The 72,089-nt window shown below is 35.3% G+C and overlaps 1 protein-coding gene, 2 long non-coding RNA genes and 4 other non-coding genes across 7 annotated transcripts; all 7 read right to left on the bottom strand.

Annotated features, from left to right (window-relative positions):
• Positions 1–1,168: 1,168 nt before the first annotated feature.
• LOC131173927 (uncharacterized) lies at positions 1,169–1,622 on the bottom strand. The gene is made up of 2 exons (XR_009144247.1): positions 1,421–1,622; positions 1,169–1,318 (listed from the first exon to the last, which is right to left on the bottom strand). It is a non-coding gene; the product is annotated as an uncharacterized LOC131173927 (long non-coding RNA).
• Positions 1,623–35,265: 33,643 nt separating this feature from the next.
• LOC131173879 (AAA-ATPase ASD, mitochondrial-like) lies at positions 35,266–37,152 on the bottom strand. The gene has a single exon (XM_058136500.1). It carries the CDS (start codon positions 37,009–37,011, stop codon positions 35,470–35,472), a length of 1,542 nt encoding a protein of 513 aa, XP_057992483.1. The 5' UTR covers positions 37,012–37,152; the 3' UTR covers positions 35,266–35,469.
• Positions 37,153–55,290: 18,138 nt separating this feature from the next.
• Positions 55,291–56,265, bottom strand: LOC110660563 (uncharacterized). The gene is made up of 2 exons (XR_002495956.2): positions 55,938–56,265; positions 55,291–55,702 (listed from the first exon to the last, which is right to left on the bottom strand). It is a non-coding gene; the product is annotated as an uncharacterized LOC110660563 (long non-coding RNA).
• LOC131174339 (small nucleolar RNA R64/Z200 family) lies at positions 55,396–55,489 on the bottom strand. Its single transcript, XR_009144587.1, has one exon. It is a non-coding gene; the product is annotated as a small nucleolar RNA R64/Z200 family (small nucleolar RNA).
• On the bottom strand, positions 55,580–55,661 carry LOC131174338 (small nucleolar RNA U54). The gene has a single exon (XR_009144586.1). It is a non-coding gene; the product is annotated as a small nucleolar RNA U54 (small nucleolar RNA).
• On the bottom strand, positions 55,735–55,813 carry LOC131174265 (small nucleolar RNA SNORD18). The gene has a single exon (XR_009144513.1). It is a non-coding gene; the product is annotated as a small nucleolar RNA SNORD18 (small nucleolar RNA).
• LOC131174336 (small nucleolar RNA Z199) lies at positions 55,917–55,994 on the bottom strand. Its single transcript, XR_009144584.1, has one exon. It is a non-coding gene; the product is annotated as a small nucleolar RNA Z199 (small nucleolar RNA).
• Positions 56,266–72,089: the final 15,824 nt, after the last annotated feature.

Here is a 72,089-nt window from a genome sequence, read left to right as displayed (position 1 = left end):
TGCGGAAATTCTAAGATTTAACAAGTTTATACAAACAGTAATAATTGACTGCGAGGAGAAAAGCGAGTTAACCAAAATAAAATCCTCTGTAGCCTTTGAAAAAATATTGAGCAGAGTGAGCGTTCGACTCAGAGAGTAAAATATCAATTTTAACCATAATCTCTATAACTATCTAGAACTAATGCACCCTGTAGAGTGAAATGCAACATCAACAACATTTTCACATCATAACATCAAAAGGTAATTTGGAGCACTCACACACCCTGTAGTATCAATCATAACATATGGGGTGATCCCTATCTGACTCTCTTAAATCCAACTGGTGCCAGTGAATTACTCAAGCTCGGACTTCCACTTAATAACCAAATCGAGGGTCCCAGAATTACTCAAGCGTGACTACCCCTCGAAGGATCGGGTCCCAATTACTCAAGCGTGGATCGCCCGCCCTATCCATAGTCCACACCACATCACACGCACGCCAACGCACGCGCACTGCTCCAAATTACCACAACAACAACCATGGCACATCAACAGTTATGAATGCAACATAAATCGTGCCTAGAGTTTAACTACATAAATATATGCATATAAGTGATGCATGGGCATGCTTGAACATATAATAATATCGAAATTACAATTAAAATTAATATTCTACTCACAGACTTGACGATCAACTTTGTGGCGGTGGCGGAGGAAGAAGGCATCGGCTCACCTGACAATTATATTACAATTATTTAATACAATTTGACTCAATACAAACAAAGAAAAGACCAATTACGTCCTAAGTCGTGCCGAAAATCCGGCAGAGTCCCCCCTATACCTAGGACCTACCCAACCTGCAAAAGGGCTAAAAACGCACTTCTATATTCACAATCCATATATCAACAGTTCAATCATATCACACAGCCCCTCCTGGGCCCATCAAATCAGTCATCCATCACAATATGTAAAATTTCAATTTAGTCCTTATTATTGATCATTTTTGCAAAAACTGCCCAAACAAGCTCTAAAAATTGTAAAACTTTGCCCCGCGGTCCTTAGCAATATTACTAAGCTATTGCAAAAAGAATCGTAATTTTCTAAGCTACCACGAATATTTTATGGATTTTTAATCCTATTTAAGCACTAGAAAATTACGAAAAAGCAAGGTTCGGGTTTACCTTTGCCGATTCCGACTTCGGGAACGCGCTCGGGACGTCTGACAATGGGGGGCTAGCCAAAACCTCGATCCAATTCGGAGACTTTTCCGGTAACGGGTCTGTCTGGCCCGAAATTTGCAGACCCGGTCAACTGTCGAATTTTCGCGAATCGAGGATACCTACACGAAGCCCATAACACGGGGGTTAGTACATAAATTTTTCAGAATTTTCTAAGCTCATTAAATGCTCGGAAAAACACTGCGAAGTTCCATGGGACCCACCGAAAAACGGTGTCGGAAAAATTCGAAATTTATGTCGTTGCGAAGCTCTCGACGAATGGAGCGTGCTGGTGGCCTCGGTTTTCTCGTGGGATTCACGGTTTTCGAGAAATCTAGCCCAAAAGTCGAAATGGGCTAAAATCTTCCCGAGCAAAAATCGGACAATCCGCTCGATGGATTTCTGCGTTCTTGGTGTCTATGGAAAGCTCTCGAGTAGATGATTTTGGACACAAGACCGGTCAATTGGTGGCGGATCGGCCGGATTTGGCGGGAAGGCTGGGCGCGCGCGCAGGGGGCGTTTTGCGCGCGTTTTTCCGGCCGTTCGAGCGTGGCCACTCTTGGTGGGCAGCGGCCGATCTGGGTCAAGGCGTGGTGGTGTGGAGAGGAGAGAGAAACGAGAGAGAAAAGGGAGAGGGACGACGCGCGCGGGGAAGGGAAGAAGAAAAAGGAAAAGGCCGGTCCGATTTGACCGGTCCGATCCGGTCTGATTCGATTCGGCCGGTTCGATTCAGAATACAAAATTTTAAATTTTTACTCTGCCTCGGGACCGAAAATGAGGTCCAAAAATTCCGAAAAAATTCCAGAAAACTCAGAAAAATACGTAGACTCCAAATATATTTTTAGTTTTGCCACGTGGTCTTTAAATTAATTTTTAAAAATCATCAAAGTTTATATTTTCGGAAAATCGAACCCGATTTTTAAAATCCAAAAAATCTCAAAAAAATTCCTAAAATTTAAATAAAATTAAAATACCAAAATACTCATAAAAATTAAAATTTCGGGGTGTTACATTTAATAAAACAATAAGTTTATTTATTTTAATATATAATTAAGATAAATATTAAAAAAAAAATTATTTATTTAAAATATTTTTATTTCATGTATTGCTTACAAAATATTGAAAATAAAAATATTTAATAATAGTATTTAAATTTTGAATGTTTTCATATAAAATTTAAAAATATTATGGAGATATATATAAATGGAATCCAATAAATTTTGAAGGTTTATTTTAAAATTAAAAATTAATTTAATAAACTTATTTATTTATATTTAATGATGTACCAATTGAATTATTAATTCATCGCTTTATGGGTCAAGCTTTGGGCTAAATCTACTAACATCCTATTTTTTGTCTTTCTCACTCACAGTTCTAAAATATTTATTTAGAATTGAACATCAATCAATTCAATTCAATTCAGTTTAAAAGCTTAAAAACTAAATAGGATCTAAATTAAACAAAACCAAATAAAAAAGATAAAATGAAAATAAATCGGTTCATCAAATGGAGACTTTGATCTTAGATTATCTTTTCGACTTACTTAAATTTTTTTTTCCTGCAAATTAGAGGAGACGTATATGCCATAACTTTTATCTCTAAATTATAAAACACAATTATTTTTTACTTTGTTAAAATATTATATTGAAGGATCTTCTCAATGAATGTTGACAACGCCGCCCTACCTCTATCCACGTAGGAGACTGATCAACTGCATTGGAGTAGTAAAAAGGTTAAGCTTCGGAATGGCTTGAGTGAGGAGGTTTCTATTCCAGCTCATGACAATAGTTCTACTGATAATGGCACGGATCAGAAGAGTAAGAAGTCCTTTAGAGATATTGTGATGCATGAGAGTAGGACTGGTGAGTTTCTGGATGATAATTATGTTTTAGAGGATGATTCTGATGGTGACGTAGATTTGGAGGATGACCCAGAGTGTCCTACTATTCGTCTCACTAACATAAAGAAGAGGGTTTTGCAGCAGCCATGGAAGTTTACGGTTATTCTCAAGGTTCTAGGCAGATCTATTGGGTATGCGTATCTTCAAAATTGCCTTAGAACACTTTGGGGCCTTTCTTAGTCCAATGAATTGATAGATTTGACAAATGGCTATTTTATGGCTTGCTTTTCCAACTAGAATGAATATGAGAGGGTTTTGTCTGATGGTCCTTGGATGGTGGCAGGCCATTATTTGACTGTTCGTCAATGGCGTCCTAACTTTGACCCTGATTTGGCACAGATAGAAAAGGCAATGGTATGGGTTTGTGTTCCCAATTTACCTGTTGAGTTTTATTCTCATGCGTTTTTATGGAGACTGGGTCAGAGGATTGGTGTTCCGATTCGTATTAATGATACAACTCTTTGTGTGTCCCATGGTAAATTTGCTAGAATGCGTGTTGAGGTTGACATTTCTAAGCCTCTGGTATCTAAGTTCACATTTCGACGCAGGATCTGCAGAATTGAATATGAAGGGATTAATCTTATTTGTTTTGAATGTGGTGTGTATGGCCATAGGCGAGAGGATTATCTGTAACACCCCGTTTGCATAGCCTGGTAAATTTCACTGTTCTGGTGACCGGTGTCGGTCCGGACAATTAAGGGGATTAGAACCACATTTAAGACAACTAGAGAAGCCATAAACACAAATAATTAGTAATGTTTAATTAGTTAACTATAAATAAGAAAAACAAAACGTAAGAGGTTAAACGAGCCGAGAGTCACAGCGATGAGTGACCTCCTCGGGAACGATTGCAAAATCATTTTAAACTCAAATTTTGAACCGTAAAAAGTGACGCTGCGGTCCTTAGGACCCTTATGGACACAGTGGAAAAGAGAAAATCACGAAAAAGAACTGTTAAGTCAGTCAAATAATTAGGTTAGGGAGCCGGAAGAAATATTGGATTATTTACAAACCGAGATGAACCGGCGAGGGGCAATTTGGTCAATTGATCCCGAGAGCTGACTCCTGACCTAACTGTCCAATAAAATCGGAGAAATAAAAATTTTTGAATCAAGGATTAGATTAAAGAACTAATGAAAAATTTAAGAAAATTGAAAAAGAAAAGAAAAATGTTTATTGCACCACGTGGATGACATCATTGTGATGTCAAAAATCAATTTTAATTTCCCAACTTTTTTGACCAAGTCAAATACATAAAATTTCACTTAAAATACTTAAAAAATTAGAAGGAAAAGTCATTTCTTCTTCCCTAAAAAAATTCAGCCGGCTCCCATTCTTTTCTCTTTCTTTTTTCTTTTCAATTTCCTCCATTAATGGTCATTTAAGCTTCTTAAACCCTATTATTTCTTCACAAATTTCATACTCACCAAAGTAAGGTCTTGCTCTTGGGCTTTGATAGAGAGATTTGAAATAAGAAGGATCAAAAAGAAGTGAAGATTTGGAATTACAAATTCTTCTCAACAAGTAAGTCCCTCTTTCTAACTTAATTTGAGCAAAATGCATAGAAATGAGCTTGAATAAGTAGCAAATTACATAGAAACTCAAGAAATCACTCATGTATGAAGCTTTATGAAAGTTGGTCAGCATGAAATTAATTAGGGTTTGATAGAAATTGTTAGAATTAAAGAGGTAATCATGCTTGATTGAGTAAGTAAGTGAGACTTGTACACTTAGAATTCATAAATTGAGGAAATTGAGGAATTAGGGTTCTTGACCCTTAGGGTTTTGGGAGAAAATTTAAGAAATTGGTAAATGATGACTTTGGTCTATTATGAGATGAAAAATGGTCAATAATGACCAAAAGAGATGTGTGGGAATTGTTGGAATGAAAACCAAATTCGTAGGTCAAATGGTCATCTTCTTTGGGCATGACCAAACCACTTTGAAGGACTAAAACTCAAATTTTACAAATCCAATTGATATGCCACCAATTGGAGATGAAAATAGACATAAAATAGCACAATTTTCATCAAGGAACCATGGCCAAAAACTGAATAAAACTTGGTGAACCAATTGACCAAAGTGAAATGAGAGCAGGCTGCCACTGCACCAAACTGACCAAATGAATAGTAACTGTTTATTTGGTCATAACTCGAGCTAAATAGGTCAAATTGACCTGAAATTTTTCCACCAATTAGATAAGATATAGAATTAAAACTTTCATGAAGAACAAAAACCCAAATTAGGACATTAACCCATTCAAATTATTGAGAAAAGTTGAGTTACCAAACCTGCAACTCTGCAAAATTGCCATTGAGCAGTAAAGTTCCAATGGCTATAACTCTTTCTAGAAAACTTCGATTTAGGCGATTCTTGAACCGATGGAAACCTAAGACATAGTAGAACATTTCATATGAAGAAAGTTAGACCAAATTATGAACTTAACTTAATCAAATTACTAAACAAAGTTGGATAAAAAATCTGCCAGAACCAGGATACAGTATGAACAGTGCACGTGAATAGTAAATTTATTTTGGCTATAACTTGAGCTACAAAACTCCGATTGAGGTGATCCAAAAATGAGAATACACTTAAGACAATAAGGAACATTTTCCATGAAGGAAGTTTTGTCAAATTCCAACAGTAGATCGACCAATGGAACAATGCAACTTAGGACCCCAAAACCGAAAATTGGCAATTTTGCCTAAAAGACCTAAGTTTTGAGAAAATGACCAAAACCAACAAGTTTAATGACCAAAATGTGGTATGTGGGTGAAGTAGGAGTTCCCATACCTATTAAGCCTTAGAAAGTCAACTATTTGACTTGAATAGTGCAGTGAATAGTAAACCGAAACACAAAATTTAAAGAACGTTGAATTTAGCACGTTAGAGCTAAGTAATTGTGAAGCTAAATTTATTTTGGATTTATGTTAAGTTCTAGTACTGAAACATTATAAAATTTTGTGTTTCAGTTGAAAAGAATACCGGGAAGGAACCCGAGGAACCGAGTCGAGGCCAAGAGGAGACTCGTTTGAGGTTTGTGCACAACGTATACTTTTTAATAATCATCTTTTGCATACTGTTTTGAATAATGTGAAATATTGGATTATGGCATTCTTATGATGTTTGATCTTAATTGTTGAAATTTATTATGTATATTTGAAATGACAATGTTTAGCAAATTGTTAAGATAAGTTTTGAAACCACAGTATCATGACCACATATTTGAACACCTCACTAGCACGACTAGTGGGGGTAATTAGTTTCGAATTTTGATTCCTTCTCTGGAGAAGTGTTGAGGTGTGCCAGTAGAAGAGGATGTGAATGGATATCCATATATTTGAGCTAGCTAGCCTTGTGATGTGATTTCTCTTTAGCCTCTGGCTATTGAGATTCTATTTGTTTCGAATGGCATGATCTAAGCGTGGGTTTTTTGAAATGTGTTTTGATACTTTGAAATGAACCTGGTTTGCATTAAAATCTCATAATTTATGTTTTGTGTTTAATGCTCATGTTTAGTCAAATTTTTGAATAAATGTGATTTAAGTTTTGCATAAAGATTATTTTAGTATGTTGTGCACCACTGAGTCCTAGTACTCAGCGATAGCTTCTATTCTTTGTCGCAGATCTGAGAGACTAGAGGAGCAGATCGAGCTGCTGAGGATTGAGGATCGTTCTGCTTTGAAGCTATCGGGTATAATTTATACCCTGATCGTAAATATTTATTTTGATGTATGTAATGCACAGAAATGTATGGACATGTGAAGATGGGTTTTGAGCAGCTTGTACAAAATCTGTACAAAATTTGTAATAAACTTTAGTTTGGATTTTCTTAATGTAAATTTTTGTATGATGAATACATAAATTGTTTATCTTTAAAGAAATATGAATGTATGAAATTGATTGACTGTACCTTGAGGACTATTGAATTTTGAACTTGAGAAATTTATTGAAATGATTGTGAAATTGATTGAGTTTGATTGTGAAACCGAAGTAGTGGTTGAGAAAAACTTTTAGAAGTGCTTTTTACAGGTATTTGAAGAACTGTTTTCTCAAAATACAGAGGAAACTCTGTCAAAATTTTTATAAAATTTGCGAAAAAATAAAATGGGCCAAAATTTCCAACTAGCTTTCAACTTAATTACATGTTTTAAATATTTATTAGAAATGCTCACCACTTATCAAAAAGAAGAAAATTGTTTTAAAATACCTTGTAGGGTACTTAATAAGTTATCGGTAGGTGAAGTTCGGTAGTTCATTAGGTATTCTATGGGATCATGTTATGCCTTACAGAGGGGTAAGGTGTGACATGTTTTAGTGGTATCAGAGCAAATTTTTGAAGTATGTTTTAACTTGAGAATTTGTGTCTTTTCTTTGTTAAGTACAACTGCTAAATGTCCATTTTTGTTACATACAGTGAATTACATCATGAATATGAACTAACGGAGGGAATCTCCATGTGTTACTTGTTCAGGAGATACCCTAATTTCAGCCTGAAATGGAAGAAGGGGATAGCTCAGTTGAGCAGTCTGTTGAAGCTGAGGCACAAGGGGAAGCCCCAACTTTACCAAATGTTAGTGGGTCAGCAGCACCAGCCCCGCAAATGCCGCAGTTCCCTGCACAGTTTGCACAGCAGATGGCGGCAATGTTTTAGCAAATGGCTGGGGGTATGCCTGCTCAAGCTCCACCTCAGACACCTGTGGCACAACCACTGCCTCCAGCTAGACAGTTTGATAAATGACTAAAGTATGAAATTTGCGAATTTAAAGTACAGTAGACTCTTTAGAGGCAGAGCAATGGCTTGAAAGAATGGACAGAGTATTTAAGAAGTTGCACTGCCAAGATGAGCTGAAGTTTGAATATTCTGTGTCGCTACTGCAAGGGGATGCGTATGATTAGTGGAAGACCATCCCCACGGCTTGCTGAACCACCGATCTTGACACAGGATGACTTCATCAGAGAGTTCAGACAGAAATACATCCCAGATGCATATGTTGATCAGAAACTACAAGAATTTTTGAGTTTGAAACAAGGAAATCGATCAGTGGCAGAGTATGAGAGGGAGTTCTCCCGCCTAAGTCATTATGCTGGGAGCCTCCTCACTACCAACAAGGCAAGGTGCAAGAGATTTGAGGCGGGTTTGAAGCCCAGCATAAGGATGCAAGTTGTGGGATTCCGACACAGCAATTTCTCAGAGCTCATGTCTCAAGCACTTGAGTTGGAAAGAATAGAATCAGAAGCAATCCCAGTGAAAGAAAAATCAGAGAAAGCTGAGAAATCAGAAAAAGACAAAGGGGAAAAGTCAGTAGAGCCGAGTTTTGGTGGTACTTTTGGGAAGAAGAAGAAGTTTAGTGGACCCAACAGGGGTCGAGGTGGAAGATTTAGTAGAGGCAGATTTTCCGGATAGAGACCCCCTAGGTCTGGTCAGCAGTCGAGCAGGAGTTCACATTTTGCCCGCCCCTGTGAGACTTATGGCAAGATTCATGGGGGGGAGTGTTATTGGGCCACTGGAGCCTGCTTTAACTGCGAAGGCAAGGGCCATATGGCTAAAGATTGTACTAGTGCTCCGAGATATGGTCCAGCTCCTACTACTGCCGAGGGATCTATTCAGAGTCCTGCTCCCAGAGGTTCACAGTCTGTTGGCAGAGGAAGAGGCAGAGGTAGAGGCCTTTGCTTGAGCGATCGAGTGCGATTGGTCAATCAGCACAAGGGAGTGCTTCAGCCAGAGTCTACACGATGAGACAGCGAGAAGAGGCTGAGACTTCTGATGTGGTAGCTGGTACACTCTCTATCTCTGATCAAGAAGTATTTGTATTGTTTGATCCGGGTTCAACCCATTCATATGTTAGTGCTAGCATAGTCAGTTCACTTGCTGTTCCATGTGTGCAAATGGGTTTTGAAGTGCTAGTAACTAGTCCCTTAGGACAAGAGGTCCGGGTCAATTTTATAGAGACTGTCCTTTGGTAATCCAAGGACATATTTTCCTGTCAGACTTGATTGAAATGCCCTTCAGAGAGTATGATATCATCTTGGGCATAGATTGGTTAGCCAGGCATCACGCCATGATTGACTGTAGACTGAAGACAGTCACTTTTGGTCTCCCTCTGTACGGTGATGTGGTAATACATGGGGAGAGCCATTTATTGCCATCAAACATCATTTCGGCTGCATTAGCTAGAAGAATGATTAGAAAGGGGTGTGAAGCATATTTGGCACATGTGATAGACACCCAAGTGGGAAGTCCAGCACTAAGGGACATCCCTACTGTATGTGATTTTCCGAATGTATTTCCTGGTGAATTGCCAGGATTACCTCTAGAAAGAGAGGTGCAGTTTGAAATTGATGTTATGCCTGGTGTGGACCCAATCTCTATAACACCATATAGAATGGCACCAGCAGAATTGAAAGAGTTGAAAGTACAGTTGCAAGAATTGCTTGACAAGGGCTTTATCTGCCCTAGTGTGTCACCTTGGGGAGCGCCAGTATTGTTTGTGAAGAAGAAAGATGGCACTCTCCGCTTGTGTATTGATTATCGGCAGTTGAATAAGGTGACAATAAAGAACAGATATCCATTACCCCGCATTGATGACTTGTTTGATCAGTTAAGGGGTGCAGCTGTGTTCTCCAAAATTGACCTGAGATCAGGTTATTATCAGCTGAAGGTACAAGAGCAAAGTATTCCTAAAACTGCCTTCAGAACCCGCTATGGCCATTATGAGTTCTTGGTTATGCCATTCGGGTTAACTAATGCTCCGGCTGCTTTTATGGATCTGATGAACACTATCTTCAGACCATACCTCGACCAGTTTGTTGTGGTATTCATAGATGATATATTGGTCTATTCGAGGAATGCAGAAGAGCATGATAGACATTTGCGGATTGTACTACAGACTTTGAGAGAGAAACAGCTATATGCCAAATTGTTGAAGTTTGAATTTTGGCTGAAGGAGATATCCTTTTTGGGGCATGTAGTATCAGAAGAGGGCATTAAGGTAGATCCAAGATAGAAGCTGTCCTTAATTGGAGGCCACCCAGAAATATCACAGAAATTCACAGTTTTCTGGGTTTAGCTGGATACTACCGTAGATTTGTGAAGGGATTCTCCATGTTGGCATCTCCATTGACCAAGCTGCTTAGAAAAGATGTGAAATTTCAGTGGACGGATAAATGCCAGCAGAGTTTTGATGAATTGAAGAGATGTTTGACTGAAGCTCCAGTCCTGACTTTACCTACCCCGGGTAAAGAATACACAGTTTACAGTGATGCTTCTCACAATGGGTTAGGCTGTGTATTGATGCAAGATCGAAATGTCATTGCCTATGCATCACGCCAGCTAAAACTGCATGAGAGGAACTATCCAACACATGATTTAGAGCTTGCAGCTCTTGTGTTTGCTCTTAAGATCTAGAGACACTATTTGTATGGGGAAAAGTGTTACATCTATACAGATCATAAGAGTTTGAAGTATTTGGGCACTCAGAAAGAGTTGAATTTGAGACAGAGGAGATGGTTAGAGTTGATAAAAGACTATGATTGTCTGAAAGACTATCAGCCAGGGAAGGCTAATGTTGTGGCTGACGCCTTAAGTCGCAAGACTATGGCAAGTGTATGGGTTACTCCTTTGTCTATGGTACATGAGTTGAGATCATTACATGCCAGCTTAGAGATTAATGATGATGGGCAGACAGCAGTTGCATGGCATGTACAGCCAGTGTTGATTGATCAGATCGGAAGAATGCTCGTAATGATCGAAATATCGTGTCGATGGAAGAAGTCCGACAGGCAAGAAACCAGAATTCTCAATCGAGATGATGGTTTCTTTGCTACACCGAGCGAATATGTGTTCCTAATGATGTTGAATTGAGGAAGATCATTTTGAAGGAAGCACATGAGTCTCCTTTTGTCATGCACCCTGGTGGCACAAAAATATATAGAGGACTAAAGGAGCATTACTGGTGGATGGGTATGAAAAGAGATGTGGCAGAGTTTATTTCTAAATGCCTAACTTGTCAGCAAGTAAAGGCAGAGCATCAAGTACCATTGGGTTGTTACATCCACTACCGATGCAGTGGAAATAGGAGAGAATAACGATGGATTTTGTGATGGGACTTCCGAGGACACAGAAGAGTCATGATGCAGTTTGGGTCATTGTTGACAGACTGACTAAATCTACTCATTTTCTGCCAGTTCGGATGGACTACAGTTTAGAAAGATTGGCCAAGTTATACATCGATGAGATTGTGAGACTGCATGGAGTGCCAGTATCTATTGTATCAGACAGAGATCTTAGGTTCACTTCAGTTAGGGTAGTCTTGAGAGAGCCCTAGGAACTAGATTGAACTTCAAGATCGCATTCCACCCGCAGACGGATGGCGATGCGAGAGGGTAGTCGGATCTTGGAGGATATGCTACGGGCTTGTGTGATTGAGTTTGAGGGTAGTTGGGATACACACTTGCCTTTGATTGAGTTTGCTTATAACAACAGCTATCAATCAATCATTGGGATGCCTCCATATGAAGCTTTGTATGGTAGAAAATGTAGAACCCCGTTGTGTTGGGATGACGTGGGTGAAAGAAAGATGATTGGACCCGAAATTGTCCAGCAGACTGAAGAGAAAATCAGGGTGATTCGAGATCGACTTAAGACTGCATTAGACCGCCAGAAGTCCTACATTGATCTGAAGAGAAGGGATATTGAGTATGCAGTGGGTGAGAAAGTTTTCCTTAAAGTTTCTCCTTGGAAGAGAATTATGAGATTCGGCAGAAAGGGGAAACTGAGTCCTCGTTTCATTGGGCCATATGAGGTTCTGGAGAAAGTGGGTCCTTTGGCATATCGGTTGGCACTACCTCCAGAGTTGGAGAAGATACATAATGTCTTCCATGTGTCTATGTTGAGGAAGTATCGATCAGACCCATCTCATGTACTACCAGTGGAAGAAATTGAAGTGAATCCAGACCTCACATATGAGGAAGAACCCATAGTGATTCTGGCTTATAAGGTGAAGCAGCTACGGAACAAGCAGATACCGTTGGTAAAAGTGCTGTGGAGCCATCATTCGGGCCAGGAGTCTACTTGGGAACGAGAGGAGGACATGAGGAGACAGCACCCACAATTGTTCGGAGATTGATACCAGGTAAAATTTCGAGACGAAATTTATTTAAGGGGGAGAGAATTGTAACACCCCGTTTGCATAGCCTGGTAAATTTCACTGTTTCGGTGACCGGTGTCGGTCTGGACAATTAAGGGGATTAGAACCACATTTAAGACAACTAGAGAAGCCATAAACACAAATAATTAGTAATGTTTAATTAGTTAACTATAAATAAGAAAAACAGAACGTAAGAGGTTAAATGAGCTGAGAGTCACAGCGATGAGTAACCTCCTCGAAGCAGCTGAAGTCATTTTAAACTCAAATTTCAACCGTAAAAAGTGACGCTGCGGTCCTTAGGACCCTTATGGACACAGTGGAAAAGAGAAAATCACGAAAAAGAACTGTTAAGTCAGTCAAATAATTAGGTCAGGGAGCCGGAAGAAATATTGGATTATTTGCAAACCGGGATGAACCGGCGAGGGGCAATTTAGTCAATTGACCCCGAGAGCTGACTCCTGACCTAACTGTCCAATAAAATCGGAGAAATAAAAATTTTTGAATCAAGGATTAGATTAAAGAACTAATGAAAAATTTTAAAAAATTGAAAAAGAAAAGAAAAAGGTTTATTGCATCATGTGGATGACATCATTGTGATGTCAAAAATCAATTTTAATTTCCCAACTTTTTTGACCAAGTCAAATACATAAAATTTCACTTAAAATACTTAAAAAATTAGAAGGAAAAGTCATTTCTTCTTCCCTAAAAAAATTCAGCCGGCTCCCATTCTTTTCTCTTTCTTTTTTCTTTTCAATTTCCTCCATTAATGGTCATTTAAGCTTCTTAAACCCTATTATTTCTTCACAAATTTCATACTCACCAAAGTAAGGTCTTGCTCTTTGGCTTTGATAGAGAGATTTGAAATAAGAAGGATCAAAAAGAAGTGAAGATTTGGAATTACAAATTCTTCTCAACAAGTAAGTCCCTCTTTCTAACTTAATTTGAGTAAAATGCATAGAAATGAGCTTGAATAAGTAGCAAATTACATAGAAACTCAAGAAATCACTCATGTATGAAGCTTTATGAAAGTTGGTCAGCATGAAATTAATTAGGGTTTGATAGAAATTGTTAGAATTAAAGAGGTAATCATGCTTGATTTAGTAAGTAAGTGAGACTTGTACACTTAGAATTCATAAATTGAGGAAATTGAGGAATTAGGGTTCTTGACCCTTAGGGTTTTGGGAGAAAATTTAAGAAATTGGTAAATGATGACTTTGGTCTATTATGAGATGAAAAATGGTCAATAATGACCAAAAGAGATGTGTGGGAATTGTTGGAATGAAAACCAAATTCGTAGGTCAAATGGTCATGCTGCTGGCAGCATGACCAAACCCACTTTGAAGGACTAAAACTCAAATTTTACAAATCCAATTGATATGCCACCAATTGGAGATGAAAATAGACATAAAATAGCACAATTTTCATCAAGGAACCATGGCCAAAAACTGAATAAAACTTGGTGAACCAATTGACCAAAGTGAAATGAGAGCAGGCTGCCACTGCACCAAACTGACCAAATGAACAGTAACTGTTTATTTGGTCATAACTCGAGCTAAATAGGTCAAATTGACCTGAAATTTTTCCACCAATTAGATAAGATATAGAATTAAAACTTTCATGAAGAACACAAACCCAAATTAGGACATTAACCCATTCAAATTATTGAGAAAAGTTGAGTTACCAAACCTGCAACTCTGCAAAATTGCCATTGAGCAGTAAAGTTCCAATGGCTATAACTCTTTCTAGAAAACTTCGATTTAGGCGATTCTTGAACCGATGGAAACCTAAGACATAGTAGAACATTTCATATGAAGAAAGTTAGACCAAATTATGAACTTAACTTAATCAAATTACTAAACAAAGTTGGATAAAAAATCTGCCAGAACCAGGATACAGTATGAACAGTGCACGTGAATAGTAAATTTATTTTGGCTATAACTTGAGCTACAAAACTCCGATTGAGGTGATCCAAAAATGAGAATACACTTAAGACAATAAGGAACATTTTCCATGAAGGAAGTTTTGTCAAATTCCAACAGTAGATCGACCAATGGAACAGTGCAACTTAGGACCCCAAAACCGAAAATTGGCAATTTTGCCTAAAAGACCTAAGTTTTGAGAAAATGACCAAAACCAACAAGTTTAATGACCAAAATGTGGTATGTGGGTGAAGTAGGAGTTCCCATACCTATTAAGCCTTAGAAAGTCAACTATTTGACTTGAATAGTGCAGTGAATAGTAAACCGAAACACAAAATTTAAAGAACGTTGAATTTAGCACGTTAGAGCTAAGTAATTGTGAAGCTAAATTTATTTTGGATTTATGTTAAGTTCTAGTACTGAAACATTATAAAATTTTGTGTTTCAGTTGAAAAGAATACCGGGAAGGAACCCGAGGAACCGAGTCGAGGCCAAGAGGAGACTCGTTTGAGGTTTGTGCACAACGTATACTTTTTAATAATCATCTTTTGCATACTGTTTTGAATAATGTGAAATATTGGATTATGGCATTCTTATGATGTTTGATCTAAATTGTTGAAATTTATTATGTATATTTGAAATGACAATGTTTAGCAAATTGTTAAGATAAGTTTTGAAACCACAGTATCATGACCACATATTTGAACACCTCACTAGCACGACTAGTGGGGGTAATTAGTTTCGAATTTTGATTCCTTCTCTGGAGAAGTGTTGAGGTGTGCCAGTAGAAGAGGATGTGAATGGATATCCATATATTTGAGCTAGCTAGCCTTGTGATGTGATTTCTCTTTAGCCTCTGGCTATTGAGATTCTATTTGTTTCGAATGGCATGATCTAACTGTGGGTTTTATGAAATGTGTTTTGATACTTTGAAATGAACCTGGTTTGCATTAAAATCTCATAATTTATGTTTTGTGTTTAATGCTCATGTTTAGTCAAATTTTTGAATAAATGTGATTTAAGTTTTGCATAAAGATTATTTTAGTATGTTGTGCACCACTGAGTCCTAGTACTCAGCGATAGCTTCTATTGCCGCAGATCTGAGACTAGAGGAGCAAAGATCGAGTCTTGAGGATTGAGGATCGTTCTGCTTTGAAGCTATCGGGTATAATTTATACCCTGATCGTAAATATTTATTTTGATGTATGTAATGCACAGAAATGTATGGACATGTGAAGATGGGTTTTGAGCAGCTTGTACAAAATCTGTACAAAATTTGTAATAAACTTTAGTTTGGATTTTCTTAATGTAAATTTTTGTATGATGAATACATAAATTGTTTATCTTTAAAGAAATATGAATGTATGAAATTGATTGACTGTACCTTGAGGACTATTGAATTTTGAACTTGAGAAATTTATTGAAATGATTGTGAAATTGATTGAGTTTGATTGTGAAACCGAAGTAGTGGTTGAGAAAAACTTTTAGAAGTGCTTTTTATAGGTATTTGAAGAACTGTTTTCTCAAAATACAGAGGAAACTCTGTCAAAATTTTTATAAAATTTGCGGAAAAATAAAATGGGCCAAAATTTCCAACTAGCTTTCAACTTAATTACATGTTTTAAATATTTATTAGAAATGCTCACCACTTATCAAAAAGAAGAAAATTGTTTTAAAATCCCTTGTAGGGTACTTAATGAGTTATCGGTAGGTGAAGTTCGGTAGTTCATTAGGTATTCTACGGGATCATGTTATGCCTTACAGAGGGGTAAGGTGTGACATTATCCTTCTTGTGTTCCCCCTAGTGATGCTCCTGTGTGTGGTGGTTCTTCAGAGCAAAACCATGAAAACACTATAGTTGAATGTGCTCCTCCAGTGCTAGAAGTGGTGATTTAGCCGGAGGTGATTGATAAATTTGGACCTTGGATGATTGCTAAGCATACATCTAAGCGTAATTCACATAAAGCAGTTACTAAGGAAGATATTGTCCCTAAGTCTAAGGGAGTGGAGAAGGGTCATTATATGTCAAAGTCAAGTACTAGAGGTCAAACAGCTACTGGTTCCAGGTTTTCAGTGTTGTATGACACGCTAGTGGTAGAAATTATAGAAAAGGATCAAGAGGAATTAGATTTGGATGTTAATCATCTTACTCCAAATCAGGATCCTGTACCGGTGACTGGATCTTCTAGATCCAAGGCACATAAGGGCGTTTCTCATAAGGACTTTAATGGGAGCTCCATTTGATCCAAACAGACAATTTCAGTTACTGGGCCAAATCATCAAGAGTATAAGGCCCAAATGCCTTTTGTAGTTGTTATTTCAGATGGATCTCATCCTGTTTACCCAGATCATGTTCTTGGGTCAGAGGGTAAAAAATTTACTAGTACCCATAAGGTCCCTGGTACAACAAATTTTCATAGTAATCGTGTTGCTTCTTCAGCTGATATAGTAGCTTCCATTTCTCTTTCCTCTCGCAAATCTATTGTCGTGGTGGTAGTGGGTTCGCATCAGTTAGTGGTGGGTAGAGCTGGGGTTGGCATTATTGAAGCTCGAAAAGTAAGTGATGGTATTGAGATTTTTTATCTAGATGGAGGTATGGCAATAGCTCCACCGAATGGAGGCTTTCATGATGATGAGCAACTGCCTAATTCAAGTACGGATATGGGTGATGGGGATGTTTCCAATTATGGGGCTGTTATGTGCTGCCAAGAGGGGGTGGCAGGTAATTAAGTGGCTTTTTTTTGCCCTGTCTCTTTTTACATCTCAACTTTATTTTATGGATCATTTCTCTATTGTAGTTTGGAATATTCATGGTATTGGGTCTAGATGTTCTTTGTGTCTTTTAAAGGATTATAAGTGCAAGTTTAAACCCTTGATTCTGGTGTTGGTAGAGCCGAAGATTTCAGGGAACATAGCTGATGATATTTCTTATGATTTGGGTTTTGATTGTTGGGTGCGTATGGAATCTGTCGGGTTTAGTGGAGGTATTTGGCTCTTTTGGATGAATTTGGTTGGCAATTTGTCTATTCTTCAATCGAATTCCTAGTTTCTTATGGTTCTTGTGACTGATTATATGGATAGGCAGTGGGTTTTTACTGCAGTTCATGTTAGTCCTTTCGAGTATTATCGGAATTTTTTTATGAGCAAGTTGGCAACTTTTGGGGCTAATCTTCAGTTACCATGGCTCCTTTTCTGGTGATTTTAATATGTGTATGAATCCTACTGAGACTACTAGTAATGGTGATTATGTGGTTACAAGGTGTACTCGGTTTAGACAGTGGATTGATTCCTTGGGTTTGGTTTCTTTTAATTTTTCTGGTCCTCAGTTCAATTGTTCCAGGGGTCCTTCTGCTTCAAATTTTCAAGCGACTAGGCTTGATTGAGCCTTTGCTAATGTTCCTTGGAGATTATTATTCCCAAATGCTTCTCTGTCACATTTGGAGCGCATAGTGTCTGATCATTGTCCTTTACTTTTGGATGTGGGGGTGTCTTCTCTGAGGTATTCTTCTTCTCCTTTCCAGTTTCAGGCCGCTTGGTTGTCTCATCTGAGTTTTCTGAAAGTGGTTCAATCGGTTTGGAGGGGTCATCATTCCTTTGTTAAGGGTTTGGGTTCATTACAGACTACTTTAAAGTCTTGGAATCAGAATGTGTTTGGCAACATCTATCAGAGAATGCATAGGTTGTTGGCAAGACTTAAGGGTATTCAATGTGTTATGAATAGTAAGAAGCATGCTGGGCTTCGAGCTTTGGAATTAAAATTAAAGAAAGACCTTAATTTAGTGTTAGACCAAGAAGAGATTATGTGGTTTCAAAAATCCAGGGAACGTTGGATTATATATGGGGATAGGAATACTGCATTTTTTCATGCTAGTGCGGTATTAAAGGGTTCGAAGAAGCGTATTTCTAGATTAAAAGATAGTAACGGCAGTTGGGTATCGGATTAAAGGAGGCTTTTACATATGGCTGTGGAATTTTATCAAAATTTATATACAATTGATTCTGTTGTCACTGGTTTGGCATCTCTACCTCTGAGATTTCCTGTTATTTCTTCTTCAGATTTGGAGTTTATTTCTAGTCCATTTACAGTTGAGGAAGTTAAGTCAGCTTTATGGGATATGGATTCTTACAAAGCCCCTAGTCCCGATGTTTTTCAAGTAGCCTTTTTTCAAAAGTCTTGGACAATTGTTGGTGTTGATCTGGTTAATATGGCTCTTTCTTTTCTTAATGGTGGTGCTTTACTAGTAGGTGCTTGTGATATCCTTATTACTTTGCTCCCTAAGGTGGAAGTTTCTGAGTCTATTTCACAATTTCGTCAAATAAGTCTATGCAACGTGAGCTTTAAAGTTATTACTAAAGCATTGGCTAATAGGATCAAACAGGTGCTTCCTTCTCTTACTAAGTCTATATGCTTTGGCTACCAAAACAATGGTATTCGATAATCGGACCTAAGAATTTTCAGAATTCCCAAGTTAAAAACAGCAGAATTCTTCTTCCCAAAACATATCCCAAAGCTCCAAATCACAATCCAAACTCATATTGTCACACCCTACCCCTCAGTAAGATGTAACATGATCCCGTAGTACATCTAATGAATTATCATACTTCGCCTACCGGTAATCCATTAAATATACTACAAGGGATTTTAAAAAAATTTTCTTACTTTTCGAAGGTGGCAAGCACTTTTGGTAGGAATTAAAAACTTTTACTTGAAGTTTAAAGACTAGTTAAAATTTTTGTACATTTTTATTTTTACGCAAATTTTGAAAAATTTTCGGCAGAGTGCCGTCTATATTTGGGAAAAACAGTTCTTCAAACACCTGTAAAAACACTTCCAATAATTCATTTCATCAAAATCGACCACTTCCATAACACAAATCAGCATCATTTCTCCCAACTCCATAATTCAAAACAATCCTTAATTCAATTGTCTTCAAAAATAATATTAAATAACTTCATTCATATTCCACTAAAGAAAAATTAATTTACATTCATTACAAAACTCAAAAATAAGTTTGAACCTTACAATAAATTACATTTCATCACATACCAAAATAATATTACAAAAGTTTTTATACAACTGCTCAAATAATTTACACACATATATTTACATGCATAATCAAAATCTAATATACAAGGGTATACCTATAATATATCCGAGGCTAGTCACAAGTTGTCTTCAAGGTGCAGCTGCAGGAATCTCACTCAACTGCTCTATCTCTACTCTCGCCTGAGACAACATACAAAGCCATCGCTGAGTGGTGAATTCAGTGGTGCACAGCTATAATTTAAAATGTAATACAATATACATTGACAATAATTATACCAAAAATTTTGAAATCTCGAAACTTAACCAGTTTCTAAATATCAAAATTTTCATTGCCAATAATAATAGTCACTTGTTAAAATAACCATGATCAAAATTTCAATTTGTCAAATCACAACTGAACAATAAAAATAATTCCTGCAATTATGGAAATAAACAATTATTTTAACAAAATCATTTGTGCACAATCTCATTTCAAATCACAATTTCTTATCAATCAAAATCTATTCTTTATCTCAATAACTATGCAAGACTAATCCGAAAGGGCCATCTTCTGGGTGATTCTAACTCCCTATGGTCAGGGAGGTCGAATCGGGATTCTAACTCCCTATGGTCGGGAAGGTCGAATCATCGTGCACAGTACACAACACAATAATGCAACTTCCGACGGGTCCATAACAAATACTTAGATCTAACCTCTAATAAGAGGAGGATCTAAGTATATGCACTTACCATGGTATTCAAAACAAAACAAAGCTAACTCCATTGTCTCATCAACAAATGATATAGAGACAGGTAATAACCTAGTCAAGCATCTATAGTGAGATATAAAACCATATCATACATTTCTTTATCTTTTTTGTGAGCATAAATCACAGTATAATATTAATTCAAGATCAATTCCAATATTCCACAATTTTTTTTTATGCTCATCACAATCCAAAACAAAATTTTGTATTTTATTCATGCAAATTGTCCGTCACAATTCAAAACATAATTTATCCAGTCCAAAACAATATTCAATAATTATTGAAATAATATTTCACAAAACTAAACTCATGCTTGCTATGCTAATTTCAATAATCATTCAAATAAATCCCATAATTGATAAACATAGTGCATAAGGAAAAATGAAATCATTTAATTACGTAAAATATTCAAAACAAATTCAATTAAAAACTAGTTGGGCACAAACCTCTTTTGTCAACTCAATTTACTCAAACTTTTGTTTCTCCTTTGAAGATCTCTTTCCAACTGAAACACATAAATTTAAAGTGTTTCAGTATCCATTTCTAATACTTAAATTTCAATAATTTCTTTATAGACTTATCATACCCATTACGGTTTATAAATTTCGGGTCTTTCACATTTTTGTTTATGGTGCCACTATTCATAGCACTATTCAAGTCAAGATGTTAACTTTTCTATACTTAATAGGTTTATTAGCTCTAATTGCACCCATATACCACATTTTAGGTGTCAATTTTATTGGCATTAATTGTCAATTCAATTTCTAAGTCTCCTAAGAGAAATTATAATTTTTCAATTTTGGCCTCCTATTTTCTACTGTTCCATTGGTCTGGTCACTGTGAGAATTTTGCTAAGTGTCCTTCATCAAAGTTGTTCCTTATTATCTTAACTTTATTTTCCTTTTTGAATCACTCCATTTGGTGTTTTGTAGCACAAGTTATGCCTATTTTCTAAGGCTGACCGAATTTTGTATTACCCAGAATTCTGGGCATTTTCTGAATATTGGCAATTTTTGGTGTGTTGATTGTAGGTGGTTTTTCATATAGGTTATGGTTAAAATTTGGGTTTATTTTCTTCATAAAAGTTGTAGAGCTATGTCTCAGCTTTCTATCGGTATAAAATTTAGGTCATTTGGACCTTCCTAGACCAAGTTATGGTCATTTACATAACTACTGTTCATTTGGTCATTTTTGTACAGGGCAGTGTGCCCAATTCCGGATTTGGCCTAATTGTTCACTAAGTTATGGTCATTTTCTGGGCATGATTCCTAAATGAAAAATGGTCCATTTTGTGTCCAGTTTCATTCCCAATTATCCTCACATCAATTGGGTTGGTAAATTTTCAATTTTGGTCCCTGAAAATGACCTAGGTCAAGCTGCCTGCATATTGACCCTAACCTATCCGAATTGAAACTTGGTTCCAACAATTCATACACACCACAAATGGTCACAATTGACCATTTCTCAACTCAAGTAAGGTCAACTACATCAAATGACCAATTCTCATCTTTTTCTCCAATTTTTCATATACTCAAAACCCTAATTTTTTAAATTCCTCAATTCATGCAATTTAAACATACAAATCACCTATACAACATCAATTCACCAAAATTTCATGTTTAATCTAACTAAACGCCATCAAAACCCTAGGGTACCATGGCTGCCAAAATTTCTTTTTTCCCATACAAGCATGAATTCTTCACTTTTCTAAGTAATTTTCACTTGTTCAATGTTAATTCTATAAGCATAAATCAATTTAAATTATGAGAGAGGTTTACCTCAATTTGAGTTCTTCTAAACTTTATATTCTTTTTCTCTTTCTTGTCTATCTTCCTTCAATTCTCCAAATAAATGCTTAACTTAGAGTTTTCTACTAATTTAAGGAAGAGTTTATGAAGAAAAGATGAGAGTTCAAACTTGAAGTTTGAGTAACAATGGAGGATTGTTAAGAGAAAATGGTGAGAGAAAGTGTGATAGAGGGACAACAAAGTGAGAATGGAAGATGACAATTTTTTTTTCCTTTTTTTATGTGTATTTATCTCTTAATTTAACTTAGTCAAATTAAGTAATTAGATTAAAATTAAATATGAAGTCATGCATGATGTCATCTTGATGAGGTCATTAATTTATTTTCTTTTCTTTTCTTTTTCTCTTGTTTTTCCCATACTTCTTCAATTTAATTTTATATTTCAAAATTTTTATTTCTTAAATTTTATTGGACAGTTAGGTCAGGAGTCAGCTCTAGGGGTGAATTGACCAAATCGCCCCTCGCCGGTTCAATCCGGTTTGCAAGTTATTCGATATTTCTTCCGGATCCCTGACCTAATTATTTGACCTGCTTAACAACTCTTTTTAGTGATTTTCTCTTTTCCACTGTGTTCGCAATGGTCCTCAGGACCGTGGCGTCACATTTTCCTATTCAGAATTTGAGTTATGATTGACCTCGTAGTCACTTCCCGAGAAAGTCACCCTTCGCTGTGACTCTCGGCTCATTTAACTTTTTATACTTTATTTTTCTTCTTTATAGTTAACTATTTGGCAATTACTAATTATTTGCGTTCAGGGCTTATCTAGTTGTCTTAGATGTAATTCTAATCCCCTTAATTGTCCGAACCAATACTGGTCACCGGAACAGTAAAATATACCAGGCTATGCAAATAGGGGTGTTACAATTCCCCCCCCCCCCCCTTAAAATAAATTTCATCTCGAAATTTTACCTAGTATCAGTCTCTAAACAGCTGTGGGTGCTATCTCCTCATGTCCTCTTCACGCTCCCAAGTAGCTTCCTAGCCTGAATGATGGTTCCACAGCACTTTAACCAATACTATTTACTCATCGATTGCTTACCTCGTGTGCCAAGTTTCTTATGAGCTTCTGTCATAAGTTAGATTCAAATTCATTTCAATTTTAGAGGTAAGCAAATCTTTGTGTTAGTGGATACACTTTTTCTAGGACCTCGTATGATCCTATGGGTGAGAACTTAGTTTTACTCTTTTCTTATCAAATCTCTTGATCATTTGATGCAACCTTCAATTTAGTTTAGAATATTTTAGTCTTTTCTTGCTGTTGTTTTAGCAATTATTTTCCTTTGTAGTTTTATTTTTTTTAAATGACTTTGTTGGTCGTATATGAACTGCTTATCTCTTTATTGGCCATAGGTCCATAACTATTATCTTACCATCTTCATTTATGACCAAGGCCTATGTGCTATTTTGCACTATATTGTTTGCTTTTGTTTAACTTATTTCTTTCTTGATAAAATAGTTCAGGATATCGTTACGCGTTTTAAGTAGGTTGTTTGCCCTGGTGGCAATTCCTCATCTAGTGTTTTTCTCATTTCTTACTGTTCTATTCGTTTCTTCTTTTTTTTTCTTTTCATTCCACAACTTAACTTTAATTATTTTATTCCTCAATCTTATCTTCTTCCTTAACTTTACTGTCGAGTCATGATTTAGCACCTCTTATCATCCCTAATAAATCCGTTATACTTCAATATTACTTTGATTTGGTCCTCTGACCATCTAGTCAACACTTTAACTAATATTCATAACGTTTCTTTATTACATTTGCATCAACTATTCTAATTTTTACTTCTATATCTTCTTTTATCTACCGATATCCTATAGCTTATTTTCCACTGGTTTGCAATCCTTACCCCTTTTTTTTTTAATTAAACCATAAACAATTCTTTAACCTTAAGAAGGGAGTCTACTGGACTCTCCTTTTTCCCATGCTATTCAAAAGTTTCGCATTAATCCTAATCTAATCCTTATGATCCACATAATAAAATTGTGCTCTTCCTAAAGAATACCTGACCAACTAGTTCCTATCGAATTACTCTTATCAGTAGAACATCATTTCTTAACTATTTTATAAGTTATAATTATCATCCATAGCATCTTATCTCTTCCAGGGGAACAAAATCATATTTTGTGTCTTACTGCTACACAAATAAAATACTGTTCCTTACTAAACTTTAAGCAAAAGATCCATTGCAATACCAGAACAACTATAAACCCCATATCGGAGACTGGATGACCTAGCCCTATAGGTGTTATTTTTAAATTTTGACCATACTAAAATCTCTAGTCCCATAACAATTCCTGATGTACTATAATTCGTGCTAGGGTAACGGAGTCATTAACTCTCACTACCTTGCAACCATGATCTTTTGATATTCTAATTATAGAGTTTTAAATCCCGAATTAGGATTTTCAAACTCAGTTCTAGTAATAAAATTCTATTCTGGTATACTTGTACCAGAGCGAAAGCCATTTGTAACTATTCTTATCCTTGTGTACTATTGGGTAGTACGTAGCTCTACACAATAAATCCCAAGTCAGTACTGTAATCTGCAGCTTACAGCACAAACATCAAGAATATTGCATAGTTACTATGATACATTCCAATAGATCAAACTTCCCTATATCTTATTTCTTTCAAATCCACTAATATCTTAAACTTATTTTGATTATGGTACCCACTGACATCTATCAGCAGTAATACCCTTACTCGCATCTAAGGTAGCTATATTACTATAACTTACTTTTAGGTCCTCTTGCCTTACCTAATTAGGCTTACTAATTAACTTTATAATTTATCGCAGTCTAGGAGATGTCTCTCACTAGAAACTTTTCCAAAATTAATTCCAATTACGCTTATTATCGTAATTCTTATCCTAAAAGACTAATCACTAACACATCAAAATTTATCTCCATGCAAGGGAATAGCAGCAAAACATATAATTTTAGTATTAGCATATAAATAAGTAGAGCTGGAATCAAATAGTACATAATTATTCCTTTCAAAAGTTAAGAACGTACCGGCAACTACTTCTGAAGTCTCTGCTTCTTCCCCTCGATGCATGGCATTCCATCTTTCTAGTGTATTCCTCTGCTCGGGTTGGTCCATTGTGCTAGGATTACCTGAAGTGCTGTCTCTACTTCTGCCTCTACCCTTACTGACTATTAATGAGCCTCTAAAATCAGAACCTTAGACTGATTCCTCTGGTGTAGTATGTGGCATAAATCGACGTGCGCTAGTACAATCTCAGGCGTAATGCCTGATTCCATCATAATTGAAGCAGGCTCTAGTAACCTTATAGCAAATACCCTCGTGTAACTTGCTACATACCTCACAGACACGGATAGGGTAGGAACTTCAAATTCTTTGCCGAAGGGTTCTCGATTGCTTCCACCCTGAAGATCCAGCTCTGTCATATCTATAAGTTCGGGGTTCCTCAAATTCTTTTCTTTTCCCCATTTGCGTATTCGAGTTCTGACCCATAGATTTCTCACTCTTTTCTATTTCATACTGCCCTTGTGGGGGTTGAGTCTGTACTTGGGCTTGAGCTTGAGTTTGAGCTTGGGCTGATCAGCCATTTGTTGGAAGAAGGTGGCCATTTGTTGTGCCACTTGTGTGGTGATTTGTATCGGTGGAATTGGTACAGTCGAGCCTTCAACTCTCTGAGGAGTTGAGGCCTCCTCTTGTACCTCAACCGTATCTGATTGTTCTACTGGTTATTCCCCTCTTCCATTTCTATTCAAAAAAATTTCTTTTCTCGGGATAACCTACACAAGGAGATTTCTCTCCATTAATTCATATTTATGATGCAATTGTACTATATGTATCAAATATTTTAGCAATTGTATGTACCGACAAAATATTTCAAATTCACAGTTCAAAATTTACTTTAAAACCATTGCTCTGATACCACTAAACATGTCACACTCTACCCCTCAGTAAGATGTAACATGATCCCGTAGTACATCTAATGAATTACCATACTTCGCCTACCGGTAATCCATTAAATATACTACAAGGGATTTTAAAACAATTTTCTTACTTTTCGAAGGTGGTGAGCACTTTTGGTAAGAATTAAAAACTTTTACTTGAAGTTTAAAGATTGGTTAAAATTTTTGTATATTTTTATTTTTACGCAAATTTTGAATAATTTTTTGCAGAGTGCTGTCTATATTTGGGAAAAACAGTTCTTCAAACATCTGTAAAAACACTTCCAATAATTCATTTCATCAAAATCGACCACTTTCACAACACAAATCAACATCATTTCTCCCAACTCCATAATTCAAAACAATTCTCAATTCAATTGTCTTCAAAAATAATATTAAATAACTTCATTCATATTCCACTAAAGAAAAATTAATTTACATTCATTACAAAACTCAAAAATAAGTTTGAACCTTACAATAAATTACATTTCATTACATACCAAAATAATATTACAAAAGTTTTTATACAACTGCTCAAATAATTTACACACATATATTTACATGCATAATCAAAATCTAATATACAAGGGTATACCTATAATATATTCGAGGCTAGTCACAAGCAGTCTTCAAGGTGCAGCTGCAGGAATCTCACTCAACTGCTCTATCTCTACTCTCACCTGTGACAGCATACAAAGCTATCGCTGAGTGGTAAACTCAGTGGTGCACAAATATAATTTAAAATGTAATACAATATACATTGACAATAATTATACCAAAAATTTTAAAATCTCGAAACTTAACCAATTTCTAAGTATCAAAATTTTCATTGCCAATAATAATAGTCACTTGTTAAAATAACCTTGATCAAAATTTCAATTTATCAAATCACAACTGAACAATAAAAATAATTCCTGCAATTATGGAAATAAACAATTATTTTAACAAAATTATTTGTGCACAATCTCATTTCAAATCACAATTTCTTGTCAATCAAAATCTATTATTTATCTCACTAACTATGCAAGACTAATATGAAAGTGCCATCTTCGGGGTGATTCTAACTCCCTATGGTCGGGGAGGTCGAATCGGGATTCTAACTCCCTATGGTCGGGGAGGTCGAATCATCGTGCACAGTACACAACACAACAATGCAACTTCCGACGATTCCATAACAAATACTTAGATCTAACCTCTAATAAGAGGAGAATCTAAGCCTGTGCACATACCGTGGTATTCAAAACAAAACAAAGCTAACTCCATTGTCTCATTAACAAATGATATAGAGACGGGTAATAACCTAGTCAAGCATCTATAGTGAGATATAAAACCATATCATGCATTTCTTTGTCTTTTTTGTGAGCATAAATCACAACACAATATTAATTCAAAATCAATTCCAATATTCCATATATTTTTTTTATGCTCATCACAATCCAAAACAAAATTTTGTATTTTATTCATGCAAATTGCCCATCACAATTCAAAACATAATTTATCCAGTCCAAAACAATATTCAATAATTGTTGAAATAATATTTCACAAAACTAAACTCATGCTTGCTATACCAATTTCAATAATCATTAAAATAAATCCCATAATTGATAAACATAGTGCATAAGGAAAAATAAAATCATTTAATTAAGTAAAATATTCAAAACAAATTCAATTAAAAACTAGTTTTGCACAAACCTCTTTTGTCAACTCAATTTACTCAAACTTTCGTTTCTCCTTCGAAGATCCCTTTCCAACTGAAACACATAAATTTAAAGTGCTTCAGTATCCATTTCTAATACTTAAATTTCAATAATTTCTTTGCAGACTTATCCTACCTATTACGGTTTATAAATTTTGGGTCTTTCACATTTTTGTGTATGGTGGCACTATTTATGGCACTATTCAAGTCAAAATGTTGACTTTTCTATACTTAATAGGTTTATTAGTTCTAATTGCACCAATATACCACATTTTGAGTGTCAATTTTATTGGCATTAATTGCCAATTCAATTTCTAAGTCTCCTAAGAGAAATTAAAATTTTTCAGTTTTGGTCCCCTGTTTTCTACTGTTCAATTAGTCTGGTTACTGTGAGAATTTGGCTAAGTGTCCTTCATCAAAGTTGTTCCTTATTGTCTTAACTTTATTTCCCTTTTTGAATTACTTCATTTAGAGTTTTGTAGCCCAAGTTATGCCTATTTTCTAAGACTGGCCGGATTTGGTGTTACCTAGAATTCTGGGCATTTTCTGGATATTGGCAGTTTTTAGTGTGTTGACTGCAAGTGATTTTTCAGATAGGTTATAGTCAAATTTTGGGTTTGTTTTCTTCATGAAAGTTGTAGGGCTATGCCTCAGATTTCTATAGGTATAAAATTTAGGTCATTTGGACCTTTCTAGACCAAGCTATGGTCATTTACATAACTACTGTTCATTTGGTCATTTTTGTACAGGGCAGTGTGCCCAATTCCGGATTTGGCCTAATTATTCACTAAGTTATGGTCATTTTCTGGGCATGATTCCTCAATGAAAAATGGTCTATTTTGTGTCTAGTTTTATTCCCAATTAGCCTTACATCAATTGGATTGGTAAATTTTTATTTTTGGTCCCTGAAAAGGACCTAGGTCAAGCTGCCTACATATTGACCCTAATCTATCCGAATTGAAACTTGGTTCCAACAATTCATACACACCGCAAATGGTCACAATTGACCATTTCTCAACTCAAGTAAGGTCAACTACATCAAATGACCAATTCTTATCTTTTTCTCCAATTTTTCACATGCTCAAAACCCCAATTTCCTAAATTCCTCAATTCATGCAATTTAAACATACAAATCACCTATACAACATCAATTCACCAAAATTTCATGTTTAATCTAACTAAACACCATCAAAACCCTAGGGTACCATGGCTGCCGAAATTTCTTTATTCCCATACAAGCATGAATTCTTCACTTTTTTAAGTAATTTTCACTTGTTCAATGCTAATTCTATAAGCATAAATCAATTTAAATTAGGAGAGAGATTTACCTCAATTTGAGTTCTTCTAAACTTTATATTCTTCTTCTCTTTCTTGTCTATCTTCCTTCAATTCTCCAAATAAATGCTTAACTTAGAGTTTTCTACTAATTTAAGGAAGAGTTTATGAAGAAAAGATGAGAGTTCAAACTTGAAGTTTGAGTAACAATGGAGGATTGTTGAGAGAAAATGATGAGAGAGAGTGTGAGAGAGGGACGGCAAAGTGAGAATGGAAGATGACAATTTTTTTTCCTTTTTTTTTATGTGTATTTATCTCTTAATTTGACTTAGTCAAATTAAGTTATTAAATTAAAATTAAATATGAAGTCATGCATGATGTCATCTTGATGAGGTCATTAATTTATTTTCTTTTCTTTTCTTTTTATCTTGTTTTTCCCATACTTCTTTAATTTAATTCTATATTTCAAAATTTTTATTTCTCAAATTTTATTGGACAGTTAGGTCAGGAGTCAGCTCTAGGGGTGAATTGACCAGATTGCCCCTCGTCGGTTCAATCTGGTTTGCAAGTTATTCGATATTTCTTCCGGATCCCTGACCTAATTATTTGACCTGCTTAACAACTCTTTTTCGTGATTTTCTCTTTTCCACTGTGTTCCCAATGGTCCTAAGAACTGCGGCGTCACATTTTTCGATTCAGAATTTGAGTTACGACTGACCTCGCAGTCATTTCCCGGGAAAGTCACCCATTGTTGTGACTCCCGGCTCATTTAACTTTTTGTACTTAACTATTTGGTAATTACTAATTATTTGCGTTTAGAGCTTATCTAGTTGTCTTAGATGTAATTCTAATCCCCTTACTTGTCCGGATCGATACCGGTCATCGGAACAGTAAAATATACCAGGCTATGCAAATAGGGGTGTTACACATATACACATTCCCAATGCCTAAAACAACTTGAATTCATGCTTTTAGCTCATATGCAACAATTAAAAGCTAGGATTCAAGGTTCCAACAAGCTTCCGTCAACATTTTAAGAAGAAATCCTTAGGTTTAACTAAGGAAACTAACCATTCTAGATCCATAAACACTTGGATTTGACATAAACAAAAATAATACTTCATTTAACAATCAAATACTCAAAACACATCAAAGAAATGTACTTTCATTCAAAAAACTCACATGCAAGCCTTTTCCTGAAATCAAAACTTAAAACCAAAATCAAAACTTAAAACCATGTAAAAGTGACATGCAATTCAAAATCCAACAAACTCATATGCTTAAGTATACTTGAATTCTTCTAAAGGACCAAAAGAAAGAGAAATTACCTCTTTCCTTTAAAATGGAGAAGAAAGTGAATTGATGGCTATACTTCAATCCATATTCACCAAGCTTCCCCGAAGAAGAAATCAAGCTTCACCATGTGTAATAGCCAAGAAAATCTCCTTGGACAGCCTTTTACATGTGTACCAAGTTGAGAGAGAAAGAGAAGGGAGAAAACAAGTCACTTTTGGTTCAGAAAACAAGCTATGGGCATTTTATATCATCACTTGTCAAGGGACTTTCGGCTGCCGAAAGTCGTAGTTCTAGCTGTCGGAGTCCATTCTACCCAAAAATAAATTTGAACAGTAAAAAGGACTTTGGCTGCTGAAAGTCCATCTTTCGGCTGCCAAAATTCCTTCTGCCCAAAAGTTGCTTAAAACTCTTCTTTGAGCAAAACCATTAAAATATTTTCATTTTTAAATATATTTTAATACTATCACACATACAACCATATGCACTTCTTACCACCATTCCCTTGCCAGTGAAATCTTCAAACTCATCAGAATATTCCATCAACGATGGAAATTTTAACGTCTGAAAATGGTGGATGTTACACCTATGATATAAAAAACTCAAAAAATTTAATGACTTGTAAATAGAGTTTGCCAGTTGGAGAAAAAAAGATGCACAAAAATGTAGTGGAAAAAGAAAAAAAATCACATTATAAGTCAAAATTAATTAAACTTGAGTCTTGTTACACAAAAATAAAGTGTGTAAATGTAAATATCACCCGTTACTAATATTTTAAAAAAATAGCTATAAATTTCTAACAAATAAAATATTTGTCTTTGAATAAAATTAGAACTTTATATCTATTGATATAAATACAAATTTTTTATTGGATTAAATAGTTAATTTTTAATAACAATCATCATGTTAATTAAATAGTTATTTTTTAATAGTAATTTTATAATATCATATTATAAGTTTGTAAATATTTAGAATAATTAAAAAATAAATTAGTATAAGATAGATTCAGTATTTAATGTTGTTTATTAAAATTAAATAATTAATACTTTTAGAATTAAAAATATAGAATTATAGTAGGATTTTTAGTATGAGTATAATTACTATTAAAATAATATTACATTTTAATTTATATTAATTGTTATAATATTAAAAATTGAAATTATTTATAGATTTAGCGTTAGATATATCATGGTTGAAAGACATTAGTAACAAATTTGTATTGAATAGTTTCTCATTGCTGAAATTATTAGCGATAGATAATTTGTTTCTAAAAATTATTTGTGATAAATTTATATAAATTAGATTCTCACTGTTGAAAGTATTAACAATGGATAAATTATTGCTAAATATTATTAACAACGATTTTGTACAGAACAACTTTCCTTTGTTGAAAGTATTAGCGATGGATATATTATCGCTAAAGGTAATTAGAAACCAATTTTTATCGCTAATTTATATTATTAGCGATAAATATACACAGTTATTGATATAAATATTATTTACATTTCTATAAATAATATAAATTATGAAGGGCTAATGTCCCCTTCATATGTTTATATATGTATTATAGATATTATAAAGGCGGCTAGAAAGTGGTTGGAAATGGCAGTTCTCAATCCGGTTTCTTCTTGTGGGTTCGCAGGCTGATCCATCTCTTATCGCTTGATTTCTCTGCCAGTGTCGACATTTCAAGAATTGCTGAGTCATCTGAAGATACCAAGGTCACTAGCGTTGTCAGTTGGTGTTGATCCTTGCCCTAAAAAAACAAAAGAAAAGAGGACTAACTAAACGAGAAGGGGTCAAAACGCATTTTGCGTTTTTAGAAGAAGCTTCTAGATGATATTATTATTATTATTATTATTATTATTATTATTATTATTATTAAAAACATCTTACTTACCTAATAAATAAAATAACACAATTATAATAGAATTTCTTATTATTGTACATTAAATGAATCTTTTAAATTTTAGTACACAAATTTGGACATAAATAATGTAATAATATTACCACACCAAATTTATTCTGATTCAAATTAATATAACATAACGTTTTCTTTTTCTCAATAATCATAAATTGTCATAATATATTACAATTAAAATAATATAAATATGGAAAATTTCAAATTAATTAAATTTTTATTAATAATAATTAATAATTTTATTAATATAATTAATGATTTTATTAAATAAAAATATTTATAATTAATAAATAAAAGATAATAATTCTATTGATGCATAGCTATTAATTAACTTAATTGTAAAGATGAGAGAGAAAAAAATTAAAGATATGGAAGGGCAAAATCATTATTTTATTTTTGAGAGAAATGGGACGAATGCTAATTTCATTCTTTTTATTTTGTAAATCTAATATATTTTGTAAACCTGCCTAGTGCAAGTTGCAATAATTTTAATAAAAATAAAATTTAAGAGATTTTATTGAAATAAATTAAAATTTTGAAACATAAATAAAAAAAAATTTTAAATTTAAGGATGATCGATGCAATTAACTCTAAATTTTATCAATCAATTGATCGAAAATTTATTGCATCCTATAATTGAAACAAATTTAAAAGTTCTCTCAAAAATTAGAAGTTCTAGTTAATTTTAAAATTTATGATTAAATTTATTTTTCTAGTAATTATGCTTTTTAATGTGAAATTGATATTTCATTAATCAACAAGAAGATTATAGAAAATGCTTAAAAATACAAATATGGCATTAAGTCAAAAACAAAGATTTTATAATAAGATGGAAAACCTCAACCGGTTAGCATATTATATATTCATCTTTCTTTGCTAAATCGGTTATTAATAGTAATTAATTTATAATTGGTTGCTAAATTAGATAGTAATCGATATTAGAAAACCTTAAATATATAATTAGCAATTGATTAAAAAATCGATTGATAAAATCAGTTTGCTAACAGCAACTGTTTAGAGATCGGTTGCTAGATTAAAGAGTTATTTTAATTGACTCCAAACTTTATCAACCGATTTACAATCGGTTGTAAAAAATCAGTTGCTATTTAGAAATTAATTTAAGTCAATTGCAAAAATTGATTGCTAATAGCAATTAATTTGTGGACTGATTACTAAATTTACAATGTTTTTTTTTTAAATACTCTAAATTTGCATCTAATTCATTGTCAGTTGCTACTAGCAACCGATTTTTACAACCGACTTAATTAGGTTACTAATAGTAACCAATTATTAGTTGCTAAATTTTCTCCCCAAAAATTTCAGCTCAATTTTTTATTTTTTTTTCTTTAATTTTCAACCAATGCGCAAATCAGATGTTAACGGTAACCGATTTTTGCAACATAATGAAATTGATTGCTAATAGCAACTAATTTTGCAACTGATATTAGTTGCAAAATTTTCTTCCGCCCAATTTTTTTTTTTTATTTGCAGCCAATTTATGAATTGGTTGCTGTTAACAACCGATTTTTTCAATCAATTGAAATTGGTTACTATTAGCAACTAATTTTGTAATCGATTATAAAATTTTTTCTCTAAAAATTTCCACCCAATTTTTTAAAAAAATTAGCAACTAACAATCGATTGCTAATTTGTTTATATAAATTACTACTCATTTTCTTTACCATTATTCATTTTATTTTTTACTTTTTCTTCTCTTTTCTCTCATTTTCTTTATATTTTTTTCTTTTTTATCTATTTTATTCATCATCTTTTTATTGCTAATCTATTTTTCATTATTTTTTTCTCATCTATTTTCTTTTCCATCTTTTTCCTTCTCATTTTCCTTCTTCAGCAACTTTTTCTTTCTTTTATATATATATATATATATCAATTTTTCACTAATTTTTCTTATAAATATATTTTTATATTTAATTGTTTGTTATTATTTTGATTAGTACTTATTATTAGTAATTTGTTTTTGAAAATATTTTAAATTAATTTTGTAGCACTAATTTTTCATTAATAAATTATTATTTTAGTAATTTTAGAATAATTATTATTTTTTGTAATTTTTAGAATAATTTCTTTATGAGAATTTTTATTTGTTATTTTGAAATTTTTTTTTTTTTTTTTAAATTAGGGACCAATAATCGGTTGCTAAGTCAGTTGTAAATAGCAACCGACTTATAAAGCGGTTGCAAATTTATCAAACTAAAGTTACCAATTTTTTTGCAACAGATTACGTATTAGTTGCCATTAGTAACTGATTTTGATGGCTAATAGCAACCGATAATTTTTATTAAAATATTTTATTTTTTTTAAATTTGATTATTTTATCAACTGATTCGGTTTTTAGTAACTATTTGCAACCGATTTTCGGTTGCTACTAGCAATCGATTTATTAATTGATCGCTAATCGATTAGCAACCAGCCTCATTGCAAGCAATTGAATCGATTACTAAATACATTAGCAACCAATTATAATGAATTAACAATTGATTTGATCTATCTATTTCACCCAAAAGTACCTAGTGGGTACCCAAAGTACGTAGTGGGTTTTCTCCCTCTCCCACCCTTGGTGGGTATAAATACTCCATGTTCGAGTTTTGCTGCAGATTTGGTGCTCATGTTGAGGAATCCCTATCGTGGATATGTTATCCTATTGTCTTCTTGATTTAGCAACAATGCACACTTGTAACCCAGTTGCTAGACTTGCTGCAGAGTCTCTATTTGCCAACCTTCCTTTCTTAGATCTATGGGGGTTTGTACGTTTGGTTTCTGGTAGGCATCTTCAGGGTCTTTCAGCCTATATGGTTCATGGAAGCGGACCCTCAAGGCTCGTGAAATGCTGGTGAGCTCTATTTATTGCCCCTCCAGAGGTTACCATTCAAGAGCTCTATTTTTCTTTCCCACGGGTCATGGTTGCCTCTGTTTGTTTTGATGGGTTCTTGTTTGATTGAACATGGAGGAGGATCCTTGCAGGGAAATCGCTTGGCTTGTTGTTGCTTTTTCAGCCTTGCATGATGTAGATGGCTGGCCCTGGCACTTCAGGTTTTGCTTCATCTCTCTTGAAGGATAGGTGGCTACTTCTCCTTCTCTTGTTGGATCCTTTGATTTGAGTCTCATCATAAGCTAGGCTTAGTTTGTTGGTTTTTATCCTTTTTATCATTAAGCCCAGATTCTTTCTTATTAAAACCCTTCGGCTTTGTGTGGCTCAGGGGCTTAGTAATCATATCATTATATTTATTAATGAAATCTATCTTTTTTATTAAAAAAAAAAGTATACTATTATATTATATGATCCTTTGTGTGTGATCATAGCTTACAAATCCAACTCCTTAATTTTTGAGAAGAGAGCACCTAAAATTAAAGAAGCACATCAAACACCAAGTTAGGTTTAGAGTTGAAACTCGCTTGCTTGAAAATACAGAGCTCGAGATAAAGCCCCTTGAAGTAAAGGCCTTGAGAGCAGGAATAGGAATCTACATTCTGATGTATATTTGTGACTTTGTTATTCATGATCACTTACATAAGAATCTATTTATTCATGATGACTTGCATACAAATCTACATTCTGCAACAACCCAATTGGTATTCAAAGGGAAGTCTCCTTTTTCCCGTTTGAAATCAATCCATTATCTTTGATTTCTTTAGATACGTCATTATCGTCCCTCTCATCTTCTATAGGTAATTGGTCTTTCTCTTTCAATTCTTGTTCCGTTTTCGAATTTGCATCTTCCTCAGACTTCTTTCTTGCTTCTTTCAGTTTTGCTTCTTCCTCTATTGTCTCCAGAGCAGCAATCAACTTCTTAAGACAAGTCTCTTCGTCTTCATCATCTGACTTTGGCATCAAATTCTCTGCAACATCAGCTGGTGACATTTTCGTTTCCTCCAACAATTGGCCAATTTTTGCAAACAGCTCATGGGATTCGATATCTAAATAATTCTGAGCAAGAATTTTGAATGCTTCAAAGCAACAATAAGACATTTCTATATGCTTATCCATCCTTCCCCTTCTAATTAAAGCAGGATCAAGCTTTTCCACATAATTTGTAGTGAAAACAATTATTCTTTCTCCTCCACAAGCTGACCAAATTCCATCAATAAAATTTAAAAGACCAGATAAAGTGACCTTACTTTCTTTCTTGCTTTCCGCTTCTTCTTCCTTTTTCTTCTTTGAAACTGGATCTTTCTCTTCTTCTTCATCATATTTCTCCTTCTTTGGCTTTCTCTGACCGGTAAGATCTAAAGAGCAATCAATATCCTCAATCACAATAATAGACTTACCCGTTGTCTGTATCAGAAGCTTCCTAAGCTCGCTGTTGTCTTTGACTGTAGTCAACTCGAGATCATAGACATCATAATTCAAGAAATTAGCCATGGCAGCTATCATAGTTGATTTCCCAGTTCCTGGTGGACCATAAAGGAGATAACCACGCTTCCAGGCCTTCCCAATCTTAGTGTAGTAGTCTTTCCCCTTACTGAACTTGATAAGGTCATTCTTGACTTCTTGCTTCTTCTTTGTTGCCATTGCCAAAGTATCGAAAGTCGCAGGGTGCTCAAACACCACATGATTCCACTTACTAGAATTGTTGGTGTAGAGCTTTCTCTGCCGATTCTTGATTGCAATTTCATTTCCTTCTTTCACAACATAATCTATATAAGATTTGGTGATTATATCTCGATAACGCCTATGTACTGTGAGCCTGAAATATCTCCTGTCATCCAATTCAGGATAAAAAGAAAAGGACTGTGTTTTGGGGATGTTTTTTCTTGAAGCCCACCAGATCTGAATCCCATTGAAGTCATCAGTAATTTCCTCATGGTCGTCCATGGTAAGAATCACAGACTGATTTCCCTTGACAGCATCAGCCATGAGCCTCTGGGCTCGCTCGGAGGAGTTTGCGCTAAGGTAGCTTTGAATGGCAGAGTAGACCTCGCTGCGCCTGAAACGGTCGCCTGTGTATTCATGGAAGGTAATTTGGAGGTATGGATAGAAAAGACCCACCAACTTCTGACCATATCTATCAACATAGCGGCGAAGTTGAAGGGGAAAATATCGCTCAAACATAGCCCAGGCAAGCAATAGGCCACCAATTGCTGAGCCTAGCTGAGTCAACATCTCCACCACGCTCATTCTGCTTCTTTGGGCTTAAAATTATTATTAGCTGGAAGGATAGAGAGCCACACTTGCGCTGTGTGTGTATACAATGTGGAGAATTAAATATTAGAATAAAGCAACTCTGGTGTGGTGACCTAATTCAGTACTTCAGTTCTTTATTTCTTGCTAGCTTACTGGAAGCATCAAACAACCTGCCTTCCATTCCTATTAAACCCGACGGCCCAGTGATTGACCAATTAGTGATTCACACGCAAAATTGAACCAAAAGAAGGTAATAATAATAATTATAATAACAATAATAAATATCTTCTATACCTACTTAATTTTATATAAAATATAATTATTTTATTATAAAAATTAACATAATTTCACATAAATTTATAACTTATTTTAAGAGATTTTTATAAAATGATTATTTTTTTAAGTAAAGTAATTAATTATGAATTTTTTTTTAATTCAACATTAATAAATAAAGCTTCTTTATAAAGAATAAATATAATATTTTTTAAAAGTATAATAAATAATATTTAATTAAAATTTAAACTTGTTCCTATAATTTTTTAACGAAATTTACCATATATAATTCATTTTTTACATTTTTTAAATATTATACATATTTTTTTATTTAAGAGAACTTTATTTTTTTACATTAATAAAATTTTCATAATTAATTAATTTATAAAAAAATATTTTATAAAAATCTAATAAAATAAATGATAAATTTATATAAAATTATCTTATTATTCTTAATAAAATAATTATATTTTATATAAAATTAAGTAATCATAAAATTTTCTTAATAATAATAATAATAATAATAATAACAACTGAGTCAGGACTCATGCGAGTCAATGGACATGAGTCAATGGTCTAATGATTCATCAATTTTCAATACAAAATTTTAAAAATAATCAATAATATTGGTATTTTAATATTTAAACTTTATATTTATATTAATTAACAAATAAGATATCATTTAGCGGTTATCTTTTATTTATAATAAAAATAAATTTAATAAAACAATAAGTTTATTTATTTTAATATATAATTAAGATAAATATTAAAAAAATAATTATTTATTTAAAATATTTTTATTTCATGTATTGCTTACAAATATTGAAAATAAAAATATTTAATAATAGTATTTAAATTTTGAATGTTTTCATATAAAATTTAAAAATATTATGGAGATATATATAAATGGAATCTAATAAATTTTGAAGGTTTTATTTTAAAATTAAAAATTAATTTAATAAACTTATTTATTTATATTTAATGATGTACCAATTGAATTATTAATTCATCGCTTTATGGGTCAAGCTTTGGGCTAAATCTACTAACATCCTATTTTTTGTCTTTCTCACTCACAGTTCTAAAATATTTATTTAGAATTGAACATCAATCAATTTAATTCAATTTAGTTTAAAAGCTTAAAAACTAAATAGGATCTAAATTAAACAAAACCAAATAAAAAAGATAAAATGAAAATAAATCGGTTCATCAAATGGAGACTTTGATCTTAGATTATCTTTTCGACTTATTTAAATTTTTTTTCCTGCAAATTAGAGGACACATATATGCCATAACTTTTATCTCTAAATTATAAAACACAATTATTTTTAACTTTGTTAAAATATTATATTGAAGGATCCTCTCAATGAGCCCTGACAACGCCGCCCTACCTCTATCCACGGAGGAGACTGATCAACTGCATCAAGTAGTAAAAAGGTTAAGCTTCGGAATGGCTTGAGTGAGGAGGTTTCTATTCCAGTTCATGACAATAGTTCTACTGATAATGGCACGGAGAAGAGTAAGAAGTCCTTTAGAGATGTCGCATGGTATTTTGAGGTCGCCTGGATGAAAGCTCTTCACTGAAGTGGGAAAAGTGAAGAGTCGCCACTTTAATTTTGAGGGAAATTAAAGAAAACCATTTGTGAAAACAGATCAAAAGGAAACCACTTCAAAAACAGATATTCTAAATTCGGGGTCCGTATACGGGCGGGGAAGGTGTTAGGCACCCCGCCTAGTCCCTTAACGAGGGTAAACAAATTTAATGTTATGCTGTTTTATAAATTAAAAGGGTAATTAGGGGATTGGGATAGTAATGATATTAATCCTTTGTGCAAAATAAAGGAATATTTGATATTTCACTTAACTTGGATTGCTGAGGAACACGAGTTCGTGAGGTGGCCCTTTAGTGAATAAGTGTTTGAGTGAGATTGTCTTATGTATTGGGGTCATGTCATTTAGTTTGAATTTTGTTAAGAGAGCTCGGGCAGGGAACTTCTCCCGATCTCTAGGTATATTTTATTAAGAGTTTTGAACGGGAGACTTCGGATAAGAACTCTCCTCCGATCTCCCTGTTTTAATTTAGGCGAGAATCAGGTAAGAACTCTCCCCTGACCTCTTAAAGTATTCGGCTTAAAGTTTTAATGAAGGATCTCGGATAAGAACTCTCCTCTGATCTCTGCGTGTTTGAATGGGGATCAGGTAAGAACTCTCCCCCAACCTCTTAAAGTATTCGGTTTAAAGTTTTAATGAAGAATCTCGATAAGAACTCTCATCCGATCTCCGTGTTTTTGTTTAAATGAGGATCGGGTAAGAACTGTCCCCCAACCTCTTTGGTTCAAAATTTTAAATGGAGGATCTCGGATAAGAACTCTCCTCCGATCTCCGCATTTTTGTTTGAATGAGGATCAGGTAAAAACTCTTCCCCGACCTCTTAAAGTATTCGGCTTAAAGTTTTAATGAAGGATCTCGGATAAGAACTCTCCTCCGATCTCTGCATTTTTGTTTGAATGAGAATCAGGTAAGAACTCTCCCCCAACCTCTTAAAGTATTCGGCTTAAAGTTTTAATAAAGGATCTCGGATAAGAACTCTCCTCCGATCTCCATGTTTTTGTTTGAATAAGGATCGGGTAAGAACTCTCCCCCGACCTCTTAAAGTGTTCGTGACATAAGACTGAATTTTTCACCGATCTCGTATATGACTACCTTATCCGAACTCTTTGGCTGGCTACATCCGATCTCTCTCGGTTACTAGTCTGGGGTCTTATCTCGATTCCCTCTCTATCATGCTATTTCCTATACTCGCTTAGTAGCCCGATCTTATGACTTTTGTCCTAATTCCCTATTCATTCTTTGATTATTTTTACTTATTCAAAAGAAACTATTACATTAGGATATTACTACTAAATTACCTATAAGTTACCCGCAACCAAAACACCTATATTCGAAGGAAATAAAAACTAAGAACACATAAATAACGTGAACTTATGAAGGGAAAAAGTAAACTCAAGAGAATGAATATCGGCCGGAGGGATCTACGTAAGATCTTTGGTATAACTGGATTTAATGAAAATTTCAAGAATAAAAGCAAAGAAAGTAAAATGCGAGTGACAGTCTAGGCACTTACTTGTGTGAGGTCGAGGCTATCAAACTGACTCTGGAGATCACAAGTATTGTAGAGTTGAAAGCTAGTGATACAAGGATCAATGCTTACTTCGAGATTGCAAAAACCAGGTTAAAATGCAGTTGAACCGAAGCGACAGAAACTGGGTCAGAATGAGATCAAGCTGAAAGAATAATGTGTTGATGTTGGGGTGATGAAGACGAGACTGAACAAAAATGGTGTGGTAGAGTGACGAACAAACTGAAAATGAAGGATTTCAGGATTTAAAAACTCTATCAATGGAGATACTCGAGAAAACTAGTTTCTAGAGTTTCTCAATTTTTATGCAAGCTTAGAATGGCAAAGCAGCAAGACTAAATTAAATTTCAGAGCCTTTCCACTATAATCACCACCACCTTTTTTTTGTCCTGTCCATTCTACAATATTGCATGCAGATATTTATATGGAACGGGTGCTACTAATGAAGCATCAAGATCTCCCCTTGGGGAGACGGAAGGTTTGGATTTAAAAGGACATAATCAGACGTCTGAAAATTAAAGGGAATCAAAATGGACGGCTGGGATCCTATTCAGAATATCTTTCCTTTCTCTTCTTAATCCAACGACTCAGGATCTTGCCTGTCAGAACAGATCCAAAGGCTAGGAATAAAAGGCGCTGGACCTGTCGTCTACCTTTTGATCCAAGGGCTCTAGGTTTGTCCTTACAAGTATGATCAATGACAGAGATTGTGATGTACAGAACTGCCATAATTGTTTTTGGCGTTTGTCAGCAATATGGGCGATTCTGCAAATGAGGCGTGCGGTGAAGATTTGCTCACGCCTGCAATGCTTTAACTACCTCGGCTCTGATTATGTAGAGAGTTATTGGAAGTCATCTCATCCTCTCTGTGCTTTTCGATCTCTATTCCTTCCGCTCTCTCTATTATGACCCTCTTCTTTTCTTATCTGTCTCATATCGTGCCCCTCTTCCTGATCTCTCCCATTCTAGAACTTTCTTCTTTACCCAACCTACCTTAGTCAAAGCAATTAATTCTTCGGTTATCGATGCATCCGCTTCGGTTTCTGTATGCAATAAATGCTCAGGCCCCTATATATATGTACCAGCGAGAAAACTCCTCTACACTTCATTCCTCCTCCTTCCATTTCTCCATTTCTCTTGTTCTAGCTTCTCCGGTGACAATTCCGATTATGGTGACTGCGTTTGATCTTTTTCCAACTGTTCTCTTTGCTCATCGACTGAAAATTTATGATCCTAGTGATCGGAGAATCATGAGAACCATATCTGATGTCAGTGAGGGAACTGGACTAATTTATCGATCAAGATCGAAAATGTCGATCGTGCCGATCTCAAATTGGTCTACCGATATAATCGGTGAACCGATCTCGGGCGAGAGGACTGCTTAATTCCATCTTAATATCGGTGACCACCTCTTGAAGTTCATTTGGCTCCTCACCAAATCGGGCGTCTCGACTGCAACTCGGTTCTGGTTGATGACATCGACGATGACTCCACTCACCATCATGAGAGTCATAGTCACCCCATCTGAGCTGCACATCTATCCGATGCCTATGGCTAGCTTTCTGATCAAACACATCTTTTGATTCAGCCACAAGACTAGGCTTTGACATAATAGCCTTACTAGGTAGGATATAGCGCCGATCTTTAGAGATCGCCCAAATGATGTAATCTAACCTTTAAAGGTTCTCTTAATGATGTATCCGATCTCTTGAGACCACCCAAATGATGTAATTTGACCTTTTGGAAAAGAAATGAAATTTTATTTGAAGGTTATTATTTAATTATCGCATTGGTTAATTTCCAATCTCTGATGTGTTTATCCGATCTGATCTCTAACTAAATCATCATTAACCGATCTGTGGCTCTGAAAATTCGCACAACCTTATAACTCTAGCTAGTCGATCTCATTTTATTCGATTTTATTATTGTGTTTTTGGAACTTTCCCACGACGTGTCAAGAAAGCAGGTCGATTCCGCTAACCAAAGTGCCACTTGGGACTTCGTGAGCATTGAATGCTCAGACGAGCATAAATAGGGGAAGGGTCAGTCAGTTGCTCCCTTATGTCATTTTCAGCACTTTGCAAGCGACTTTGGTTAAACATGCTGAAAATGACATAAGGGTTTTAATCCTTCTCTTAGTTAAACATCTTTTATTTCACTAAAAATGAGCGGCGCCGAGGGTCAGGGAGTTGCGAGCCCGCCTTCTGTCCACGTTTCGTGGACCTCAGAAGAGGGTGACATAATCAGATCAGGTGGTCAAACCAGCAGGGCCCTCATTCTGGTAACCGGTCCAGCTGCCAGACCGAGGCGAGGGGGATCTTTAAGGAGAGACAACTTGCCCATTGATGAGTTGCCTTTGATTTTGAGGGAAACTGATCTTTAAACTATAAGCTAGGAGTACAATCTGCGGATTGACTCATTTGAACTAATCAAATTCTACGGTGATCACCGGGCCGATCACTTCTTCGATGAGAACGATCTTATCATAGTGTACGAAGAGCAACTTAAGGCTGGGCTCCACTTCCCCTTGGACGACTTTTACAAGGCCGTCCTAAAGTTTCACCATGTCTCGGTAGCCCAAGTACATCCAAACTCCTAGCGGACTCTAATAGCCTTCCGGGGCCTCTGCCGAGCTAAGGGATTGGAACCTTCAACCAAAGTCTTTACCGAGCTATATAGGCTCGCCCGTAGGAAGGATGATGAGTTCTGGTTCTTCCAAGCTAAGCCCAATTGTTCTCTCTTTACTGATCTCCCCTCTTCATTGAAGAATTGGAAGAATCATTTCTTCATTTTGAGGAGCAAGATTCGGAACGGCTTTGAGGGCATTCCACAGAGTTGGCAACATCTGGTCGCTCTGATCCCAAAAAAGATCGCTTTAAATAAGGACAAAGATGCTGTGGTGAAAGAGTTGAAGTCTCAGGTGTCCACCCAAAAGTTCTCTTGCTTTGACGCGATGATGGCCGAACTGAAGTATTGGATGATGCGGCTAATCACCGACGAAGAATACGAGCTTCAGCTCTCTGACCTCAACCCTGGTACCTTCTATATCTCTGATCTTTGAACCTTAACAAACTCACTGACTTTTCTTTGTGCAGGTATGGCGGGCGGTGATGCTTTAAAAGAGAGCTGGAAGCGAAAGAGGGAGGTTTTCAGGAAGGTACAAGAAATGAAGATCGCCGCGGCATCACAGACGCCAAGGCGAGATTTAGGAGAAGTGCCAGGAGACTCGTCCCGACCTTCGGGACAACCGGTCCCAGAAGTAGAGGTAGCTCCTTCTCCCCCTCGATAAGAGGAACTACCACCTCCACCTATTCCTTCTAGTATGAAAGGTGGGCCTTCCCAACCTAATATGAGGACCCTGTCTCGAGGTGCCCAGGTCCTCATTCATTCCCTAGAGAAGAACCGATCAGTTTGGGAGAATTCGGGCTTGGCCAAAGTTCTGGGAGCTTCCATCTGCCTCTAGGAGAACAGGAACAGGCTGACCTCGGGTAGCATTGACAATTTCCTAGCTCAGACGATGAATTTGAGCGTAGAGAGCCTAGTGAATCAGCATATAATCAGGGAAAAGGCTCATCTTCTGAAGCAAGAAATTCTAAAAGCGGTCCAGGAAGCAGCTTCTGCCCAAGCCCAACTTTCATTTGCCCATGACTATAATGCTGAAATCAAAGGTCGGATGAAATCCTATGAGGATAAGTTAGCCGAATAGGCTCGTGAACTTGGAGAAGCTCGAGCGCTCCGAACCGCTGATGTTGCTCCCCTTACCGAAGAAATCAAAGCGAAAGAAGAAGAGGCTTTAACGAGGGAAGCTGGTGTTTATGTGAACGCCCACAGCGATCTTCTGGCTGAGCTCAAGAGGCGTTATCCTGGGGAAGACTTCTCGTGGATGGTGGATCTGGCTCCTTAAGATGAAGAGGAGTACGAGGAGGAAATCGAGAGAGAGAGGGAGAATGAGCGAAATGTTAATGTACCTGGAGAACAGGCTGGGGGTGACCCTCCAGCCGAATGACTTGTAACCTTTTGTTTTAACATGAAATGAAATTCCTTTTGTTCAACTTCTTAATGAGATCGAAAAGTATTCAAATTGTATGAATGCTTGATTGTTTGAACGTATTAGGACATCAAACTTAGAAGAGATTATTAATCTAAGTATAAGAGGTCGGAAATACATTGTAACCGTGAGATCGGCCTAAGCCGAGACCAAATACCGGATAGAACTTTAGATCATTAAAATTGGAAACTTGATTTGAATACTTAAGATCGGAAACACCATTAAATCGGACTGAAACCTTAACTTTATTAAATGATTTTCCATAATATTTATAAAGGAGAGATCGGAAATAAGACGGGATGGCATGGAGACATGATATTGGTTTGATCTCCTTTGACGAGAGATTAGAAATGAGATTGGATGGCATGGAGACCTGATATTGGTTTGATCTCCTTTGTTGAGAGATCGGTAAGCATTCGACTAGATGCGGGATCGGTTTATTTCCTGATCGAGTCACTTGTAACCAAAGAATGTCGATTGGGGGTTGATTTTCAAAGTTCATTGACTTCGGTGATCGGCCAAAATATGGTGTCGACAAGAGATATTGTGATGCATGAGAGTAGGACTGGCGAGTTTTTGGATGATAATTATGTTTCAGAGGATGATTCTGATGGTGACGTAGATTTGGAGGATGACCCAGAGTGTCCTACTATTCGTCTCACTAACATAGGGAAGAGGGTTTTGCAGCAGCCATGGAAGTTTACGGTTATTCTCAAGGTTCTAGGCAGATTTATTGGGTATGCGTATCTTTAAAATTGCCTTAGAACACTTTGGGGCTTTCATAGTCCAATGAATTGATAGATTTGACAAATGGCTCTTTTATGGCTTGCTTTTCCAACTAGAATGAATATGAGAGGGTTTTGTTTGATGGTCCTTGGATGGTGGTAGGCCATTATTTGACTGTTCGTCAATGGCGTCCTAACTTTGACCCTGATTTGGCATAGATAGAAAAGGCAATGGTATGGGTTTGTGTTCCTAATTTACCTGTTGAGTTTGATTCTCATACGTTTTTTTGGAGACTAGGTCAGAGGATTTTCCGATTCATATTAATGATACAACTCTTGGTGTGTCCCATGGTAAATTTGCTAGAATACGCGTTGAGGTTGACCTTTCTAAGCCTCTGTTATCTAAGTTTAAGTTTCGACGCAGGATCTGCAGAATTGAATATGAAGGGATTAATCTTATTTGTTTTGAATGTGGTGTGTATGGCCATAGGCGAGAGGATTATCCTTCTTGTGTTCCCCCTAGTGATGCTCTGGTGTATGGAGGTTCTTCAGAGCAAAACCATGAAAACAATATAGTTGAATGTGCTCCTCTAGTGCTAGAAGTGGTGATTTAGCCAGAGGTGATTGATAAATTTGGACCTTGGATGATTGCTAAGCGTACATCTAAGTGTAATTCACATAAACCAGTTACTAAGGAAGATATTGTCCCTAAGTCTAAGGGAGTGGAGAAGGGTCATTATATGTCAAAGTCAAGTACTAGAGGTCAAACAACTACTGGTTCCAGGTTTTAAGTGTTGTATGACACGCTAGTGGCAGAAATTACAGAAAAGGATCAAGAGGAATTAGATTTGGATGTTAATCATCTTACTCCAAATCAGGATCCTGTACTGGTGACTGGATCTTCTAGATTCAAGGCACATAAGGGCATTTCTCATAAGGACTTTAATGGGAGCTCCATTCGATCCAAACAGACAGTTTCAGTTACTGGGCCAAATCATCCAGAGTCTAAGGCCCAAATGCCTTCTGTAGTTGTTATTTCAGATGGATCTCATCCTGTTTAGCCAGATCATGTTCTTGGGTCAAAGGGTAAACAATTTATTAGTACCCATAAGGTCCCTGGTACAACAAATTTTCATAGTAATCGTGTTGCTTCTTCGGTTGATCTAGTAGCTTCCATTTCTCTTTCCTCTCGCAAATCTATTGTCGCGACGGTAATGGGTTCGCATCAGTTAGTGGTGAGTAGAGCTGGGGTTGGCGTTATTGAAGCTCGAAAAGTAAGTGATGGTATTGAGATTTTTGATCTAGATGGAGGTATGGCAACAGCTCCACCGGATGGAGGCTTTCATGATGATGAGCAACTGCCTAATTCAAGTACGGATATGGTTGATGGGGATGTTTCCAATTATAAGGCTATTGTGTGCCGCCAAGAGGGGGTGGCAGGTAATTAAGTGGCTTTTTTTTGCCCTGTCTCTTTTTACATCTCAACTTTATTTTATGGATCATTTGTCCATTGTAGTTTGGAATATTCATGGTATTGGGTCTAGATGTTCTTTGCGTCTTTTAAAGGATTATAAGTGCAAGTTTAAACCCTTGATTCTGGTGTTGGCAGAGCCGAAGATTTCAGGGAACATAGCTGATGATATTTCTTATGATTTGGGTTTTGATTGTTTGGTGCGTATGGAATCTGTTGGGTTTAGTGGAGGTATTTGGCTCTTTTAGATGAATTTGGTTGGCAATTTGTCTATTCTTCAATCGAATTCCTAGTTTCTTATGGTTCTTGTGACTGATTGTATGGATAGGCGATGGGTTTTTACTATAGTTTATGTTAATCCTTTCGAGAATTATCGAAATTTTTTTATGAGCAAGTTGGCAGCTTTTGGGGCTAATCTTCAGTTACCATGGCTCCTTTTCTGGTGATTTTAATATGTGTATGAATCCTACTGAGACTACTAGTAATGGTGATTATGTGGTTACAAGGTGGACTCGGTTTAGATAGTGGATTGATTCCTTGGGTTTGGTTTCTTTTAATTTTTCTGGTTTTCAGTTCAATTGGTCCAGGGGTCCTTCTGCTTCAAATTTTCAAGCGACTAGGCTTGATTGGGCCTTTGCTAATGTTCCTTGGAGATTATTATTCCCAAATGCTTCTCTGTCGCATTTGGAGCGCATAGTTTCTGATCATTGTTCTTTACTTTTGGATGTGGGGGTGTCTTCTCTGAGGTATTCTTCTTTTCCTTTCCAGTTTCAGGCCACTTGGTTGTCTCATCCGAGTTTTCTGAAAGTGGTTCAATCGGTTTGGAGGGGTCATCATTCCTTTGTTGAGGGTTTGGGTTCATTACAGACTACTTTAAAGTCTTGGAATCAGAATGTGTTTGGAAACATCTATCAGAGAATGCGTAGGTTGTTGGCAAGACTTAAGGGTATTCAATGTGTTATGGATAGTAAGAAGCATGCTGGGCTTTGAGCTTTGGAATTGAAATTAAAGAAAGACCTTGATTTAGTGTTAGACCAAGAAGAGATTGTGTGGTTTCAAAAATCCAGGGAACGTTAGATTATTTATGGGGATAGGAATACTGCATTTTTTCATGCTAGTGCGGTATTAAAGGGTTTGAAGAAGCATATTTCTAGATTAAAAGATAGTAACGGTAGTTGGGTATCAGATTAAAGGAGGCTTTTACATATGGCTGTGGAATTTTATCAAAATTTATATACAATTGATTCTGTTGTCGCTGGTTTGGCGTCTCTACCTCTGAGATTTCCTGTTATTTCTTCTTCAGATTTGGAGTTTATTTCTAGTCCATTTACAGTTAAGGAAGTTAAGTCAGCTTTATGGGATATGGATTCTTACAAAGCCCCTGGTCCCGATGTTTTTCAAGCAGTCTTTTTTCAAAAGTCTTGGACAATTGTTGGTGTTGATCTGGTTAATATGGCTCTTTCTTTTCTTAATCATGGTGTTTTACTAGTAGGTGCTTGTGATATCCTTATTACTTTGCTCCCTAAGGTGGAAGTTTCTGAGTCTATTTCACAATTTCGTCTAATAAGTCTATGCAACGTGAGCTTTAAAGTTATTACTAAAGCATTGGCTAATATGATCAAACAGGTGCTTCCTTCTCTTCTTTCTCCTCTTCAAAGTAGTTTCATTCCTGGGCGGCATCTGCATGATAATGTTGTTATTTTTCAAGAGATTGCTCATTCCATGCACCATTGTTTGGGTCAGAAGGGTTGGATGGCGATTAAGGTAGACCTAGAGAAGGCATATGATAGGCTGCGTTGGGAGTTTTTACTCGATGTTATGTAAGAAGCAGGGTTCCCAGAGCTGTGGCAGAGCTTGATTTCTCAATGTTTGAGTTCTTATTTTATGAGAGTTCTTTGGAATGGATTGATCTCTGATGGTTTTGCTCCTTTTCAGGGGGTGCGGTTAGGCGACCCGATATCTCCGTATTTGCTTGTATTGGCCCTGGAGAAGCTTAGTCATTGTATTCAGGAGGCAATTTCTTTTGATGCTTGGCATCCATTTATGTATTCCCATCGTGGTCCTACTATCTCACATCTCTTTTTTGCAAACAATTTGTTACTTTTTTGCTGAAGCTTCATTAGACCAGATGAGGGTTATTATGGATTGTTTAAACCTTTTTTGCTCTGCATCTGGTCAACGTGTTAATGTGGCTAAATCTAGTGTTTGGTTTTCTTCCAATGTGGATGTGGACATATAGCAGAATATTAGCGAGTTCTCTGGTATACGGGTTTCAGCAGATATTGGTTCTTATTTGGGGGTGCCTGTGTTTCATGGAAGCGTGGTTAAGGCTTCTTTTGATGTTTTATTGTCGTGTTTAAAAGAGCATTTAGCTGGTTGGAAGATAAAATATTTATCATTGGCGAGTCATCTTACCCTTATTAAGTCTGTGTTGACTGCTTTGCCTAACCATGTAATGCAGACTATTTTGCTTCTTAGAGCAGTTTATGATGCTTTTGATAAGCGAGTTCGTCAATTCCTCTGGGGGAATGTTGGTGATCACCATCATGTTCCTATTGTGAAATGGGAAACTATTACTAAGCTTATGGATCAAGGGGGTTTGGGTGTGAGGACTTATCGTATAATGAATGATGCTTTTCTAATGAAATTGGGTTGGAAACTGCTTTCAGATGATGGTGCTTTATGGTGTTCTATTTTAAGAAATAAGTATATAGCTGGATTACATGGACTTAATCGTATGGTTTCGTGAACTACTTCTTCGAATTTACGGAAGGGTATCCTTCATTCTGTGGAGGCTTTACGATCTGGTTCTTTTCAAGTAGTTGTGTCTGGGATGTTTACTGATTTTTGGAATGATGATTGGGTGGGAATTGGTCCATTGTTTCAAAATGCTCAAACTGTGATTCTCGACCATCTTTTTTCCCTCTCTGTTTCTCATTTTTGGGATTCTAATGGGTGGCGTTGGGAGCTTATTAGGCTATTTCTTGATGAGCAGATTTGTTTAATGATAGAGGCTGTGCATTTGTAATCTAATGTTCAATCTATGGATGTTTATGCTTGGAAGGCTACTCCTAATGGTTGTTTTAGTGTCAAATCGGCTTATCGTTCAATTGGTGGGCTTAGGTCTGCTACTGCTAATTCTAAATGGGTTCTATTATGGAAGGTTAAGGTGCCACAGTGTATTCAATTTTTTATGTGGTTGGTTATGCAGGGTTGGGTTCTTACGAATTGTGAAAGAGTTAGAAGAGGTTTTACTCAAGATCCTATGTGTGCTCTATGTGGTAATACAGCTGAATCTTTGTGACATTTGCTTAGAGACTGTGTTCTTGTTCAGGGTATTTGGTGAGAGTTTATGTCAGGCTCTTCTTAGATCGATTTTCAGTCCTAGGATGTGGATTTGTGTTTGTGGCTTGAGCATGTTAATTTACTGGAGATGTCTTATTCTGTGTCAACTTCTCCAAGTCAAATTATGTTTGTCACGTGTTGGTGGATTTGGAGATGGCGGAATGAAGAAATTTTTAGAGGTTAGTCATTTTCTTTAGAGTCTAAATGCTTTGCTATTTCTTCTTATTTAAGTGGTATTGTGCCTGCTTGGAGCAAGATTAATTCTTCTTATTCTTGAGTTTTCCTGCTAGTGGGTGGGTGAAGTTGAATGTCGATGGTGCCTGTAAAGGGAATCCAGGTAGAGGTGGTGGGGGTGGTTTGTTAAGAGATAATGGTGGCAGGTGGCTTAAGGGTTTTGTTCTTCGTTTGGGTACCTGTAACTCTATGCTTGTTGAGATTTCTGCTTTGCTTTTTGGTCTTCAATTGGCTTGGGATTCTGGGTATAGGAAAGTCGAGGTGGATATGGATTCATTGGCTACTATTCATTTAATTTTGGGAAGCCTGGCTGCTAATGCTCATTATTCCTTTTTGCTGGTGCAAATTCATGGATTATTAAAGTGGTCTTGGCAGGTGGCTTTATCTCATTGTTATCGTGAGGCCAATAGAGTGGCAGATGTTCTTGCAAATTTAGAGGTGACTACTAAAGATCATTATCAGCTTCTGCAGGTCCCTCCTGCTATAGTTACTGGTCTTCTGCATGAGGATGTGCAGGGGGTAGCTATGTCTCGCCTTGTTCAGTCTGGTTAATTCTTCTGTTTCTTGGTTGTGAGCCCTCCTTTGTATAAAAAAAAAAAAAAAAAAAAAAAAAAAAAAAAAAAAAACACAATTATTTTGACATTTCCGTTTATTCAATTTCTCTAAAATTATTATTATTTTCAAATCACCAAATAAATCAAATTATATTTTTAAATTAAGAGAGTTGAATTCTAACCAAATAGTGCTTATGATGAAAATCAACATGAACAACAAGATCATAGGAATGTTTGTGAGATGATTCAAGATGCAATTGTACAAGAAGCTCCAATCACAAAGACTAGAGTTGAGAAGATGCAAGAGTTGATTGAGGAAGCAGTTGCACAGGAAGGCAAATATAGAGATACAATCAATAAATTTGAATTACAAGAAGATGGAAAATGGCTTAATTTGATCCAAGTTTGTGTGGGAGATGATCAAGAAATATTTGGACAGAATTGACGAGTTTCTATGCAAATTCAGTGTGTTTTTTTTTTTTATCTAGGACAGGTAAAAATAGTTTTATTTAATTATTATGGCCAGATTTATGTGTTTTGGGCCTTATTTATGTGTTTTTGGCCTTAGATAGGAGAGCAACCCACTCCAACCTTTTTTATTAGTTTTTAAGGTTTTATTTTATTTTTTTTAGTTTAGAAATTTAGGGTTTTAGTCTCTTATATAAGGCTAACTTAATGCTTTTTCAAGGGAATATTACTTTTGATTAAAATTAATATAAGAGAGGGATTTTTCCTAAATTCTTTCTTGAACTAAACTAAATTCTCCAAGAGTGATTAATTTTGTAGGGTTTAACAATCTTGATATTCTTGGTTCTTGTTTGATTATAAACTTTAGATCAAGAATTCTCAATTCTATCTTTGAATTATCTTGGCTTTCAATTCTCTATAATTGATAGGTCAAGGTATTCCTTGGTGTTTGAACTTGATTTTGACTTTCTTGAGATTATAAACTAAACCTGTACATGGGTTTCAAGGCATCGTTCTTGAGCTTCACATCAACTTACCTTTTAGATAGGTGCGGGAAAAATAAGCAGCTAAAGATTAGGTTCAGTGTCCATTGTTGGCTCAGAGCTTTTTATAATTGATATTTTTGCTATTTGGCATCTAGAAAACTAATGTCCTAAAGAAAAAGTGACAAATCAAGAGGCGTGACCTAGTGGGAAGGGAAGTTCCTTCAGGCAATTGACAGTTACTGTCTATTAAGTAGGTAACTTTCAAACTTATATTGTCCAAAATAATCATAAGGTAAGATTGCATAATATTGAATTACATTTTTTTTAATCAAAAGACAGAGATTGCATTGAGGTAGAAATAAACATTACAGCGTATCATTCAAAAATAGACACGCTACAGTAAGCTTGATGAAAGCTAAAGAAGTCCAAGCCTAAAATTACAAACAAATCCATGGCCTAAGACAATGATTCCCACAAACCTATAACCCACAAGACGAAGCCAGCATGCAAACCCTATTAGAACATCAACCAAGAGGTAACTGCAACGAGAAAACCACGCTGCCTCAAACATTAAAGGCTAGTCATCAGACAGTGTTAATTTGCCAAATAAAAACTAAGGGCATTCAAGGCTAATCTTGAACAATATCCCAAGAAAGCTCTTCAATGACTACAAGTGAGTGAAGGCAAGAATCCAAATCCAATTGAAACACAAAACCATGGGACATCGGGAAGCAGCTGTAAGGAGGATTGCAACTTTAAGGAGGATGATTGCTAGAAGCTCTTTAATAGAGTCAGCTTCTAAGTGAGTACACTCCAGAAGTTTGCTTGCCAGAGAAAGACCTCCACAACAAGAAACAAACAATAATATATCACTCATATGGGTTCCACATGGAACAAGTAGGCCCTTCACCTTTAGCTCTTATCTGTAACAAAACCACAATAGTGGCCATTCTATCAACCTTGACAAGTTAGCCATCATGTTTAGCCTCAACACTCCTCCTTATTTGAAGAATAACATTACTTCTCATCTTGAAATCCAAAACATCTATGTTCATGATCAATTCTTAGGCCTTCTAGAGGAGATTCCAAGGTTAAAACATCAAGCTTTTGCTACCATTAGGGATCGAATTAATCTGAGAACTAGTAGGATGGAAAGAAAGGTTGCGATCCAAAGAAGGGAAAGAGGTCATGATAAAAGCTGTAGCAGAGTAATTCCAGTATATGCCATGTCAGCGTTTATGCAATCAAATCAATAGGATTAATGTAAATTTTTGGTGGGGCCACAACCAAGATTTGAGGAAAATGCATTGGACTTCATGGCATGAAATGTGTGAGCCTAAGAATAGATGGGGGTTTTCGAGATCTTGAGTGTTTTGACAGAGCTTTATTAGCAAAACAAAGCTAGCGTATCTTAGCTAACCCCATATCCCTTCTGACAAGGCTGTCAAAAGGAAAATATTTCCTGAACTCTTCTTTTTTGCAGGCTGCAGGCGCGCTAAGGCAGCAGAGCGTCATGGGGTTGGCAAAGCATCCTATGGGAGTGTTCCATTTTTCAGAAAGGATCTCGTTGGCACATTGACAATGGAGCATCTATTTTGTGTAAAGAGGATGTTTGGGTTCTAATGCCTTCCTTCACCCATTAAGAGTCGAGGATAGTCATAACACTTAAATTGTTTGGGCCTTGCAACTTTTGGATCCAAGAGCAAATAGTTAAGAATGTCAGTTTGCTCAAAGAAAATTTCATGGAGGATGATGCGAGACACATTTTAGCTATCCCAATAAGCAGATTTAGAAGAGAGGACAGAATAGTCTGACATACAAGAGGGGGGTGCACTCAGTCAAGTCTGGATACAAAATAGCAGTTCAGCTTAAAGAAGAAAATAATTCTTCCTCTTCTAGTGGCCAGGACAATTGTCCCAACGAAACAATGCCGTTTTTTCGGAGGAATTTTTGGACGCTAAACCTACCTAAAAAGATATTGATCTTTCTTTGGAATTTACTAAAAGAGAAGTTGCCGGCCAATGCAAACTTATATAGATGAATTCCAAGATTTCAGTGAGGATTGCATTTTCTGTGGACAAGTTGAAACCTCTCGCCATCTATTTTTTATTTGCCGGATATCTTTTGCTATTTGGTGGCACTCTCAGTTGCAAGTTAAATCATCTCTGCTTCAAAGTGCAAACGTTGATGGACTACTGATCTGAACCTTCCAAATCCCTCCGCACTGTGAACGAGGGGAAAGATCTGATCATTCATGCAGTTTTTGTATTATGGCACATTTGGAAGACTCGGAATCAGTTCATTTTTAACCAGAAGTGCTGTAGTTTTCAAGAGGTTCCATCTTTAGCAGCAAATAATTTTTTGGATTATATGAAAGCTCAAAGTCAAAACCCAACCTCAGAGTGTGCAATCTCTGCTCCCACCATTGGAGCTCTCCCATTTTAAATTATCTCAAGCTCAACTTTGATGAGGCAACTGATCGCAAAGGAAATTGGGGTGCAATAGCAGTCGTAGCAAGAGATCATTTAAGCAGATGTGTGTATCGGTCGTGCCAAATCTTTGCCTCTCAATCAGATCCGTTGATCTAAAAAGGTTTGGCAAGCCGTAAAGCTTTTCATCCTGGCTAGGAACATAGGTGTCTCCAGGATTCAGGTTGAACATTCTCTAATCGTTATCCACTCTCTCCAAGGAGCTCCCGGACCTCCAAACATCCAAGACATCATTCATAATACCCACATTTTATCACGATATTTTGCCAATGTTAATTTTAGCTTCTTGAAGAGAGACGGCAACAGGATCGCCCATGCCTTAGCCTAAAAATGTTTGCAAGACCAGAGCTTCATTTGTAACCTGCCCTGCAGCAGAGCTTTGTATTCAATCTCGTTTCTCTTTAACGGAAGTCATTTCTATCTTTGAAAAAAAAAATGACCACTCAACCCAGTCTCAAAGACCGGAAAGGGAGAAACACTTTTTGGACTAGACAAGTCCGTCCTCTGTCAGGTAGGGCAAGGAAAAGCCATCAGAAAACAGGCTGTTACCCCTACAACATTTAGATCATTTTCTGATATCTAAATCTGTAGTAACTAAATTTATAGTTAAAATTATCATATTTTGTGAAATTTACAACAACCCAAAAGTGATATTTAATAGAATTTCAAATTCAAGTTAACACGTCTCCAAATTCCAAAAAATGATTTTGGCAACAAATTTGGAAACTAGATCAGTTCTTACTCCAATAGAAAGTAGGGCATTCTTTATGGAAGTCCAGGGATGCCCTAAAGCAGAAGTCGATTTATTCCAGTTTCAATCCTTAATGAAAAATTCAAATTTAAGAACCCCCTTATTCTAACTTCAATTCAATTTTAATTTTAATCAAATTTCAATTTATTTTTTAAGATTGGAAAAAAAAATATATTTTAACAAAAAAAAATATTTAAACCCGAAAAATCAAACCAAGTTCAATGTTTTGATCAGATTCAAGTCAAACTTTAATCGCACTTATTCTTTAATGTTTAACCAGATCCATAGATAGAATTTCTCCTGCAATGCTATGTACTTAAATCTGCGGTCAGAAATAAAATATACATAATTTAATTAGCATCCAACAAGCAATAAAAATTCGAAACAAAAAAAATATCACCTCTGCTCAGAAATATGAATTTTCTTCTCACTGATTGAAAAAATCTCTGAAGTCTGACATGTGAATTGTTTCATAAATTCATCACTGCAGAAGCTTGTATATACATTTCAATTATTCAATATTAAAATTAGTAAACAGTACATAAAAAAAAAAACGAAACAAAACTGAAAATGCAGAAGAAATAGCTCTCATTTCTCAGATTTCTGCTCATGTTATGAATCAGAATAGCGTATATAGCCCAAATCGGGCATATAATCACAGAGCTCATTAGATTCCCTTAGAAATGAAACCAAAAAAATCCGAAACCTGGAAAATAAATTTTAGAAAAAGAAAATTAAGAGATCAGAGTGTGCTTAATGGGTATCAGTCACGGTTAAATCAGAAACACGGACCAATTAAGATTGCTCATCATATCTCAAAAAAATTCTATTTAATTTTTTTAATAAAAAAAGCATTTAACTGACAGAAAAAATTCAAAAAGAACAAAAGGAAATCAGAGAAGAAGAAACTAAACAGAATCAATCATCAGAGACTTAAATACCATGAATCATGGAATGAATCCATCATATTGTTGCAGTTTTTTCTCATCACTTGAACGACAATTCTTCTTCTTAGCAGAGAAGCCACAGAAGCCAAACGAGAAAACAAGAGAAAGACAACAGCATGAGATGAGAATAATGAGAATTCGAGGGTAACCAATTTACCTAAAGACACCGCTGTTCTGTAAACTCATATCTCGTTGTTATGTTCTCTCCGTATTTATGGAGGTAACAGCGAAACCCTAAATACTGTTTCACCGCTCTGATACGCGCCTTGTGGAGAGGGGTCATGGGCCTATTGGGCTCGTTTATGTGGACAAAAAATTTTTGAAATGAAACTCGCTCAGCCAAGCCCAATTTCTAATTAAAATTTTAAGAGTAAATTACTGTCTAATCCTTATAATTTATCATAATTAATGAGTGTATCCCTATGGTTTGAAAACTGAATGATTTGGTCCTTGTAGTTTAATTTTGTCAACAAATAAGTTCTTTTATCTAAATTAATAATTAAAGACACTAAAAGAACATATTATTACCCTTATAATAACACTAAATTATAATATTTATTTCCCTTTCACTCCCTCCTCTTTCTCATGCACACATCCCACCCCCCCCCCCTCTCTCTCTCTCTCTCTCTCTCTCTCTCTCTCTCTCTTTATATCTACAACATAATTACATATATATTTGCAGATTTAATCACATTATTTCCATAGTAAATGTAGCATGTTGTCTAGTCATCCATATTATGGTATGGCATATAGTCTTACTTCAAAACCATGGTATGGCATCCTTATTAGCATACCCCCTCAAATTAATGGTCGGTGTGTAATACCCACCACCAAGGATAGTTGAAAAGTGTGTTCAAAGTGGAGAGATGTGTCAAAAGAGGGCGGAGAAACAAGTCTAATGATAAAAGTAACTAAAAGGTTGGCCAAGGAAGAAGTTGTTGTAACAGGCAACTTTAACTGTTGAAGTTCCTTTTAATATAAAAGTAGGGAGAAGCCCCACTTGTCTCACTTTCTCCCATCTACTCCCGCAAAACCCGACCACGAACACTTCCACCACCCCTTCTTCTCTTTTTTCTCTCCCTTTCTCTTAAATCTTTTACCCCAAAGTGACTCCAACATCCAAAGATCCTTTATTAACTTTATTAAAATGATTAATTTTAATTTTAATTTAAAAATATTTGGAATAGTTTAAGGAAAACTTTCCATTAAACCAAAAATGATTTCAATTTGATTAACTTTTAATTTATGGAATGGTTCAAGGAAATCTTTTTGTTAAACCAAATATGTTTAATTTTTAAAAACCATATCAATTTAATTTACCCACATATCCTTTCATACTCTCCAAACATAGCTATACTGGGAATGAAAGTCATGTGAGTTGGTACTATTTGGGCCTAATGACTTTCCATAACCCAAAAAGAAAAAAAAATTCATTATAAACAATAAAACAGTCTCATAATTAACAACCTAACAAGCTCTGATAAAAAGCAAGGTTGATCCTCATATCAATCAACATATACATATATTTTTTTTTATTAGAAAATGTACCATTCATTCATTCATATAAGAACTTGATACAACACTGTCCTGCACTAACAGAGCTTCTAGAAGGGAATGGGGATTAATAATGCATCCCAACATTAAAACACCTTCCCTAGCAGCATTTACAACCCAATTCGCACATTTATTTATTGATCCTTGAACATCAAAATAAGGATAGTCATACAGAGCCCTTGGAATATCATGAATGATTGCTTCCAGATCTGACAAGGGGAATCAACTACTAAATAATCTACTTGGAATTAGATTCAATAATACAAGATTGCATTCCCTTCCTAATAGCAAGTCTAAAATTTGATCGAACTGCAACTCTTTCAATAGTTAAAAGAGAATGGCTAAGAAAAGATAAGGAGCAACCATTTATAACTGACCCTTCAGAATTTTGAACCACCACTCCCAAATCAATTGAGGAAGAAATATGATTATAAGATGCATCAACATTTAATTTAAGAGGACCATGAATGGGTGGATTCCAAACTTGAAGGCTAGCTCTTTGTATTGTAGATGATGAAGGAGAGACAAAGAATATTGTTACAAAACCGTTACGAAATACAGCTCTTCAAGGTCATTTTAAGTTCTATGAATGGTCTGCCTTGGTTTTGGAATTGTACATTCAAAAATAGTAGAATTCTCGATCTTCTAGATGTGACAGCTCAATAAGCTTACTAATTTAAGCTCCCTTTGATCCGGTTAATACGATTGAGCTTGGAGGTTTTGCAACTAGTCTTGAAACAAACCAAAGCCATGCTCATGTGGGTAAAAACCCAACATTGACCTAAAGTGTGAGGCTTTGGCATGGTAATAGAAAAACAAAAGATGCTTTAGAGTCTCCTTATGATAGTTGCACAAAGGACAAACAGAAGATACATCACAACCACCCTTTTAAATAAACTCTCAACTAACTAAGGATTAATGCATGCCTTCCATAAGAAATTCCTAATCTTAAGAGGGATATAAACTGTCCAAATCATCTGCCACGAAGACTACGGAAATGGTCTTGAAGAGGATGGAACACTCCTTTGCATTTGGCAAGCTTGTTGTTGCTTTAGTTAAAAATATATTGATTTCATCAAAACCTCGCCATTTCTATAGTAATGCCATACCATTACAAGTACCTAAGGATTCTCATCCAAAGGGATCTTTATGATTTCTCTGCATTTTGATGGGGAAAAATATGCATACAACGTTGGAATATCCCATTGCTTTGTGGACTGATCAATTAAGTCAGCAATATAGATAATAGGACAATCCACCAGTCTTTGACCACTTATCATGAAATTTAGTAAGGTAGGAAAAGGTTCTGCCCAAGCATTAATAAAGGATAGCCCATTAATATTCCATCTAAGCCCAAATTTTAATGCATCTGTAATGACCCAATTAGGGGCCATTATTAGCAATAGGAAACGGGTCAGCTTAAGGCTGCTAAAACCCGTAGCAAGCCTAAAACCTGAAAAAATATTTCTTTATTTCATTTAAACCAAATCTCCAAGCAACTCATAAGCAACTATACTTTAGCATTTCCATTAAAGCATGTAACATTTCATTTAAAATGGCTTCAAATTTTAAGCCATCTCATAACATTCATAAAATGCTAAGTATAGTTCATCTATTCATTTATAATCGTAAAAGAGTGCTTAGGGTTTAAAGTAAACATACATACTATTTTGTTCTTGCATATTACGTAGTTATTATAAATTAAAGCTAAGCACAGTGACTAACAACTTACATTTATATGTCCACTATACAATCCTCAAGTCATACATTAAAACTTGCTAGACTTCTGAAACTTGTTAGCATCTTTATTGACACCTTCTGTTCCTGCTGTTTTTCACCTGGGGTTAAGGGAAGGGGGTAAGCTTTGGAAAGCTTAGTGAATAAACTAGCAGTTAGTCATATTTCATTCCAATCATACATATGCAATGTATTAGGTACATGATTTTACACAACACAAACAATTCACATAAGATAGATTTGTCATCAGTAATTTCCAAAAACCAATTTTCTTGGCTCATAAAAATGCTCCTCAGAACTTCCTTTTAGTATATAACATAATCAATATGCCTAGCTCATAAAGAAGTTGTAACGACCCAAACTAGGGGCCATTACCGACAATAGGGATAAGGTCAGCTTAAGGCTGCCAGAACCCATAGCAAGCCTAAAACCTATAAACATACCTTTAATATCTGTATTATCAACACTCAAACATATAACTAACCGTTACACTTAAATCTTTTCATCCATACATAAACACATTTTTACTAAAAAAATAGTTTATAATTTAAACCTTAATATACATAGAAAACTACTAAAGCATAATGGTTTAACATATACACTCCCAAATTGTTCACATAAATTTAAACATCATCATTCATAGGTAAAACATTACATAACTCCAATTTTCTAATCCTACAAAGCTGCATCTGGGGGTCAGGGGAAAGCAGTAAGCTTACACAAGCTTAGTGAGCAAACTAACCAACATTAATTATATCATTCATTTCATACATATGCAATGCATCATCCAAATGGATTTTCATATCATAAACATTTCACATAGGATGGACATGTCAGTAATGACTCCTCAAATCCAAAGTGCCTGGCTCATACATAGGCTCCTCAGGATTTTCACTTGCAACATGACATTGAAGGAGCGGAAGCATGAAAAACATAAATTTAGATCATTGAATTTAAAGCTTTTCTTCTAGGGTCTCATGCATCATGCAAGATTCATTATTTATCTATTTGATTTCAATGATAAACAGCATATTAAAACACTTTTAATATGTTTTTGGATCTACATTTGCCATTTAAGATTTTAGAATTAACAGATTAATTCATTAGAACCTAGATTAAATCAAGAACAAGTGCACTAACCTTTTGATACACTGTAGTTGTATTTGGTACCTTTGGGATGCACCTAGGACACCAGATGTTGTCCCTCTAGCTTGTCCATACCAAGATCACGAATGGTAGCCCCTTGAATAGCTTCTCAAGCCTTTTCAATCAATTAGAAATTTAGGTTTTTCCTTTAGAGATATTACAGATGTATATAGGACAGTAGAAACGATTTTTAGCAATTTTAATTCAAGAGAATGTTGGCAATTCTCTTTGAATTGATGAGAGATGAAGAAGAAGAGAGGAAGAGGTCTCCAAGGGTGGCGGCACCTTTGATAAAAATTAGAATGTTATTAATTTCTTTCATAACCTCACATTATATAATTAGGTCACCACTTAAAACCCTTACCACGTGTCATCTTCTTATTGGCTCTTAGTTTAATTGACCCAATCACATTGTGCCAAGTGTAAAACTTAGATTTAATCTTGACTTTGATCATCTTACATGATTAAAAGACAAATGGTAAGCTTATATGTAGTGCCATGTGTCACCATCTCATGGTGTCACATGTCACCCTGTGAAATGACCAAATTACTCTTGTGTCTTAATTTTGAGTTCTCAACCCAAAATAATTATTTCTTTTCTTCTAATCAATTTATATCAAATATAAATTAATTAATTAATCTTTATTAATTAATTTCTCATATTTAAATTCATATTTAAACACTTTAAATATAAATTTAAATTATACTATACATCCAATAACCTAGATTTGGTTTCAAGCCATGCTAGGGACTTTGCAATTTAATTGTAAACCAAACCTATTTAATTAATCAATTAAACTCTTTAACTAATTAATTAAATCACATTTAACTTGGTGATTACTTGTGTATGTGTGTGACTCACTAGGCTCATCAATAATTGGCAATGAGATATGATATTAACTCTTAATATCATCAGAACTCTTTCTTACCATAAATGATTTCTCTAAATCATTTTATGCACCTCATAAACCATGGTTAACACCTAGCATAGCATGCCATGGCCACCCAATCAGTAATAAGGTTTACCTTAAATGAACCTATAATCATATGTTACCATGCACTAGAATCTCGCTGTTACAAAATCTTAATTCGAGCTGGAGTCATGGTTTATGTCAAACCCCATTTGCTATGAATATTATGTTCTCTTTTAATTCCAGTTCTTGATTAAAAAGATTTTCTCATCAGAAACTCTTTTTTGATTAAATCTATCTGTCCTGGCTAGGAACTTAAAACATCAAGAACAATTAAATGAACATAGGATTTTATCCCTATTTACTTAGGGTAACAAATTCCATCTTGATCAATACCTACCTCCATATGTAACTAGTAGGAGCCAACACATACCCATATACCCATACACAGTACAAGTATGAAAGCAGTATCAAACTCAAACCACCTATATACAAGATAACTGTGCTATTTCAGGTCTAAAAATTATATGCACTGATATAATTTATGACAATTCATTGACAAGGGTAAACTCCATGTGCTTGTCATAAGTGTCACTGGTTCGGCCTACTTGTCATGTATAAGTGCCTATCATGTTTGTTATATGGTATGAGACTCACCATTCCATCTTATTTATATCTCATATAAATACATTGAGAACAAACATGAATACAATCTTTCTGGATAAGTCATGTCCTGTGTGAAGTATCCTCGATTGTGAACCAATTTATGATACTTTGTGCTAGAAATACTGTCACTCATATTCTTAACAACTTAAGAATAGAATTTCTAACAAAATATCAATGGACCTTTTCTATTACACTTAAATATATTATGTAAACGGAAAAGTGAAAATGCCTTTTATTAATAAAACATGTACAAGATACATACTAAATGATATGCTCTAGGGCATACTACTAACAATCTCCCACTAGCACTAGAGCCATTCATTACAATATCTTAGACCCATCTTCTCAAGATGTCGGTCTAACTGAACTTGTGACATAGGCTCAGTGAATGGATCAGCTGGATTTTCAGCTGATGCTATTTTCTGCATGTCTACATCGCCTCGCCCAACTATTTCTCTAATAATATGGTAGTGCCTTTCTATGTGTTTAGATTTCTGGTGAGATCAGGGTTCCTTAGCCTGTATGACTGCTCCATTGTTGTCACAGTGAAGTGGAACTACTGACTCAATGGAAGGAACTGCTGACTCAATGGAAGGAACTACTGCAAGTTCTGTCACGAACTTCTTTATCCAAATAGCTTCATTTCCAGCATCTGATGTAGCAATATACTCAGCCTCGGTAGTGGAACCTGCAGTCGTACTCTGTTTGGAACTCTTTTAACTGACTGCACCTCCATTACAAATGAACACATAGCCAGAGGTAGACTTTCTATCATCGATATCTTATTGGAAATCAGAATCAGTATAACTATCCAATTGCAAGTTACCACCTCCATATATCAAGAATAAATCCTTAGTTTTTCTCAAGTACTTAAGGATATTCTTGACAGCTATCCAGTGTTTCAAACCTGGATTGGATTGATACCTGATAGTCAAACTAACAGCATATGCGATATTCGGCCTAGTACACAACATTGCATACATCAAACTTCCAATAGCCGAAGCATATGGAATCCTAGCCATTTTATCTCTTTCTTCAGGTGTCTTTGGAGACATCTCTTTAGAAAGGTGGATACCATGTCTCACTGGTAACAATCCTCTACTGGAATCAAGCATGTTAAACCTCTTTAACACCTTTTCCAAGTATAGACTTTGGGATAAACCAATTATTCTTTTCGCTCTACTTTGGGATAAACCAATTATTCTTTTCGCTCTATCTCTATAGATGCGAATCCTAAGAATATAGGTTGCCTCCCCTAAGTCTTTCATGGAGAATGTATTTGACAATCATACCTTTACAGTTATCAATATACCTGTGTCATTACCTATCAACAGAATATCATCCACATATAAGATAAGGAAAGTGACAGCACTATCACTAACCTTCTTATATACACATGGCTCATCCTCATTTTTTATAAAACCAAATGACTTAATGGCTTCATCAAAATGGATGTTCCAACTCCTCGAAGCTTGTTTCAACCCATAAATGGATCACTTTAGTTTGCATATTTTGGAACCATCTTGAGATTCAATACCCCTAGGTTGTTCCATGAAAATGTTTTCTTCAATGTATCCATTGAGAAAAGTTGTTTTGACATCCATCTGCCAAATCTCATAATCATAGTATGCAGCCATTGCTAATAGAATCCTAATTGATTTAAGTATGGCAACAGGCAAGAAAGTCTCCTCATAGTCCATTCCTTGCCTTTGACGAAATCCTTTCGCTACTAGCCTTCCTTTATAGGTCTCTACCTTTCCATCAGAACTAATTTTCTTCTTGAAAACACATTTGTTCCCTATAGGTACAATACCTTCAAGTGGGTCAACAAGATCCCAAACTTGATTCTTATACATGGAATCAATCTCAGATTTCATAGCATCAATCCATTTTGAAGAGTCTATATCTGATATAGCTTCTTCATAGGTAAGTGGATCATCTCCATGATCTACTTCTTTATGAGTAAATAACTCTTGTTCTTCTTCATGAAGGAAACCATATCTCATTGGTGGATGAGATACCCTGGTTGATCTACGAGGAACAACTGTAGATGTTTCATTAATAGGTGTAGGTTGACTAGATGGATCCATATCCATCTGATCTGTTGGTTAGTCAGAATTCTCCAATTCTAACTCTATTTGCCTTCCTTTGCCTCCTTCTTGAACAAACTGTTGTTCAAGAAATGTGGCATCTCTACTTACCACAACCTTTTGTGATGTAGGCAAATAAAAATAATATCAAAAACTATCTTTTGGATATATAACAAATCGACTCTTTTTTGATCTGGTTTTCAATTTATCAATGTTCAGCTTTTTGATATAAGCTGGACAACCCCAAATCTTAACATGCTTAAGACTTGGTTTTCTTCCATGCCATATCTCATAAGGTGTGGAAGATACTGATTTTGATGGAATCCTATTCAGAATATGAAAAGTTGATTCTAATGCAAATCCCCAAAAGGAGATTGGCATATCAGTATAGCTTATCATACTACGTACCATATCCAATAGGGTACGATTTCTCCTTTCAGATACACCATTCAGCTGTGGTGTTCCTGCAAGAGTCAGCTGGGAAAAAATGCCATGCTCTTTCAAGTATTCATCAAATTCTGTAACATCCTCCCGGTAGCAATTCCATCGATCTTCATTATTCCTGGCCATCGTCGGACAGCTAGAACTTCGGAAAAAATATTTAAACTAAAGTGAGGAACCATAATTAACTCAAATATTAATGAGAAAAATTTAGTAAAAATTTTAGAAATAAAATCTGATTAAGTCAAATGAGCCTGCCCAAGCAATGGGTAACCTGGAGGAAAGTTGCGGTTCTACGAGGAGCCCTAGACACAGGAAAAAATTCATAAAATAATTTTTAGGACTCCAGAGAAGGGTCATTGAGGTTCCTATGGCATTAGAATGCCAAGAAAATATTTAGAAAAATTTTTCAATCGATACAGACAATTTTGCCCCGTTGAGCCAAACGGAGGGCATTTTGGTCATTTCGCCTTCAGAGGTGATTTTTGGCCGACTTGTCCAGTTGAGTAAATAATTATTATGATCTAAAATATGAATAAATATTGCTAAAAATTAAATTAACAATGAATAGAAAAGAAAGAAAAAGAAAATGACTTAAAGGCTTAATTATGACATCACCATGATGTCATTTAAGTGCCCTCCACTAATCACCATTCAACAACACAATAAAGACTCTTTAAAAAGAGAAAAATGACAAATGAAGAAACAAATTTTCTGGTTCTTCTTCTTCATTTGGACGTGAACCTCTTCTTCCATAGCTAAGTATATTCAAGCTTTTCAAAGCTTGATTCACCCATTTCTACCCAACAAAATCATAACCTAGCTTCACAAAAAATTAACCTAGCAACTTGAGTAACCTCTAGGCAGCCAAAAGAAGAAGAAAGAAGGAGTTTGGGTAGTTTGAAATTCTGCCCTATTCAAGGTTAGTGCCTATTTACACTTAAATCTCTTTTAATCCTTGTTAAAGACTTAAAGTGAGTAAGGTTTTGTGAATTAAATGAATGGAATCTATGTATATGTACCCTATGAATTTTCGGCAGCCCTAGGAAGGAATGAGTTTGATTGTATTAATGGACTTAGAGTGAATTGGAGATTATGTTTAAAGTGTATACATATATATATATATATATACAAAGAATGAAAGAGTTAACTAAAGAAATTGTGAAAACCATGACTTTGAGCTAGGGTTTATGAGTGAAAATTTGACTTTGCTTATGAAATTGTTAAAGAACATTATAATGGTCAATTAGTGACCATTTTAGGTAAGTTGACCATAATTTGGATTGAAATATAGCATGGCAAAGTGAATGTGTAGGCTGCCTAGGGACAGCAGCAGAGTGACTGAAATTGCAGTCCACTTAGACAGCCATAACTTTGGCTGTGTAGATCCAATTAGTGTTTGGCCAATTGGACATGAAACTAGGCTTATAATGGCACATTTTTTCTGAAGAAACCATGCCCAAAAGACCAAAGCAAGAGGACCAAAAGTTGGCCCCAATCCGGATACCCTGCAACAGCACCTGCAGAAATGACCAAATGAATAGTAACTGTTCATTTGGCCATAACTCACTGTAGATAAGGTCAATTGACCTGAAATTTTTACAGCAACAAGTTAAGAAATAGACAAACAACTTTCATGAAGAAACCTACCCCAAATTATGACCAGAACCTAACCCAAATGGCAGTGGCAGTCACTGTTCATGTTACTGTAGATATGGTAATTTTTGCAGAATGGAAATCCGGCCAGTTGTGGTTTTTGGACCATATCTAGAGCTACAAAACTCCAAATGGAGTGATTCAAAAAAGGAAATTCAATTAGACAAAATAAGGAACAACTTTCATGTTTGCCATTTCTTCAAATTCCCACTGCAACAGTGCCCAATGGAATAGTAAAGTTAGGCTTCAAAAACTGAAAATTATGCCCTCTTGGTTTTAAGTTTAGAAATGGTATGGGTGCTCAATTCCAACAAGTTTTAAATGCAAAATGTGGTATCTTTGAGAACTTAGGTTCAATAAATTTATTGTGTATGACAAAGTCAACATTTTGGTTGACTAGTAAGGTGAATAGTAAACAAAATGACACATATTACATAAGTAATACAACTTGAAATATAAAATGTAATTAACACAAATGGATTGTTTAGAGTATAAATGAGATAAAGTTATCATTAGGATTTACGTCTTTGTTTCAAATAGGATTATAATACCTTGTACAAAAATTGGTACATGAGAGGTAATAATGTGAATACTAATTCATATAAATATTGTAACGATTAGATGAATCACATGGATGTGTAAATGAGTTAATTGCTCTCATCATGAGAGAAATGGAAATATTTCGATGTACAAATGGTACATGAAAATCGATTGATGTAAATTGCAATTAACGTGAATGGTATGATGAATGCATAAATTATATAAAAATGAGATTTGAAGATTTATGCTTCTACTATAAATAAAATTAAAATACTATGAATGATAATTGAAACATAAAATGAAATAATAAAACTTATGAACATTTAATGATATTATGTGCCCTTGTATTGCCTAGACATGTGTGTCGGATTGGATAGTTTGGCATGCCAATAGGGTATTGTTTTAGCAGTACTGCGAAAGGCTTTATGCCTGTATTCATGGCTTTATGCCCGTATTCATGGCTTTTATGCCCGTATTCATGGCTTTTATGCCCGTATGCATGGCTTTTATGCCCGATTATGTGATATCATGGCTTTTTAGCCATACTGACTGCATACATGGTTGACGTTCTGCGTCCCATGGTATGACTGCCCGAGGCACCGCGGTGTCCAGTGCCAACGACCGATTATCGATCCGATCGTCGAAGATAGGTTACTTGGGCATGGAAAAGTATAACTGTGATTGAATTGATTATTAAAGAAAATACGAAAATTAAGTATCAGGAATGATTACAAAAATACAAAGAAGCTCAAGATCATGAAGAAAATAATTAACGAAATGCATGAAGAAATTAATATCATAAAACATGATTAGCCCTCGACTAAACAATAAGTTAGTAATTATTCATTTCTTATGAACACAATAGCAAGAAAATTATTATTTTTATTTGCATATTATATTTTCTTGTATTATTGGCACCACTAAGCTTTATGCTTAGCGCGTCGCTTTTGCAACGCGTAGTTACTGAAGATTTTGGACAGAGGGCCCAGTAGACCACAGATTTGGTAAGGCAGTTCACAGTTCTGCATAGTGTCCGTGTCACCTCACCATCCACAGTGCATTGGTAGGACACTAGGTCCCATTTTGTATTTTGAGATTTTTGTAAATTTTGTAATTAAACTCTTATTTTATCATGTTTAATTGAAACAAATGTAATATAATTTTGTATTAATGTAAGTACTTGTAATTTGTGATTATAAATCACATGTGAGAATTTATTTATGATTTGAGTCTAATGATGATGTGAAATGAATGAATGACAAATAGAGGAATTGTTAAGAAAATTGTGTTTGTGAAAGGAAAAGTGAATACATAACCGTGACTTGTACATGATTATCACATGAGATGAATGATTGAGAAATGAATGGTGAAAAATGTTGAGATTTTGATATTGAAGTTTGAGAGTGATGAGATGATTGAATATGATCATAGGAAGTGTTTTTCACAGGTTCCGAAGAACTGTTTTCTCCATTTTTAGTCGGTACTCCACCGGATTTTCTTTAAAATTTTCGGAACCTTAAATAAATTACAATTTCAATAAATGAATTATATTTCACAAGTTATATTCAAAACTACGATAAAAATGAATTAAGATAAAATAGAGTGCTCCGGCACACTGAGTGGCATAACTTGCTCGGCTACACTGTAGTCGGCTAAGGGGTGTCACATTTAGTGGTATCAGAGCGCGGTTTAGGCGTTTCTGGACCTAGATAGATTGCATATCATGCATTGCATTCATATGAGTCGAGGTGACACTATTGCAGATCTGTATTTCTTGTTTATTTTAGGTTAAGGTATGGAATAAAAGAGTGAAGAGACAATGAGATAGTGAATGGAGATGAGAAGGAGACTGTATTTAAGATGAAAAAGGATGAGTACATAACTGTTTGAGGATAGGATTGAGACTAAGGAGAAAGTGAAGTAGGATAACACGGAAAGGTGAAGAAATAAAGAGGTATTAGCTCCTTGGCTATTTACATTGGGTAAATTTCAAGGACGAAATTTAAATAAGAGGGGAAGAGTTGTAACATCCTCCCGTTAGCAATTCCGCACAGTTTACTGTTCCGGTGACCGGTGTAGGTCCGGATAGCTAGAACTTCTGGAAAAAAATATTTAAACTAAAGTGAGGAACCATAATTAACTCAAATATTATTGAGAAAAATTTAGTAAAAATTTTAGAAATAAAATACAGTTAAGTCAAATGAGCTGGTGCCCAAGCAATGGGTAACCCAGAGGGAAGTTGCGGTTCTCGCAACGAGGAGCCCTAGACCAGGGAAAAAAATTCATAAAATAATTTTTAGGACTTCAGAGAAGGGTCATTGAGGTTCCTATGACATTAGAATGCCAAGAAAATATTTAGAAAAATTTTTCAATCGGTACAGACAATTTTGGCCCGTTGAGCCAAACGGAGGGCATTTTGGTCATTTCGCCTTCAGAGGTGATTTTTGGCCGACTTGTCCAGTTGAATAAATAATTATTATGATCTAAAATATGAATAAATATTGCTAAAAATTAAATTAAAAATGAATAGAAAAGAAAGAAAAAGAAAATAACTTAAAGGCTTAATTATGACATCACCATGATGTCATTTAAGTGCCCTCCACTAATCACCATTCAACAACACAATAAAGACTCTTTAAAAAGAGAAAAATGACAAATGAAGAAACAAATTTTCTGGTTCTTCTTCTTCATTTGGACGTGAACCTCTTCTTCCATAACTAAGTATATTCAAGCTTTTCAAAGCTTGATTCACCCATTTCTACCCAACAAAATCATAACCTAGCTTCACAAAAAAATAACCTAGCAACTTAAGTAACCTCTAGGCAGCCAAAAGAAGAAGAAAGAAGGAGTTTGGGTAGTTTGAAATTCTGCCCTATTCAAGGTTAGTGCCTATTTACACTTAAATCTCTTTTAATCCATGTTAAAGACTTAAAGTGAGTAAGGTTTTGTGAATTAAATGAATGGAATCTATGTATATGTACCCTATGAATTTTTGGCAGCCCTAGGAAGGAATGAGTTTGATTGTATTAATGGACTTAGAGTGAATTGGAGATTATGTTTAAAGTGTATACATATATATATATACAAAGAATGAAAGAGTTAACTAAAGAAATTGTGAAAACCATGACTTTGAGCTAGGGTTTATGAGTGAAAATTTGACTTTGCTTATGAAATTGTTAAAGAACATTTTAATGGTCAATTAGTGACCATTTTAGGTAAGTTGATCATAATTTGGATTGAAATATAGCATGGCAAAGTGAATGTGTAGGCTGCCTAGGGACAGCAACAGAGTGACTGAAATTGCAGTCCACTTAGACAGCCATAACTTTGGCTGTGTAGATCCAATTAGTGTTTGGCCAATTGGACATGAAACTAGACTTATAATGGCACATTTTTTCTGAAGAAACCATGCCCAAAAGACCAAAGCAAGAGGACCAAAAGTTGGCCCCAATCCGGATACCCTGCAACAGCACCTGCAGAAATGACCAAATGAACAGTGCTCATTTGGCCATAACTCACTGTAGATAAGGTCAATTGACCTGAAATTTTTACAGAAACAAGTTAAGACATAGAAAAACAACTTTCATGAAGAAACCTACCCCAAATTATGACCAGAACCTAACCCAAATGGCAGTGGCAGTCACTGTTCATGTTACTGTAGATATGGTAATTTCTGCAGAATGGAAATCCGGCCAGTTGTGGTTTTTGGACCATATCTGGAGATAGAAAACTCCAAATGGAGTGATTCAAAAAAGGAAATTCAACTAGACAAAATAAGGAACAACTTTCATGTTTGTCATTTCTTCAAATTCCCACTGCAACAGTGCCCAATGGAATAGTAAAGTTAGGCTTCAAAAACTGAAAATTCTGCCCTCTTGGTTTTAAGTTTAGAAATGGTATGGGTGCTCAATTCCAACAAGTTTTAAATGCAAAATGTGGTATCTTTGAGAACTTAGGTTCAATAAATTTATTGTGTATGAAAAAGTCAACATTTTGGTTGACTAGTAAGGTGAATAGTAAACAAAATGACACATATTACATAAGTAATACAACTTGAAATATAAAATGTAATTAACACAAATGGATTGTTTAGAGTATAAATGAGATAAAGTTATCATTAGGATTTACGTCTTTGTTTCAAATAGGATTATAATACCTTGTACAAAAATTGGTACATGAGAGGTAATAATGTGAATACTAATTCATATAAATATTGTAACGATTAGATGAATCACATGGATGTGTAAATGGGTTAATTGCTCTCATCATGAGAGAAATGGAAATATTTCGATGTACAAATGGAACATGAAAATCGATTGATGTAAATTGCAATTAACGTGAATGGTATGATGAATGCATAAATTATATAAAAATGAGATTTGAAGATTTATGCTTCTACTATAAATAAAATTAAAATACTATGAACGATAATTGGAACATAAAATGAAATAATAAAACTTATGAACATTTAATGATATTATGTGCCCTTGTATTGCCTAGACATGTGTGTCGGATTGGATAGTTTGGCATGCCAATAGGGTATTGTTTTAGCAGTACTGCGAAAGGCTTTATGCCTGTATTCATGGCTTTATGCCCGTATTCATGGCTTTTATGCCCGTATTCATGGCTTTTATGCCCGTATGCATGGCTTTTATGCCCGATTATGTGATATCATGGCTTTTTAGCCATACTGACTGCATACATGGTTGACGTTCTGCGTCCCATGGTATGACGGCCCGAGGCACGCGGTGTTCGATTGCCAACGACCGATTATCGATCCAATCGTCGAGATAGGTTACTTGGGCATGGAAAAGTATAACTGTGATTGAATTGATTATTAAAGAAAATACGAAAATTAAGTATCAGGAATGATTACAAAAATACAAAGAAGCTCAAGATCATGAAGAAAATAATTAACGAAATGCATGAAGAAATTAATATCATAAAACATGATTAGCCCTCGACTAAACAATAAGTTAGTAATTATTCATTTCTTATGAACACAATAGCAAGAAAATTATTATTTTTATTTGCATATTATATTTTCTTGTATTATTGGCACCACTAAGCTTTATGCTTAGCGCGTCGCTTTTGCAACGCGTAGTTACTGAAGATTTTGGACAGAGGGCCCAGTAGACCACAGATTTGGTAAGGCAGTTCACAGTTCTGCATAGTGTCCGTGTCACCTCACCATCCACAGTGCATTGGTAGGACACTAGGTCCCATTTTGTATTTTGAGATTTTTGTAAATTTTGTAATTAAACTCTTATTTTATCATGTTTAATTGAAACAAATGTAATATAATTTTGTATTAATGTAAGTACTTGTAATTTGTGATTATAAATCACATGTGAGAATTTATTTATGATTTGAGTCTAATGATGATGTGAAATGAATGAATGACA

The sequence above is a fragment of the Hevea brasiliensis genome, chromosome 15, assembly GCF_030052815.1.
Source record: "Hevea brasiliensis isolate MT/VB/25A 57/8 chromosome 15, ASM3005281v1, whole genome shotgun sequence".
In the NCBI taxonomy this organism is placed as follows: Eukaryota; Viridiplantae; Streptophyta; class Magnoliopsida; order Malpighiales; family Euphorbiaceae; genus Hevea; species Hevea brasiliensis.
This window is presented reverse-complemented; position numbering and strand designations above follow the sequence as displayed.

What these genes read in the sequence shown, in the direction of transcription:
- LOC131173879 (XM_058136500.1), bottom strand. Translation starts at nt 37,011, where the DNA reads ATGAGCGTGGTGGAGATGTTGACTCAGCTAGGCTCAGCAATTGGTGGC.